We start from the raw sequence: 60,948 nt of genomic DNA, 5'->3' as shown, positions 1-60,948 counted from the left end.
TCTCCGGTCCTTTCGGAAATGTGGCTGGTTGGAAAGAAAGAAGGTCATGGAACGCATCAAAGATGCTTCCCCCGTCCCCTCGACTATTCCAGTGGGATTTTCCCATTGTCAGCATTACTCTGTGACTCACAGCTCTGTTTCCGTCCCTGTTCTTTTGTAGCAGGAAAGGGAGATGCTGCGCTCTGGCTCACGAGTTGGGCTTCTTATGACTCAGTCGGCCAGCCTGTTAGCATTGATTTGTTCCTTGTGGGCACTGGGTCGGGCAGCGGGCTCTGCAAGCCACAGAAGGGAGTGTAAAGTGTGCTCTTGCCTTTTTAGTTCGTATTAGGGAGGCCAGAGCCTCCATCCAAGCACCGAGTACTTTTGTTACCTCCGAGCGAACAATGGGGCCTTGGTTATAGGCTAAGCCGGCGATCCGCACAGACTTTTCTACACATCGCCCTTTTCTTGCATGTTAATAGCACTTTATATAAGAAATGAAAAGGGGGCAACTTCATGTTAACTAGTGTTGCAAATAATTATATCGCAAAAGCATGATACCCCACACAATGAAATAACTGGAACCATTCAGTTGAATGTGTTACCCCAAGAACAGTGGCCTCTGCATCCTTGGAAATGTCCCATGGAGGCTGGTGGAAGTGAGCATCTATCCATACGGGGAGGAAGATCCGCGTTAAATAGGAAATTGGATGAAATCACTCCAAGGATTCCTTCTGTATTCTGTGTTCCTGGGGCTGCTGTCACACACTGCAAACAGAGCAGCTCCAACAGGAGTTCTGGAGGCCAGAGGTCTGAGATCAAGGTGACCACGGGGCCACCCTCCCCCTCTCCCAGGTTCAAGCACTGCCTTGGCTTGTGGCTGTGTAACTCTGGTCCTTACGTGGTGTTCCCCTGTGTGTCCGTCTCTGTGTCCAAATTTCCCCTTTTCATAAAGACACTGGTCACGTTGGTTAGGGTCCACCCTACTCCAACGTAACCTCATCTGAACTAATGACATCTGCAACCACCCTATTTGCAAATACAGGCATATTCTGAGGTTACAGGAGCTAGGATGTCAACATGAATTTTGGGGGGGGGGGACACGATTCAACCCGCAACAACGCCAATCAATCACCCTGTGATTCAACCAGATTCAAGAGATATAAAAACCAAATTACGATTAATAGCCATGTTATACTATACTAAGGAATAAGTAAGTTATACTATACTAAGGAATAGTATTCCTTAGCCCTTTTTAGCTGTTGCTCATCGAACCCTGGCATTCCCCACGTCTGGGCTTAGAAGGAACACGTCTTCGTGTTAACCCCAAATTTCAGATCCTTCAAACTTTCCTGAGTTTAGCTCCATGGAGGACTACTGCCTACCAACTGTGTTTTCCTCTAACTAGAGATTCTTGGACTTGATTGTACTCAATAGAAGGAGAATCTGGGCTTCGGATCAGCAGTTAATTTGATTTTCTCAATAATCCCTCTGCTGTCCCCTTGCCTCTGCGTTTGCCAGTCTGACATTCTGGCACTTTTTCCAATCTGAAGGGCGGATTCTTCCCCATCAACGTCAGCTGCTTGCCCTTTGAACCTTGAGTGTGTGTGTGGATGGTCCCCCACCGTCCATCTTATACCCAAGATATTAAAACAAAATCGCACACGATTCAGCAACCCCAGAGCATCACTTAATCAGAAGCTAATGAAACTTTGCAACAAAAATGTGATAAATGAGTCTATCATAGAAGGACAAAGGCAAAACGATTCATTAGGAAAAGGTTGTGCCCACGGGGTTTCTGTGGTGATAGAGGGAATATTCTTCTTGCAATGTTGAAAGGAAAATAAACAAGACATAAATGTATACACATTCAGTACAATTTTCAACTGTGGGGGAAAAAACAGAAAAAGCCGGAGGAGTGGATTAAGGCCACATGTTAATGGTAGTTATTGACAGATCGTAGAGTAAGGCCATTTTAATTTTTTCTTTATATCTGCCAGGATTTTCCAAATGTCTTTCAGACAGCCTGTTTCTTTCATCCTGCATCATTCTTTTGTTAGTTGGGGCACGAGAATATGAACTCCTGCTCCCGGAAGTCTGTGCTGTGAGTCACATAAGCTCTTGGACTCAGTCCTCTGCCAGTTGAAGACATTTGCTCGGTATTGGTTGCCTAACTATGAAGAAAGATGCTTTGGGCTGTGGGGCTTTGTAGGGGAAATAGTGTCGAGGGGCCATTTTTTCCCCCTCATTTCATGTCCCATGACATTTCCAGTGTGGGTCATATGCCGCAGTCATATTGAAGTTGTGCCCAGGAGCTCACGTTTGGATGACAAAGGGAGTTTAGGCTGAAGACTGGGAATTATCCCGGAAGCTGCTAGTGATGGAAGCCAGTTGTGGAGGTTGCTGTCTTCTAAATTATCCTGATAAAAGAGACTTTTTGCTGGAGTTTGTTGCTGGAAATCAACGAGCTGGGGGAACGTGAATGGAAAGATTTGAAGAATAAGCCTAGACGCCTGGCTTACTGGATCTCTTAATCTATATAGCGCTGTGTGATAGCCAAGGCCTAGATCAGAATATTCTTTTTTTTTTTATGTTTGCTTATTTATTTATTTAGAGAAAAATCGTGAGCAGGGGAGGGGCAGGGAGGGAGAGAGGGAGAGAGAGAATCCAAAGCAGGCTCCGTGCTGTCCGCACGGAGCCCGACATGCAACTGGATGCCACGAACCGTGAGACCATGACCTGAGCCGAAACCAAGAGCTGGACGCTCAGTTGACTGAGCCACCCAGGTGCCTCCAGAACACATATTTTCCTTTCAAATTCAAGTCAGTGCGTTTCCTCAAGCCACGGCAAACCTCCATAGCAACGGAAAATGCCAGGCCTCGCGGGTAGGAACGGTGAGGAGCCACTGACAGCTGTGAGAAACACTACCCAGCTGCCACGACTTTTCTCAGAACAACCCACTGTTCTTGCACCAGTGTCTACCTCCACGGGCACGCGTTCGGAGCACGAGCGAAATGGAAAAATCCTCGTATCAAGATCCCGGTGCTACGACCCGACCAGAGGACTCCAGGCGACTTTCCAGGTGCGGGTGGGTGCCCAGCCCGTAGCTCTCCAGTGGTTAAGTCCGCAGGGCAGCGCTGCGAGAATCACTCGGGTGTTGGCATCCACGGTCACGGGCACGTAGCCACGCTTCCTGCTCGACGCGGGGCTTCCTTTCACACGGCGTAAAATTAAGGACCGCAGACACCTACGTCCCTCCATTTGCGGGATGTGCTTCCAGCAGAAAATTGGTGTCTTCTTTGCGCTCCAAGAAGGACTCATCTGTAGAATTTCAAGGCTCTTTTAACTCTTTGTCCCAAACAAGAGACGGATCCCGCTGTGACTCCCCAGGAGACCAGGGAAAGCCCAGAGCAGAGGAGGTGATGTGCACCTTGGAATGGGGGCTCTCTGAGTCCCACGTTCTGCACTTTGCTGACATTTGGCTCCCCCAAAGAACCTATTTTCTTTTTCAGGAAATCCTGCATCTCTGTCTTCAGACTGACCTGAAAATGTAAGACGAGGGGAGGAGTCCACACCAGCCCCGCCCGTGCCGTTTAGACACGGCGTCTCCTGTGCTGTCCTCCCCTTTGGTGGGCACCCCCATTTGTCACCCCGTTGGACTCCTCCTGCCACCACGTGGCCGTCAGCTCCACGCCCAGATCTGCCTTTTGTGCTCTTCTGACAGTGAAACTGTCATGCTCTCTGCAAAGCCGGAGTTGAAGACGCAATCTGTAACAGTTCGTCAAAACTCGTTTTCTTAGTCTATTGGTTGTATTTTTTTTTTTAATTTTTTTTAAACGTTTATTTATTTTTGAGACAGAGAAACAGAGCATGAACAGGGGGAGGGGCAGAGAGAGAGGGAGTCACAGAATCTGAAACAGGCTCCAGGCTCTGAGTGGTCAGCACAGAGCCCGATGTGGGGCTTGAACTCACGGACCGTGAGATCATGACCTGAGCCGAAGTCGGATGCTTAACCGACCGAGCCACCCAGGTGCCCCATTGGTTGTATTTTAATACAAAAAGATTTACTCGCTTATTTGTTCTCTGGGATTCGTTTTAAAAATATTCTTTTGTTTTTTATTTATGTAGTTATGTACTCATGTAAGTATGTATTTATTTGAGAAAGAGAGAGAGAGAGAGAGAGAGCACGAGCGGGGGAGAAGGGCAGAGGGAGAGAGAAAATTCCAAGTGGGATCATGAGTGAGATCAAGAGTCAGACACGCGACCGACTGAGCCACCCAGGGGCCGCTCCCTGGGATTCTTGTATCTCGTTCTCTCTGCGCCTCAGTGAGGCCTGGCGAGCAAAGCAGGTGAAGCAGGTGTCTTGGGAAGGTGCCTCCCAGGTCTTGGGTGACGTCTTTGTCGTTTAGGGTGGATTCCCATCCCGTCCTTCCCTTCCCCTCCGTTCCTCTCCCAGACAGGAATGATGGAGATTCATAGGCCTTCCCTCTTCCCTGCTTCACTCTCTTTCTTCCTTTCTTCCAAGGAATGAGTCCCTTCTTAGGCTCCATGGCTCCCCTAGGGTGGAGGGAAGGAGTCTCTGTAACTAGAGTTATTCCCATCCTGTCTCACACCCTCACTCGAATGTTCCCATGACACACGTTTTATTTCAAGGACTCTCCCTCTCCGTGTCCGCCACAGACCTTTCCCAGAGCCGGTGCCGTGGCTGATCTCCTTCACCAAATGCTTTGGGGGTGGCTGGGAAGCCTTTGCAGGGTGGCCGTCCGATCTTGTCACTGAAGACGGTGCCCTGCTGACTGTGGCTCCCGCTGTTGTGTGAGAGATGCTAAGCGGGGTTTATTTTATTTTATTTTATTTTATTTTATTTTATTTTAATTTCCTTCTTCCTTAAAAACTGACAATTTTCTCCAACTCGCCCGAGATTTAATTTGAACTCCCTGATCCTTTACATGTTTTGACATTTTAGAAATCAAAACGTCAGTGAGATGATCTCCTAGCAGAGTCTGAGCAGATATGACACAGACTTTACCCAAACAGTGATTACTCCTGCCTGTCTGTTCTCTGTTGACGGTGAGGGGTTCGAAGACAGGTTCAGCCTTGAGACAGGGTGGGGGAGGAATCAGAACCCAGTTCCTGTCTGGCTGTGTTCAGAGGAAGCCGTCTGCTTTCTCTGCCTCAGTCTCTCTGTATAATAATCATAGAAGTCCCTTTCTTTTTTAAAAAAATTTTTAATGTTTTTCTTTATTTTTGAAGGAGAGAGAGAGAGACAGAGCATGAGCGGGGGAGGAGCAGAGAGAGAGGAAGACACAGAACTGGAAGCAGGCTCCGGGCTCTGAGCTGTCAGCACTGAGCCCGATGCGGGGTTCGAACTCACAAACTGTGAGATCGTGACCTGAGCTGAAGTCCAACACTTCACCGACTGAGCCACCCGGGCGCCCCATAAAAGTCCCTTTCTAAGTGTATGTTTGCTCCATGCCCATTTGTCACGGAACAGCAAGTCTTGTCCTTTTGTGATGTTTATTATTTTGTTTTATTTTATTTCATTATTTTACTTCGTCATGACAAATGCCCTCCTTAATCTCCATCACCTACTTCACCCACATCCCCTCTGGTAACCACCAATTTGTTCTCTATAGTTAAGAGTCTGTTTCTTGGTTTGTCTCTCTGTCTCTCTCTTTCCACCCCCCCCCACCCTTTGCTTTTTTGTTTTGTTTCTTAAATTCCATATATGAGTGAAATAATATGGTCTTCATATTTCTCTGACTGGCTTATTTCACTTAGCATTATATTCCAGCTCTGTGCGTGTTGTTGCAAATGGCTGGATTGCATTCTTTTTTATGGCCGAGTAATATTCCATTGTATATAGATACTACATCCTTTTTTAAGTTTATTTTTGAGACAGAGAGAGAGAGAGAGCATGCATGTGTGTGAGTGGGGGACGGGCAGGGAGAGAGGAAGAGAGAGAATCCCAAGCAGGCTTCCTGGGGTCAGCACAGAACCCAACTCGAGGCCCCATCCCATGAGGTGCGACATCGTGACCTGAGCCGAAATCAAGAGTCAGGTGCTTAACCGATTGAGCCACCCAGGCATCCCTCCATCTTTAACTTTTTGAGGAATATCCACTCTGGTTTCCACAGTGGGCTGCACCAGTTTGCATTCCCACCGACGGTGCGTGGGGTTTCCTTTTTCTCTGCAGTCTCGCCAACACCTGTCATTTCTTGTGTTGATTTTAGCCGTCCTGACAGGTGTGAGATGATATCTCATTGTAGTTTTGACTGCATTCCCCTGATGATTAGTGACGTTGAGCAACTTTTCATGTGTGTGTTGGCCATCTGGATGTCTTCTTTGAAGAAATGTCTGTTCATGTCTTCTGCCCATTTTTCAATGGTGTCATTCGATTTTTGGGTGTGGAGCTGTATCAGTTCTTTGTAAGTTTCCGATACTCACCCTTTATCAAATTTATCGCTTGAAAATATCTCCTCCCATTCAGTAGATTGTCTTTTAATTGTGTTGATTGTTTCCTTCACTGTTCAGACACTTTTTATCTTGATGGAGTCCCAATAGTTTATCTTTGTTTTTGTTTCCTTTGCCTCAGGAGACATATCTAGAAAAATGCTGCTATGGCTGATGTCTGGCACCTTACCGCCTGGGCTCTCTTCTAGGGTTTTTTTTTTTTTTTTTAATTTTTTTTTTTTTTTCAACGTTTATTTATTTTTGGGACAGAGAGAGACAGAGCATGAACGGGGGAGGGGCAGAGAGAGAGGGAGACACAGAATCGGAAACAGGCTCCAGGCTCTGAGCCATCAGCCCAGAGCCCGACGCGGGGCTCGAACTCACGGACCGCGAGATCGTGACCTGGCTGAAGTCGGACGCTTAACCGACTGCGCCACCCAGGCGCCCCTCTTCTAGGGTTTTTAATGGTTTCGGGTCTCACATTTAGGTCTTTAATGCATTTTGAATTTATTCTTGTGTATGGTGTAAGAAAGTGGTCCAGTTTCACTCTTTTGCACGTAGCTGTCCAGCTCTCCCAACACCATTTGTTGAGGAGACTGTTTTTTTTTACCCATTGGATATTCTTTCCTGCTTTGTCGAAGATTAATTGACCATATAATTATGGGTTATTTCTGGGCTTTCTGTTCTATACCCTTGATCTATGTGTCTCTTTTTAGGCCAGTACCATACTGTTTTAATTACTACCGATTTGTAGTATAACTTGAAATCTGGGATCGTGATACCTCTAGTTTTCTTTTTCAAGATTGCTTTGGCTATTGGAGGTCTTTTGTGGTTCCATGCAAATTTTAGGACTGTTCTATTTCTGTGAAAAACGCTGTTGGTGTTTTGATAGAGACTGCATTAAATCTGTACATTATTTTGGGCGGTATAGATAGTTGAACAATATTTGTTCTCCCAATCTACGAGCACGGAATACCCTTCCATTTCTTTGTATTGCATTGAATTTCTTTCATCAGCGCTATAGTTTTCAGAGTACAGGTCTGTTACCTCTGGTGAAGTTTATTCCTAGATAGTTTGTTGTTCTTGGTGCAACCGTAAACGGCATTGTTTTCTTAATTTCACATTCTGCCAGTTCATTATTAGTGGATAGGAACATAACAGATTTCTGTACGTTGATTTTGTATCCTGGGACCTCACTGAATTCATTCATCAGTTCTAGCAGTTTTTTGGGGAGTCTCTCAGATTTTCTATACATAGTATCATGTCACCTGCAAATAGCGAACGCTTGACTTCTTCCTTGCTGATTTCGGTGCCTTTTCTTTCTTTCTGTTGGCTGCTTGCTGTGGCTAGGACTTCCAATACTATGTTGGACAAAAGTGGCAAGGGTGGACATCCTGGTCTTTTTCTTGATCTTAAGGGAAACGCTCTCAGGTTTTCACCTTTGAGGCTGGTGTTGGCTATGGGTATTTTACATAAGGCCTTTATTACATGGAGGTGTGTTCTCTCTAGACCTACTTTGCAGAGGTTTTTTTTTTTTTTTTTTTTTTTTTTTTTAGTCATGAATGGATATTGTACTTTGTCAAATGCTTTTCTGCATCTATCAAAATGATCACATGGTTTTATCCTTTCTCTTATTGATGTGACGTATCACGGTGATTATTTTGCAAATACTGAACCACCCTTTCATCCCAGGAATAAATCCCACTTGATTGTGGCGTGTATTATTTTTTAAATACATTGTTGCATTCAGTTGGCTAATATCTTGTTGAGGATTTTTTTTACCTATATTCATGAAAGATATTGGCCTGTAGTTCTCTTTTTTGCTGGTGTCTTTATCTGGTTTTGGTATCAGGGTGATCTCTGGCCTCAAATGAACTTGGAAGTTTTCCTTCCTCTGGTGTTTAAGAATGGGTGTTAGGGGCGCCTGGGGGGCTCAGTCGGTGAAGCGTCCGACTTCGGCTCAGGTCATGATCTCACGGTCCGTGAGTTCGAGCCCTGTGTCGGGCTCTGTGCTGACCGCTCAGAGCCTGGAGCCTGCTTCGGATTCTGTGTCTCCCCTTCTCTCTGCCCCTCTCCTGTTCATGCTCTGTCTCTGTTTCTCAACAATAAACAAACATTTAAAAAATTTTCAAAGAACACGTGCTAACTCTTCTTTAAATGTTTGGTCGAATTTGCCTGTGAAGCCATCTGGTCCTGAATTTCTGTTTTTGGGGGAGGTTTTTGATTACTGATTCAGTTTCACTGCTGGTTAGCAAGTTCTTTCTTGCCCTCTGAAACATCTCTCTGAGATAAAGGCAAAGTCTAGAGAGTCAGTAAAGAAAATTAGGGGTGCTGATAACTTTCTCTGCCTTGATTCAGAGGCCCTTAATTGCCCATCAGCATCAGAAATTGTTTTGAGGCACTTGTCTGCAGCGGGCTCTGAGCTACCTGTCCCCCTCATTTCTCCTGCACAATGTGCCACTGGGCTTTGGGAAAGCCTTTTCTGGGTTTTTCTTTCTCCGCTTGTAAAATGGGCACGTGATCTTTACCTGCCCTACCGCATAAAGCTGTTATTAGGTTACCTGGAATGCGCTCCAGTGCTCTGAGCTTTTTACAAAAAAAATTTTTTTTTCCCTGTTTTCCTGTCGTACAAATTCTTGTGGGCTTGATACAAAAAAAAAAAAAAAATGCATTCCCTCAGACATTTGTATTCAGTATTACTGAGCCCTTTGAAGCAGCCGTCAGCCTCACACAGCATGCGAAGATGCTTGCTGGTGGCGTGCAAAATACCACCTTGGAAGCCAGAGAAATAAATGTCAGCATCGAGGGTAATGTTGTTGTTTTTAAGGAGAGAAAAATCTGTCCGTCGCGTGCTGCAAATAAACACCAGTAAGGTGACAATTTGTCACAAGAGGATCGATCACGTTTAGTTATAGTAACCTGTACGGGGAGTCAAGATCCACATGCTTAGGGCTGCCGCACAGCATTTGGAACCCTGGAGGAGAAGTCACTGTCTACAGACATGATCGTGACAGTATTTACAGAGTAAAGGCAAGGCAAGACATGCTAGGGGTGTGGGGTGTGTGTGTGTGTGTGTGTGTGTGTGTGTGTGTGATTTTTTTCTTTCGTCTTCCCAAGGAATAGCGAATTCACTAATAAACCTATTACACAACCAATCCGAATGAATACATACCTGCTGATACAAATTAGCAACAATAGTTGTTTACCTGTGTCTAGACCTTTACAGGTTACAAAGGATCTCAGTGTTTCTGCCAACCATTGAGTACACAATAGCCTAGCGGTCCTCACTCAGCCTTAGATACTCCAGAAGTGCTCTTGGTCTCTCTCTCTGTTTTGTTTTTTTTAATTTTATTTTTTATTTTTTAAAATTTACATCCAAATTAGTTAGCATAGAGCGCAACCATGATTTCAGGAGTAGATTCCTTAGTGCCCCTGACCCACTTAGCCCATCCTCCCTCCCACAACCCCTCCAGTAACCCTGTTTGTCCTCCATATTTAAGAGTCTCTTCTGTTTTGTCCCCCTCCCTGTTTTTATATTATTTTTGTTTCCCTTCCCTTATGTTCATCTGTTTTGTCTTTTAAAGTCCTCATATGAGTGAAGTCATATGATATTTGTCTTTCTCTGACTAATTTCACTTAGCATAATACCCTCCAGTTCCATCCACGTAGTTGCAAATGGCAAGATTTCATTCTTTTTGCTTGCTGAGTAATACTCCATTGTATATATAAACCACATCTTCTTTATCCATTCACCCATCGATGGACATTTGGGCTACTTCCATACTTTGGCTATTGTGGATAGTGCTGCTATAAACCTGGGGGTGCATGTGTCCCTTCGAAACAGCACCCTTTGGATAAATGCCTTTGGATAAATGCCTAGTAGTGCCATTGCTGGGTCGTAGGGTAGTTCTATTTTTAGTTTTTTGAGGAACCTCCATCCTGTTTTCCATGGTGGCTGCACCAGCTTGCATTCCCATGGTCTCTATCTCTGTTGACTCAAACCTTTCCAGAAGAATATTGGACTAGCTTTCAAAGTTCCCAGTTGTCTCATGATTGTAGAGCCTGCATTTCTGACAACCCTGGAGTCAGTTCAGAATTAAACCCGGCTGCTGTATCTCTCTTCCGACACAGGATGTGGAAAGCTATCTGGCTGCAGGCAGGACCTTGCACTTGCCCATGTGTGTGGGCCCTTAGTATATACCGAGTTTCCAGCTAGCGATGAGGCGCCCCTCTGTGGACGTGTTCAAAGACAGGTATGCCACCCGCTTAGAGGTGATTACAGACAGGTATGAAAGATTGTCCTAGAGAACTATTTTATTATACAGCTTGACTGGCTGCCCATCAACCTGTTCTCTTCCTAGGTGTCAAACCAAATACCCTTCCCAACCTCCCTCGAGGCTTTCAACTTCTTTTTTATGAAGTCATTGAGATTTCTGGGTTTATTTGTTTTAGCAGCTAGCAGTTATTACCTTGCCTAATATGATAACCTTTAAGGTTCCATCTAATCCCGAGATTCTTGGATTCTAAATCTTGAGAGACAACACTGTGTTATGATTACCTGTCCCTCTCTCACCACTTACAATTGATCCTTCCTGTGTTTTCTCTCCTTCTGGTTTTCCACAGGATTTCCATTCCTTTTTTTTTTTTTTTTAAGTTTATTTATTTTGAGAGAGACAGAGACAGCGCAAGTGGGGGAGGGGCAGAGAGAGAGGGAGACAGAGAAAATCCCAAGCAGGGTCCGTGCTGCCAGCACAGAGCCCAATGTGGGGCTCGAACTCACAAAACTGTGAGATCATGACCTGAGCCGAAACCAAGAGTCAGATGCTTAACCGACTGAGCCACCCAGGCGGCCCCTCTATTACTTTTGATCCTTATTGGGCTTTGGATTCACTCATGGGCAGGGAACTGGCTAGTGTTAGTAACCGGGCTCAAAAGCAAGCATGCTTCCTGGACACATTCAGCCTGCTGCTGGGTAGCTGAGTACAGGAGGCAAAGCCACGCATGGAAACAAGGGTGACACAGCCCCAGGATGTGGTGATGACAGATGACATTGGACCTGATGTGAAGATGGGGCAAGGGTGGTGGAATCAGTGGGACCACGGTGCCTGCCACGGGAGGCACCTGCAGACGCCCGCTGGCCTCCGCTTTCCCGAACAACACCACTGAAGCGGAGTTCTAGGGGTGCCGGGGGGGCTCAGTCGGTTGGGTGGCCGGCTTTGGCTCAGGTCATGATCTCGCGGTCAGTGAGTTCGAGCCCCGCGTCGGGCTCTGTGCTGACAGCTCGGAGCCTGGAGCCTGCTTCGGACTCTGTGTCTCCCTCTCTCTCTGCCCCCCCGCCCCCCCGCCGGCCCACTCACACTCTGTGTCTCTCTCTCTCTCTCTCAAAAATAAATAGCCATTTAAAAAAACTTGTTTGAAGCAGAGTTCTAGTTCCCTACACATCCACTTGCTGAGAAGCCAAGTAAGCAAGTGCTAAATGACTCTAACGTTCCCTCCGGCGTTTCCAAGTGGGTCCCTAATACCTTGTACAATCGTTAACTAATTAATAGAAGTGGAAGGTTCAGAACTTGGGAGAAGGACTTAATGAAAATTGTTTTGAATGGTAACTAATTATTGATAAGCCAAGGGAATCAGATCTAATTAGCATCAACCTCTTCCTGAGAAATCGGGTGTCGGGGTTTAGAACCAGTTTGAGGAGGGCTAGCTTTCCAAGGGAAAATCATCTCAAAGTGCGTTTTAATGAAAATTTCTGTTTTTGTTTTGCAGCCTTGAAAAAAATCATCATCATCATCATCATCAGGTTTAGAATCTGAATGAAGGTGAGCATTCTGGCTTAAGAGATGGAAACCCTTGGCCAACACCCCGATTCTTATTTTTAATGTATATAATAGAGTATGATGAATAAGCCTGCTTAGCCTTTCATCCAGGGTGGTGTGTGTGTGTGTGTGTGTGTGTGTGTGTGTGTGTATGTGTGTGAGGGAGAGGGAGGGAGGGAGAGATTTTATTTAAGACTTAGATACAATCATTTTTAATCACATAATATTTGTCAATTACCCAATCAACACGTGATCATGTTCTAATACACAAATACGAATAGTGGAGTACTTTATTTAAAAGTGTGCATTGTTGGGACGCCTCGGTGGCTCAGTCGGTTAAGCGGCCTACTTTGGCTCAGGTCATGATCTCCCAGTCCGTGAGTTCGAGCCCCGGGTCAGGTTCTCTGCTGTCAGCTCAGAGCCTAGACTTCTTTGGATTCTGTGTCTCCCTCTCTTTCTGCCCCTCCCTCTCTTTCTCTCTCTCTCTCTCTCAAAAAAAAAAAAGAAACATTAAAAAAAACTTTTAAGTCTGCATTGTTTGAGGGGTGTCTGGATGGCTCAGTTGATTAAGTGTTTGACTCTTGGTTTTGACTCAGGTCTCACGGTTTGTGAGTTTGAACCCCGTGTCGGGCTCTGGGCTGACAGTGTGGAACCTGCTTGGGATTCTCTCTCTGTCCCTCTCTGCCCCTCCCTGGCTCTCTCTTGCTCCCTCTCAAAATAAATAAATAAACTGAAGCACCTGGGTGGCTCAGTCGGTTAAGCGCTGACTTCAGCTCAGGTCATGATCTCGCGGTTTGTGAGTTCGAGCCCCGCGTCGGGCTCTGTGCTGACAGCTCAGAGCCTGGAGCCTGCTTTGGATTCTGGGTCTCCCTCTCTCTCTCTGCCCCTCCCCTACTCAGGCTCTGTCTCTCTCTGTCTCTCAAAAATGAATAAACTCTAAAAAATTTTTTTAAATAAATAAATAAACTTAAAAAAAAAGTCTGCATTGTTCAAATATATTTATTCACCTGAAGCTTTTTAATAAAGTGCTTCCTATGTGGAATTCGATTATTTTAATTAGCCCTGAAGGGGGGGCAATTACTGGACTGTGACATATAGTATTTGAAGGTTTTTTCTCCCTCTTCATTTACTTTCTGATGTTGCATAAGCTACTCACAAATATCAGTTGCTGTTGACATCCAAACCAACAAATATATTTAGCACAACACAGCAGAGGCTGAAGCTTTTAATTAACCTTCAGGGACTGTTGTGAGATCATAGGTGTAAAAAGAAAAAAAAAAAAAATTAGAGGCAGGACGTTCCCCGAGAAAGGTAACACATCCATTTTCTCCTGACTTTGGGGCGTGTCACCACAGGGCAGGGCGACCTCTGACCCACCAATGTAAGGCAGTAGATGACCATGGGAAAAAAAACCCCCATGCAATGACCCTGCCCTGCTAAAAAGAACAGTAACATCCCCAAACTGTGTCAGCGTGATTGGTTTAGAATTCCAAAAACCCACAAGCCCCCCGCAAAGTTTTGAGTTGTGCCACGTTCGCTCCTTCTTTCTGACATCTTCTCTTCACTCGGGGTCCCTTCCTCCCCTGCCCCAGGACCTGGTGCCCCCTTGCTGCTCCCTCCCTTCCCGGGGTGTGAAGAGGGCGCCCCGCCCTGGCAGGCGGCCCATAACCCCTCCTCCTCCCTCCCCTCCCCGGGCCCAGGCCCACCTGTTGGCCCACCCGTCCCTTGCACACCATCTAGACTCCTCTGCCTGCCTGTGTCAGATGCAAAACAAACCGCAAGGGAGGTTGAATGTGGAAAGCTTAATATAACGATGTATTAACTACGACAGGGGAGGAAGTCACACGGAGGTAAAGAAACCCCTGCAAAACACCATAAGGCTAGTGGAGAGCACCGGTGGAAGAGCCGGGAAGGGGACCCCTCTCTTAGGCTGCGCTTCTGACGGCGCTGGAGAGGGTGCAGTCGCAACCTTCTGGGTGGGCAAGAAGGAGACACCCGTCCGTGGTGGAGGTGGGTGGAGGTCGGCAGGAGAGCTCACAGAAGGCAGAGGGGCGTCAGAAGCCTGCTCTCCAGCCGGGCAGTGCAAGGATTGGGGTGCTGGGTGCTAGCTACATCAGGAGCTCTGTGGCCAGGTGGTCACCATGGGCAACCAAGGGGCTGGGGCTGGGTGGAGGCTGCTGGGTGTAGGACTGGGGCCAGCCACTGGGAGCCAGGCGGCCCCAGAGGAGACGAGACAGCAGCAGACGAGGAACCGCAAAGAGAAGCTCCTTCCTTCTGCTGGACCCAGAGTTTGCATTTGCTGCGAACGAGAGCTGCTTACAGCTCCTTTATCACCGAGCAGTTGAAGAAGCGAGGCGTTGAGGCTGAGAGCAACAGATCAACAGCCGGCCCCTGACCTTGACTGCTCCCCAGTCTGGCTTACGCGGCTTTACGAATTCTCTTTCCCAGCACACACCCTCCAACTTTTCAGTTTGGCTGCTTAATCGTCTCTGTCCAAGTGCTGATCTTTCTGGCCTAGGGGGAGTGTTCTTCCTTCTCTCTTCTGACCAAACTCTACCCATTCCGTAGGTCTGGCTCAAGACCCCGCCAGGCAGCCATGAACCGTCTCCTAACTGTTCTGTTGTAGGTCAGTCAGTTCTGCCACATCTGATTCTTGTCATTTCCTGATTACCTCCCCAGTAAGACTGTAAGCTCTTTGAGAACAAGGACATTGTCTCTCTGGCCCCATTTTCTATGGCGCCTGAAATAATGCCTTGTCCTCATAGACCCCTAATTGATATTATGCTGTGATTGATTGATGACCTGGAAATTTCAGGGTTGGGGATCTAGTCAGGGAATGCTTGGAGGTCTCTGGAAAAAAATTCAGCGTCCACTCCTTTCTGTCCTCATCCCCAAGACCCAGTCTGAGTGCTGATAAGAGATTGAGGGCCTCCTTGACATGCAGCCTTACTTCTTTTCTTCCTGGTATTAGGAAATACCATCATGGCAACCCACCCAGCTGCTAACAGCATGTACCTTCCTCGGTAATTCCGTGTACCGAGGGAAGGAGATGTAATGAGGTCACATTACAATGAAAATGATTTCTCATACTTTGACCTGAGTCTGGTTGCGAAAGAATGTCTTCCTCTCTTTATCGCATTTAAGAAACAGAGTTGCTTTCATAATAGAGACTTATTTCTCAAGATGAAATACTAGAGATCACAAAGAGGTGGACAAAGAGAATGACCCGAGTGCTTTATAAGGGACACTTCATTGGATCGATGCTGTTTTGTCTTACCACTTTGTGTTTTCCCAAATGGCCAGTAAGTGATTCTCGAATCACTGTGATCTTAGCCTCAATAGCCAGGGCTAGTCTATATCAAAAGCTTTGGCCTGTGCAATGAGTCACTTGTTGTTTACCAAGCAAGGCTCTTCTATCACTTTCCTTTTATATCTGAGCGCCATTTTCCCTGACTACCTCCTCCTACCATTAGACTGAGCTGATTTTCTTCTTTTGTATTTTCTTAGCATTAAAAAAAGAGAGACAGAATACACATCACTACGTATGGTAATTGTTAGTTAATCCCTTGTCATTCTGGAATGTGCTCTCTTTAGCTACGTATCCCCAGGATGTAAACCAATCACTTACACATAGGAAATGTGTCAATAAATATGACTTGAATGAACGGATGGTTGGTTGAATGATGAAGCAGTCTTGCTGCTTTGGGTGGCAAACATCAATCACCCAATTTGACCTCTTTTAACCAGACAAGAACATTTTTCGGCTCGTGTAGTCAGGAAGATCAAAGGGTACGGCTTCTGGCTTCAGGTAGGAGTGGACTCAGGGATTCAAATTCTGTCATCAGGACTCTTGCCTTCTTTCAGTATATCTTGGTTTTTGCTGACATCCAAATTTACCTCATTCTCAATGAAGATCTCTCCATACGGCCTGCCTAAATAAATAAACAAACACGTAAACGAATCCACTGAAGGTTCTAGCTCAGGGTTTCTCACTGTGGAGGTATTGACAGTTTGGAACTGGTGATTCTTTGTCGTGTGGGACTCTCCCATGCATTGCGGGACAGTTACCATCTCTAGCTTCCAGCCGTCAAATGACACGAGGGATTCCATAAAATGTGACCTATTAAACATGTCCCCCCTTTCCCACTTTCCAATACTCCTTAGGGAGATAGTAGGGCCTCTGGTTGAGATTTCAAAGAAGATGGCTTGACTCCCTGTCATCTGTTTTCCATATTAGCTCTTGAGAAGGATTCTGATTGGCTCTGCTTAGGTTGTGTTTCTTCCCCTGGACCAATCACGGTGTTTGATGCGTTGAGTTTGGTATAATCTGATTGGCCAAGACATTAGTTACCTACTGGTGCACAGCAAATTATTCCAACCCTTAGCAGCTTCAAGCATTTGTTATCTCGAGTGATTTCGGTGGGACAGGAATCTGGGAGCAGCTTGGTAGGGTGGTTCTGACTCTGGGCCTCTCACAAGGAGGCAGTCAAGCTGTTGTCTTCCCAAGGCTCTTGGGGGGTTGGAGGATCCACTTCCAAGGGCATCCATGCGGTTGCTTGTAGGCCTCAGTTTCTTACTGGCTGTGGGGTCGCTGACCTCATGGCCTCTCCATAGGCTGCATGAATGTCCTTTCCAAAGACAGCTGGTTTCACAGAGTGACTGATTGGAAAAAGAAGAGGAGAGGAAAGGAAGGGAGGGGAGGGGAAAGGGAGGAAGGGGAGGGGAGAGCCCAGTATCACACCGCAGTCTTTTATAACCTAATCTTGGGACTGACACACCATCCTTTCTGCCGTATTCTGTTGGTCACACAGACCAGCTCTGGTACGCCGTGCCTGAGCCTACACCAGGGTATGAGCCCAGGAAGTAGGATCATTGGAGACCATTTGGAAGCTGCCTTCCTCTTCCTCAGACAACGAGGGTGCAGGGTGCGGACCACGCTCATTCCTGTGCCTGGAAGGCAGGATGACAGGAATGCCAGCCCTGGGGGATAGCTCAGCAGGCCGGGAGCTGCATTTCCCAAAAGGAAGTCCTGCGGTGTAAACAAAAAGTAGATAGATAGCTGCTACAAATGAATATTTAAATTCCCTGCGTCACCAACTCACTCAAGGCCGCACAGGGGCAGGTCTGGTGAAAACAGGGCTGTGAATTATTTCTATCTCTAGATCACCCCTTGTCCCTTAATAACATTTTTTTTTTGTCTCCTGCGGACTGATGTTTCCCGGTCAGCATTTATTTACGCGAAGGTGCTCACAAGCGATTCAACTGCTGATTTATAAGTAGGGCTTGTAGGTCTTGGGAGTAGACCAATATTTGAGTGTGCATCTCTTGTATAAATTGTTCTGGCCGCTACTTACTTGTTTCTCCAAAGTTCTCCTTTCTCGGGCGCTCTTTAATTCTTTTGAGTTATAGCAGAGAGAAAGCATCGGCTATCTCCTCCTGGTAGGTTTCCACCAGGAAGAGGTAGGGTGAGGGACTGGAGCAGCCCCGGGAACAGGTGCCGCTGCACCCACTACGAGACACGAGATGACTCTCCACAGCTAGGCATTTGGATTCTGTGCGTTAGGATAGGTTTCCTGTAGGTGCTTTCCCCCAGAGACTGTGGACTAAGTGAATGCCGTTTTCTCATTAGGGATTAATGGCGTCCGGAGGCAAGGTGATTTCTGAGACTTTGAGACTTTGGTCTTTGGTTGGAGTACCGCCAGTAGCTGAGCCATCCGGACACCCCACTGCTCTCAGTAACGAGAAGCCACTATTTGCCTTCTCGTCGCCCTGCCAGGAAGAAGCCTACCAGGTATCCTAGAACCCGTCCCAGACAGCCGTTGGGAGATTCGGCTCCCCCTCTCTCCAAGCTTTTGGAAAATAATCGTAGCACCGCAGAAAATGAGTGGCTCCTTTTTGAGATGGATTGAGAAGAAGCCTTGCTGAGGTTTAATCGCATAAACGGAGGCACGGCTTTCCCGCGCTCTCTCTCTCGACCGATGGAAACAAAGATGCTAAGTGTGAGGCTCTGTGTTCACTTACGCTTGATTTTGTTTTAAAAAAAAAATTTTTTTTTAACGTTTATTTATATATTTATTTATTTTTTCAACGTTTATTTATTTTTGGGACAGAGAGAGACAGAGCATGAACGGGGGAGGGGCAGAGAGGGAGGGAGACACAGAATCGGAAACAGGCTCCAGGCTCTGAGCCATCAGCCCAGAGCCTGATGCGGGGCTCGAACTCACGGACCGCGAGATCGTGACCTGGCTGAAGTCGGACGCTTTACTGACTGCGCCACCCAGGCGCCCCAACGTTTATTTATTTTTGAGACAGAGAGAGACAGAGCATGAATGGGGGAGGGGCAGAGAGAGAGGGAGACACAGAACTGGAAGCAGGCTCCAGGCTCTGAGCCATCAGCCCAGAGCCCGATGCGGGCTCGAACTCACGGACCGTGAGATCGTGACCTGAGCTGAAGTCGGACGCTTAAACGACTGAGCCACCCAGGCGCCCCCACTTACGCTTGATTTTGTATAAACCCTGCATATCAGATTGGGTACCTACCCATGGACAGCGAATGAGGAAGAAGATGCCTCCGACTTGGGGCAGCTCAGTAGATCACCAGGCAGAGACCAGCAATTATCAGGTCTCTGCACGGGGCGTCTAGAAGACAGGCAAATTCACGAAGCCCGGCCAAAGGGTGCGAATTTACGCGCTGGCCTTTTCAACTGGTCTTCAAAACTGATTAGACGTTTGAAAATGACACTCCTCCACATTTCGTTTGTTCCCGATAATTCTCACTCCTTGAACTGTCCAGGCAGCTCAACAGAGAAGGGTAGAGAAGGTGAAGAAAACTACCATCATCGGTAGATGCACGCTGTTCCCCTGCACAGGCGAAAAGGGAGAGAAGGGCAGAGCCACGTGGATTCAATTGGCTGTCTTATGCTGGGTCTCACCAGGCTTGATGTTTTCGGTTTACATCTGCAATACCCGGAATACAGCAGATCCCCCCTTATCCACCGAGGATACGTTTTAGGACCCTGAGTGGGTGCCTGAAATGGTGGCGAGCAAAATCACAGGTAGAGGGAGGGTCTCCTGTATTTGGGTAACAAGTTATCTATGGCTAGCTGCGGTCAAAAAATGAGGGTCATCCCCAGGGGTACCGAGAGAAGTTTCAGTTAACCTTGGTATCATCGCTGGGGGAATGAATGGGATATGTGCGGCCCCTATCCGTGTCCGTGTTTCTCTCCTTACACGTAGGTGATGGCTGTTCTGCTGACCCATGTTCCTGGCCCTGGTCCTCCCACTCCTGAGTGACCAACTGGCAGGGCTTGGATAGAAAGGAGTGTGAGGCCGATAGTTAAAGGTAGGGTCTCTGGCTCTGGACATAGGCAGTCCTGGGTTGTTATTATTATTATTATTTAATTTAAATTGAAGTTAGTTACCATACAGTATAGTCTTGGCTTCAGGAGTCGAACCCAGTGATTCATCTCTTACAAGTGATACCCAGCGCTCATCCCCAGAAGTGCCCTCCTCAATGCCCATCACCCATCTAGCCCATCCCCCCAGCCACCTCCCTTCCAGTAACCCTCAATTTGTTCTCTGCATTGAAGAGTCTCATGGTTTGCCTCCCTCTCTGTTTGTATCTTATTTTTCCTTCCCTTCCCCTATGTTCATCTGTTGTTTCTTAAATTCCACATATGAGATCTGTCTTTCTCTGACTTTCTCTGTCTTATTTTGCTTAGCATGACACCCTCTAGTTCCATCCATGTTGTTGCAAATGGTAAGATTTCATTCTTTTTTCTTTTTTTTTTAATTAAAAAAAAATTTATTTGTTTTTGGGAGACAGAGAGACAGAGCGCAAGCAGGGGAGGGGCAGAGGGAGAGGGAAACACAGAATCTGAAGCAGTCTCCAGGCTCTGAGCTCCGAGCTGTCAGCACAGAGCCTGACGTGGGGCTCGAACCCACAAAGCGTGAGATCACGACCTGGGCCGAAGTCAGATGCTTAACCGACTGAGCCACCCAAGCACCCCAGATTTCATTCTTTTTTTTTTTTTTTATCATTAAGTAGTATTCCATTATTATGTATGTATATATACATGTGTATGTACATACACGTATATACATTACATCTTCTTTATCCACTCATCAGTAGATGGACATTTGGGCTCTTTCGGTAATTTGGCTACTGTTGATAGGGCTACTATAAATATTGGGGTGCATGTCCCCCTTCAAATCAGCATTTTTGTATCCTTGGGATAAATACCTAGTAGTACAATTGCTGGGTCATACAGCAATTCTATTTTTAATTTTTTGAGGAACCTCCATCCTGTTTCCCAGAATGGCTGCACCAGTTTGCATTCCCACCAGCAAAGCAAAAGAGATCCTCTCTCTCCGCATCCTTGCCAACATCTGTCGTTGCCTGAGTTGTTCATGTGAGCCATTCTGACAGGTGTGAGGTGGTATCTCATTGTGGTTTTGATTTGTATTTCCCTGATGATGAGTGATGTGGAGCATTTTTTCATGTGCCGGTTGGCCATCTGGATGTCTTCTTTGGAGAAGTGTCTATTCATGTTTCCTGCCCATGTCTTCACTGGATTATTTGTTTTTTGGGTGTTCGATTTAGTAAGTTCTTTCTAGATTTTGGATACTAGCCCTTTATCCGCTATGTTATTTGAAAATGTCTTCTCCATTCTATTTGTTGTTTCCTTCGCGTGCAGAAGCTTTTTATCTTGATGAGGTCCCAATAGTTCATTTTTGCTTTTATTTCCCTTGCCTCCAGAGACATGTCAAGTAAGAAGTTGCCGCGGCTGAGGTCAAAGAGGTTGTTGCCTGTTTTCTCCTGTAGGATTTTGTTTCCTGTCTCACATTGAGGTCTTTCATCCATTTTGAGTTTATTTTTGTGTCTGGTGTAAGAAAGTGGGCCAGGTTCATTCTTCTGCATGTCGCTGTCCAGTTTTCCCAGCACCGTTTGCTGAAGAGACTGTCTATTTCCATTGGATATTCTTTTCTGCTTTGTCAAAGATTAGTCGGCCATATATTTGTGGGTCCATTTCTGGGTTCTCTATTCTATTCCTTTGATCAATGTGTCTGTTTTTGTGCCAATACCATCGACAGTCCTGGGTTCTACTTTACTGGCTACGTGAGCTGGCACGAGTTACCTAACCTTGCTGGACTCTTGTTTTCTTATGCTAACAATGGAGACAATCGTGGTACCTCTTTAACCCAGGGGGCTGCAGTGAGGACTAAGTCAGGGGGTGCCGTGAATAGCATAGCTCAGGAAGGATCTACACTTCTAGCACCTGGTGTGATTCTCCTCATAACGCTGCCTTCCACAGCCCCAGGGGCTCCGGAGGACAGGGTGGCTGAGCAGGAGGGCCCTTAAGTGCTTACAGGGCCCCCTTCCCTCCTTAGCTCTTAGGGCTCAAAATCCAGCCTCGCTGCTGTTGTTCAATCAGTCTTTGTAGGTTTTCTTTCCGGGAGGAGGAGTTTGGGATGTCCCATGGCCTCATCTTAGGGAGTCGGGGGGATCTCTGGCACAGCTTTTGGAACCACCTGCCACCGGCGGGTTTACTGGAAAAACTCCCACATGATCTTCCTGAGAAGGTTTGCTTCAGTGAAGCTTCATAAGGCTGAAGGCAGACAATTTAGCCCACCTTTTGAGCAGGTGGGGTTTTTTTCATTAAATTAAAATGTGTTTATTTTTTTATTTTACGAAAGAGAGGCTAATAATTGTGAAATGCAGCCTGTAAGGAGTAAACAAAATACTCCTGTGTTTACTAAGCCTCGCGTTCATTAATTTCCTACTCAGATTTTTTTTCCCCCTTTTTTAAAATGGCAAAATAATTGTGTTCATTTCTTCCTCCCTGGGAGACCTTAAAGGACCTTACTATTGGATCCTCTGCTGTTTCTCTTCTTCCTAAAGCTCTGCTTCAATCACATCAAAACATTGCAGTCTCGGCTTTAAAACCCAGTTAGGAATGAAATAGGGCCAGAGTCAGGGACCTGCCTTCTCACTGCCTGGGGCCCCACAGATTAGGGCAGGCTTTACCTTAAACACTCAAATATTGGCACTGAGTGTTTTAGGCACAGAGCCTGGCACCACACGTGGGCCCACGTCCAGCCCGGGCCCTGCCACACGGGGGCACCTGCGACCTGGCTGACCGGGGGCGGGGGAACCCAGAGAACAGGCACACGGCCATTGCCACCCCGAGCTTCTGTCCTGCAGGAGAGGTGTAGGCATGAAACCAAGGCCACCGGAAACGCATTCCCAACAGCTGTTGGGAGTGAGGACCCCCGAAAATCGAGGAACGGTTGAGCGGCATAGTGGGGACTCCTTCTCTGGATGCTGAAGGTCCAGTAAATCCCTTGAAAGAAGTGTTTGGGGAGCTCTTCCTTTGCAGTCATATTTGAGACTGAACTGGGGGGAAATCGGAGGCTGGGGAAGTGAAGGAATTGATTAGCATCGCAGAGCAGTCCGTAGGCCGTTGGCAGGCCTGTCTGTAGGTGCTTTGGCGGAGAGAGCCGGGGTCTGGCCGGCCGGGCCTGGCCCCGCTGCTCCACCTTGCCTTCCCTGGGTAGCCAGCCACTGCGTTCTGGAAGCTATGTGAAGGAAGCTTGCATGCGGCTTAGGACCTTTCCCAGGCAGGACGCTGGCCCCGTGCCTGTAATCAAAGACGGGTTCACATAGGGTTGTTGAATCCTGTCTACTTACTGATGGGCCTGGACTAAAGCTTTACCCAGGACTAAAGCTTAGCCATTGTTTAGGTCTTTCCGCTTCTGGAACATTTTCCTTCACTTCCTTCAGACAATGTCTAAATGACGCCACCAACTGGAGCAGTCCGGTCTCTGGCCCCGGCTAGGGTGAGCAAATGAATGATAGTGAAGGTAGCTTCTGGCGCCCACCCCGGGCATTTAATTCACTCGGGCGTCAGTGAGCTCACCTCTCAGGACCCGCACATTAGCGACCTCGAACTAATAACTTTCCTGGCAGAGGCAGAAGTGACAGCCCAGCTTGAACCATTAGGTCACTCTTGCCGGCGTAGACGGCCTCCGATGCTTTACCACTGCATCTGGATACGTCCAGGGCGCTGTGCCCGGCCTGAACGTGCCGAACAGTCTGGCCCCTCCTGCCTTTCCAGCTTCTTTCCCCCACCCCACCCACCTACCCCACCTGCATGGAGCCTGTGTTCTAAGAACACTGCGATCACTCTGTCCACGTTCCTGGACACCTCTGCGTTTTCCCACTTCTGTGCCCTAACTGAAGCCATTCATTCACTGGAATGCCCTTCCCCCTTCCCTACCTGTTGAAATCCCACTATTCTCCAGCGCACAATGCAAAAGCCATTTCCTTGAGAAAGCCTTCCGAGATTTCCCGAGCCAGAAGCGAATCTGGGCTTTGTTGTGGCCTCTTGGGCTCTCAGCTCCTTGTCCATTTCAAGGTCAATTCCATCAGCCTTCACCTTTGGTGTGGGTCTTTAGCTTTCTGGACTGATTTTTGTTCCACAAACATCCCCAGAAGGTCTTTGAGTTCCAACTGCTGTGTTAGATGCTGGCTGGATAAGGATGAATAAGACTGAAAGTGTCTTTGAGGAGGTAGAAAAATCCGGTGGACAGACAGGCAGGTCAACATCTCATTACAATGAAATGTGCTAAGACAGAGAAATAGGGTCCTGGGAGTACTCGGGGATGCACAAGGCCCAGAGCCTGGGGTATCCGAGGAATAGTTACTAGCTTCTGAGTGGCCAGGAAAGGGGCTCGTGTAAGGACCATGTTGGAAAAAGAAGCTGGAAAACCATGTGTGTGATGGTTTATTTTATGTGTGAACTTGGCTGGGCCATGGTACCCAGATATTTGACCAAATGTTGTTCTACGTGTTTTTTGTGAAGGTTTGTTTTAGATGAGATGAACATTTAAATCGGTGGACTTTGGGTAGAGCAGCATCGTGGGTGGGTCTCATCCAATCAGTTGAAGGCCTTCACGGCAGTAAGACTGGCCTTCCTGGAGGAAGAGGAAATTCTGCCAGAAGATTGCAACACCGCTTCTTGTCTGGGTCTCAACCTGCTGTCCTGTTCTGCAGATTTAGAGCTTGTCAGTCTCTGTATCCCCATGAGCCAATTCCTTAAAATCTCTCCCTCTCTCTCTCTCTGTCTCTCCTTCTCTTTCCACGCATGCACGCGCGTGCACACACCTCCACCCTCCTGGTTCCGTTTCTCTGGAGAGCTGTGACACAATACTGATCCCCGATTGTGAAGGAAGCTGGCAAGCAAGCTGTTTCGCAAGCAGGAAGAAACGGCCGGAAGTCACTGAGCAGGGGAGTCACGGGTCAGAGCTGTATTAATAAAGACCCTGTCTGGGCCCAAATGTAGCTGTTATTTTGGGGTACCCAGAGACCTTAGGGTGCCCCGCCCCTCCCTGGCAGCAGCGGGGTCCTGTCATGTCAGCCATCAGGAAGGAGTTCTTGTCACAGTACCTGAGGCGCTTGGAAAGCTGCTACTTTCTTTCCATTCCCACAGACTCAGTTTGGATATTCATCAGCAGAAACCGCTGAGACCCTGTCCCGCCCCATCTCTCCTGCTCTCTCCCATCTAGCAGAGGCTTCTGCTCCACCTTGCCTTCCCTGGGTAGCCAGCCACTGCGTTCTGGAAGCTGTGTGAAGGAAGCTTGCATGCGGCTTAGGACCTTTCCCAGGCGGGACGCTGGCCCCGGGCCGCATCTGTAATCAAAGACGGGTTCACATAGGGTTGTTGAATCCTGTCTACTTTCTGATGGGCCCGAGAAATGAGTGGCCCGCCCCCGGGGGAGGCTGGAGGAGCCAGGATATGGTTTATGGACTATAAGCTTTAAGCACGGCCCTGCCTAGAGGGTGAGTAAGGGACTGGAACCCGAGGGGGGGGGGTCAGCAGGGCCAAGGAGAAGCTCACCTCCGTGGAGTGCCTCTACGCTACAAGGGCAGGCGGTGCTGAGACTTGAGGCAGCTGGAGTTTGCAGGAGCCCAGAAGTTCAGGGTCACGGGTTCCTCGTTTGGGGCTGCAACTTAATTCCACACCACACTGGCTCGTGTGGCTAAGGATGCTGATTTTTTCCTGTTGCTCTGAGTTCAGGCTCCGGGGCTAGAGGGGTCCCGTAGGAGATGTGGCCGTGGGAGGCTGGAGAAGGTGAAGGCAGGGGAAGTGAGGCAGGGCTCTCAGTCCTGGTATCATGTCGACTTTCTTAAATTAGCTGTGGGGAGAGGAAATAAGAAAGCAGAGCCAGAAAGTCAGCAGTCAGGCTTTTCCACACCATCTGGGATGGGATACAGAAGGCTGCCAAGAAAACCTAGGCGCCAGAGCTAATTGGTAGAACTTGAGAGCAGAAGTCACACGCCATCCCACGAAACCGAGAGGCTTTCCTTTTCTTTTTTCCGTTTCCTTTCCTTCCTTCCGTCTTCCTTCCTCCCCTCCCCTGCCCTCCCTTTCCCCCTTCCTTGCTTTCTTTTTTAAACACGTAGCTCTGTGGAGCCTCAGAGCAATGACACTGCTAAGAAAAATACAGATCTGAAGATTTGGCATAATAAGAAAGCACGTCCATAAACGAGGGAACCAGCATTAAGCTGAGTCACGTTTGACAGTTTAACTCAAGGCGGTGCTAGTTCAGGGTGTAGGAGTTCAACTTCTAAAAACCTTGCTGCAAATTGGATTCCTAATTTGTAAGAGCCTCCTCAGGGATATGGCTTTTCAGAGAAACTAATCACGATCGGACCACGGCATGCATGCTTTAATTTCTTCATTTTATTACTCGTAACGCAGAATAGTTTAACTGTGGCTCCTGTGCGGTCTCGTCCGGCGTGACCAGACATCTGGTGTGGTAAGTGCTCCAAGCGTCGGAAGGGTTAAGGAGTCTTTAGGCGAGTGCTTGAAGCTTTTGATTCTATCAAGATACTTCGAAGGCCGTAGAGAGGGTTTGCGGTTGTCAAGGGTGGAATATTTCCATCTTTCCCCGAGCAGATGAGGGAAGCAGCCTGTGCAGTTGTACGACCCGAGCTGAGTCGACAGCCAGTGGTTTACAGAGCCAGCCTCTGACTAGGCTTGTGTGAGTCAGAAACCTGTCCTCTTTCTGCCACATCGTCTTCTTCCGGCTGCCTCTTCACAGGCTAAGGGGCTGGTGGAGTTTGCAGGTGGGACAGTACGGAAGCGACCCGAATGCCTGCTGGGGGCTCGGGGTTGGAGACGGGCAGTACGGAGGTGGGGGGCATTGACCCTGATTGGCTTTGAGCACGTTTCTCATTCCTTCATGCTTCTGCTTCTATGTACTCGGAAGTCTCGGCCGTGAGCCCTGCCCTGGCGACGTTGTGCCCAGGCACGGCATCCCCTGAGTACGGCAGCTTACCTCGAAGCAAGGGCAGCCCGTATGTGTCCTTTCTCTCCCGGTGCCTGTGATCCTGTCTCGGGGCAGCCCGACAGCCCCACCTGATCCCCCCGGCACCACCTCCACGAGTCTGCTTTCATCATCTTGTGCTTCCATTGGTGCATGCCCAACACAGTGGCCCGCCTGAGGACGCACTGGCTTGTCACGGTGGAGTGGGTGGGCTCACAAGTGTGGCCCCCGCTGCCTGGTCCAGGGGTCTTTCCTCCACCACCTTGGTGCTCAGAGGGGCATCTTCAAAGGGCCTCTCCCGTATCGGCTGTATAAGTACACCTTGCTTTTTTCCCCTCTAGTTGATCTGATCCCTTTTTGGCATTCTGTTGAGTGTGATTAAATATGACTTAAGTAGAATCATTGCCCAGGGAGTACGAGACGTCTTGTTCCCTCACGGTTGATGCATCAAGTCCGTAACTGGTGTCTGCTTTGGATGCATAGACTCTTGAGACATTAAAAATGAACAAAGACCATTGTTTCCTGTGACATGAAGACACAAACAGTACTGTGTTCCTATTTGTGGTCAAATGGGATAAGTCCCGGGCTGAGAGCCAGAAAACCTAGGTTCAAGTTCTAGCTGCTTGACCTTAGATGGGTCCCGTAACTTGGTTATCCTCAGTTTCTCCCTGTGCACACTGGAGATGCCTAGTGGAGACTCCTGGCAGGCGGCTGTGAGAATTCAAATAAGGTCATTCCTTGAAAGAGCTCTTCACTCTACAAAAGCTCAGACAGATGTCAGGCACGGAAGGTTAAAAAATATTCCGCATGGTTTCTCCTCCAGGATCTGCAGCCTGGAAGCTCAGTCCCTTTCATGCTGGCAGTGAGAACTTGTTGCTTGTACACTACACCAGGCCCCCAAATGTGACCTGAAAGTTTGCACACTCTCACCACACCCCCACCTCCATGAGAATCACCAACAAAAGTGAAAAGGCTGATAGAATTGTGTTTCATTTCAAATGGTATAAAGGAAGGAAAAAAATGACTGCCTGCCTTAACACACTATTTTAAGCACGCTTTTCCTTCCTTCCTTCCTTCTTCCATCCTTCCTTCTTTCCTTCCTTCCTTCCTTCCTTCCTTCTTCCTTCCTTCCTTCCTTCTTCCATCCTTCCTTCTTTCCTTTCTTCCTTCCTTCCTTCCTTCTTTCCTTCCTTCTTCCTTCCTTCTTTCCTTCTTCCTTCCTTCCTTCCTTCCTTCCTTCCTTCTTCCACCATCCATCCATCCATCCATCCATCCATCCATGCTATTCCTTCCTCCCATCCATCCATCCATCCATTGACTTTCATGGACCACCTGTTAGGCCAAAGTAAGCACACGGGGATATACAATTTATGAGGAGACAGTTTCTGATTTAGTTGCTTGCTATAGTGAGGGACAAATGAGTAATCAAAAAACTAAAGTGCTATAAGACCAAGTTCTGTAAGTGATCAAGTCTTCTCTCTGTCTCCCTTCCTCCCATCTCCCTTCTTTCCGTCCCTTTATTCTTTGCATAGAACAGGGTGCTCCAGGGGAGTCTAGAGTCTCTTTTTTTCATTTTCTAAACAACAACAACAACAACAACAACAACAACACCTATATGTGAAGGAGCTTTGAAGCCTGTACTGTTTCTTTTTCTCCACAGAGAGAAGACAGACTTCTTTATTATGTGCAGAATAACACTTTAATGGACTTTTTCTTTATGAAACTCATAAATCCCAGATCATCTTCTGGAATAAAGAATCTAAATGTTTTCCATAACTAAAATGTCTTCACTGAGGGCAGAATTGCAAATCTCAGATGATTTTCTTCTAGAAACAACTTTTTTCCGCCCTTCTATGGAAGCCTCGGAAAAGACCCATTTGGACTCCAAGTTGGGAAGACATGGCCCTTTGGAAGCTGGGTTGGCCTTTTCATCATGACCGTGGGACAGGGCCTACGGAGAACGGTGTCCAATGGAAACCCGAGGAAGTCTTGGTGCATTGGCTCCAAGAGCAGCCGAAGCTTCTGTTATCCCCACGCTTTCACCAAAACCTTGTTAATTATTACAATCTATATTTAGCATTAAGGAATGGTCCAGGGTTCAAGCTTGAGCAGAGCAGTTCTGGAAACAACAGAAACCCCGGAAAAGCTAGAGTCCAGGCCATGCGGGTGACTGGACGTGGGCCAGAGGAGCAGACAAGAACCAGACGGTGTCATTTGGGGCATCATAGAATACAGGCCTTGGACCACTGTCTTCAAGGTGTTATTGAGCATGTGACTCATGTAGGCTAGAGGGGTCTGGGGCACTTGGGTGTCAGGCAAATTTACCTAGCAATTCCTTATGCTTTTATATGCATGGCATCCCACCCTGGAGTCACTGGCTCAAATTCTTGGCTAAAGGACACACAGAACATTCTTCTTATTACTCTGATTGCCCTCTCCCCAGCCAGGTTGAACCTCCCTGCAGGCACCTGTCGCCTCACACGGTTTCCATAAATACCTCTTGAAGAGCAGCCCAGGGCCTCGAGTCCTGTAACCCCTTTTCCACAAAGCCTTTTGGAGGCACAACAGAACTGTGGCTTAGAAACTTGGGATCATAAAGCCAGAGAATGCTAGATTCAACCTGTCAGGAATAGCTTGCTTACTGCCAGGTCTAACCCCCTGAGGATCCACTCGTTCCTTGTTTTTCTTTTCTTTTTTTCTATTTTTTTTAACGCTTTATTTATCATTGAGAGACAGAGAGACACAGAATGTGAGCAGGGGAGGGGCAGAGGGAGAGGGAGACACGGAATCCGAAGCGGGCTCCAGGCTCCGAGCTGTCAGCCCAGAGCCCGACGCGGGGCTCGAACTCACGGACCGCGAGATCGTGACCTGGCTGAAGTCGGACGCTTAACCGACTGCGCCACCCAGGCGCCCCTCTTTTTTTCTATTTTTTTTAACGCTTTATTTATCATTGAGAGACAGAGAGACACAGAACGTGAGCAGGGGAGGGGCAGAGGGAGAGGGAGACACGGAATCCGAAGCAGGCTCCAGGCTCCGAGCTGTCAGCACAGAGCCCGACGCGGGGCTCGAACTCACAAACTGCGAGATCATGACCTGAGCCGAAGTCGGTCGCTTAACCGAGAACGACTTTCCGTCTCCTTGCGAACACTGATGTCGCCATCCGGCACCACCCAGCAGAAGAGGGGGGGAGGCTTGGTGCAAAGCCCTATGTCCTGTTGATCCTAAGGCCTCCAACTGGTCCACATCTAGAGATTCCAAAGAGGCAGCGGTGTGGGGGTCCCTGTTGTGATGTCCTGTATGGGGACTAGGACAGGCTGGCCTCATACCTCCAGAAAGAGAGAATTTTTCTTTTTCTTTTCTCTTCTCTTCTCTTCTCTTCTCTTCTCTTCTCTTCTTTTCTTTTCTTTTTTCTTTTCTTTTTTTTAAAAATACCAGTTCCTTATTCCTGGAGCCTAAATAGTTCATCATTTTCTTGCTGTCTTCTTGCCCTCCTGCAGTGGGTTGAACGATGTTCTTCCCCAACCTCCCCACCCCGCCAAAGACAGGACTACAAATAATTAAGGATCTCAAGAAAAGATCATTCTGGATTACCCAAATTGCCACTAACTCCAATGACAAACGAGTATCCTTCAAAGAGACAGGAGAACAGCAGAGGGGAACACGCAGAGGAGAGGGGGCCACGTGAAGACAGAGGCAGAGGTCGGAACAAGGCAGCCACGAGGCGAGGAAGGCTTGGGGCCACCGGAAGCTGGAAGAGGCAAAGAAGCGTCCTTCCCCAGAGCCTTCGGAGGGAGCGCGGCCATGCTGACCCCTCAATTTGGGACCTGAAGCCTCCAGAACAGTGGGAGAAGACATTTCTGTTGCTCCAAGCCACCAAGTTTGTGGTAATTTGCTACAGAGGTCCTAAGAGACCCAGACACCGACGCACAGACACGCACACACACGGTTCTGCCCCCCAAAAGAATTCTAGAAAGAAAACTGAGTAGGGAGAAATACCCATATCCTGGTACTTCAGCTTGTGAAAACCTCGCGTGCGCAGAAAAGCCCCGTCTTCCCTACCTGAGGGAGGGATCCCTGGGAGGGATTGATTCTCTCCAAGTCTCTTTCTTTGCTCCCTCTCCCGGGTCAGAGAAAGGCCGCTGGATTCCCTCAGCTGCTTTAAACAGTTGCCCGCTTGTTTTGCTTCCAAACTCACGTGCTCTCTCAATCACAGGGGAGCCTGGCTGAACAAAGCCTGACATGTCCTAGCTCTTGGGTCTGTGCCTGGAATCGACAACCCTCACCAGGCAGGCTGAACAAAACTCCCAGGATGTCCCCGCAGAATTCCCTCGGCTGCCTGGCTGTGGCCCTCCCTTCCTTCCCTCCCCTGAAGACAGCACGGCGTGTCTGGAGGCTCCATGGTGAGCGAAGAATGTTCTCCAAGTGGAATCACACAGGCTGCCTCCATAGCCCTGGTGGCTTCGGGAGGTCAAGGCCAAGGTGCACCCCCGCCCCAGCTCTGGATAACCCAACTTTAAGAAAGGGTAGCCAGGGGTGTGGGGCAGCTTTGTTTACTGCCCCAAAGCGAAGCTTTCCTGAAGCCCAGGTGAGTGGCAATCCAAGATGTCCGAGAGCTCCCTTGTCTGAGTAAGGCCCAAAGGTTCCGCTGACCAGGGGTATGGCCCAGGGTAGCGGGTGTAGCCAGGTCACCGAGCGGGCCAGTCCGGGGGGCCACGCAGGCAGGAAAAATCCATGCTTCCTCACCACCCATTGCCCTTCCCGCCCGGACTTTCCCACATGCCTGTCTGATCCCGATGCTTCTCTGGTCACTTTTAGGCCCTCGTGGGCGGCCTCCCTCCCTTAATCTCGTTGAGTCTAAGATCAAAGCTTCAGTGCCTCCAGTTTCCAGCTTCTCACCCGGCAGCCCGCAGTGAGGAGAATGGCAGTGACGTCTGCTTCGCTGCTACGTCTGTATTCGTCTTCCCTTTTACACTCCTGTCTGCTCCCTGGGCTGCCTCGACCTCCCCTCCGGGCTGAGGGGGAGGGAGGAGAGACAGGGCGTGGGAGCCTCGTCGCTGCCGGCCTCTGGCAGGGCCGGGTGCCCCAACGTGAGCTCGGATCTTTGTGAGTTCTTTGACAGTGTCCCTCTGGGGGACCCCCCTTGGGGCCGTCCGTTCAAGGCATGGCTCCCTGGTGCACAGGTGCAGGTGACCACCCTTCTGAAACTCTACCCTTCGCAGACCCTTCTCTTGTGCTCTCTTGCTGTTCCAGGCACCCCATTGGGAGTGCTCCCTTCAAGGCAGCTCAAGCCCCATGACCTTGTGCAGGGCCCGCTCTGGTCGGTGGGAAACGCTCTCTCCCTCTTCCGAGCTCTGGGAAAGCAGGCCGCTCCCCACCCCCACGCCCCCCCCCCAAACCTGCTTCTCCCCACGCTCTCCCATCAGGGTGCCTCTGGTTGGACCGGTTTCCAGAACGCTGCAGGCAGGGGCCGGGCGCCAGCCTCTGTCTGCGTCCTCCAGACTCCGGGGTCACATCACGTTCCTCAAGGGGTTCCCTTACCGACCCCTTGTCTGGCTTCAGGAAGGGAAAGAGAACAGGGAACCCCTCCCCTTCCTGCCTTCCCAGCCCCTCCAGACAGGCAGAAACCCTCTCCTCCACTCTTCTCCCTCATCATTGTCCCCCCACCCCCTGCAGGTGATGATACGCTTGAGGTCACAAACTTGGCTTCCCTCGGAAAGTCCCCCAGACATGGCGCAGCCCCTTTCGTTGAGCGTTGAAGGCACTGGCCGGCTTCCAGCCCCCTCCTTGGGCCATCAGCAGGGGATTCGCTGAGTCTGCCACCAGGGCGCTCCCCTTGCCTCAGGCTTATCCTCCCGCCCGCCATCTGCTGTTCCAGGGCCCCCTTGAAGCCCTTCCTGTTTGGGGCCCACGCCTCCTCCTTCAGGATGCGGCAAGCTTCCCCGTGGGATAATTCCAGTCCTGAGACTTGGACACTTGTGAACGGTGTCACCAGGTTGTGTCTGGCTGTCCAAAGGGTCCCCCTTTGCCCTCGCTCCTGAAGGCTTCTGGGAGAGAGGGCTGAGATGGGCTCAGATCTGTGAAAAGGGGGACGAGGGCGGGGGGCCCGTGGTTACCTCCATTTCAGGGAGGTCTCTCCCCACCAGTGCCCCCTGGGCTTCTCAAGCACATAAAAGTGCCTCAGGGCTGCTCTGTGGAGTGCCTCTCTGGCCTCACCCCGGGCTAGTCTATACCAGCGAAGGCATATCCCGCCTAATAGCTGTGTTTTGACCCCAGTGCTGATCAAACAGTGGCCTGGCGCTCTGATGCTAAGTCTGGTCACGGTGGCGCCACGTTCAAATAATTCTGCTTCGCCACAGAGAAGCAGCCTTCTCTCCGCCCCCTTCGGAGACAGGGGGAGGTACCCTGGGGAGGGGGTGGGAGGCGGAAGCACACAGAGGAGGGAGCCCATCTCTGGTGACGATGGAGCCTGTGTTCCCCTGGGACCCTCGGGTGGTTTGCCTGAAGCATCGTGTGCACGTGGGCTGTTGGGGAGAAGGGGCAGTGGGGGCGGGGGTGATGCTGGAGAACCGAGCAAGGCACCGATGATGTGAGACCTTGCTGGCCACACCAGGGGTCCTAAAGTTTATCCTGAAGGCAGCGGGGTCTATTACAAAGTTCTAACCAGGGGGTTGGCATGATCAGCTTTATGTTTTGGAAAGAACACTCTGGATTGCAGCACAAAGCATAGAGCGGATGAGGTGAGACTAGGCGGAGGCGGGGAGACCAGGGAGAGGCTGTTGCAGAAGCCCAGAGGCCGATGCTGAGCCTGGACTAAGGCCATGGCAGTGGCATAAAGACAGTGGGGTGAATGAGAGAGAGAGAGAGAGAGGGAGCCGGGTGGAATCAGCAGGGTGGGGACTCTGCAGAGGAGAAAGGAGGTTTAGGCAGCTGGGTAGATGGTGGCGCCCCACCCAGGGCAGGAGACACAGGAGGGGCACACGTCGTGTGTGGGGATAGGTGGCCCGGCTCGTCCCCGCCCTGCCAGGGATGGTCCTGGGCCCCCACATCCTTCAGTAGATGTGTCTCATGTAACTTGCTACCTAAAGCCCTGGTCCTGGTTGCCCTACAGAACACTGTGCTTGTGGAATAATTCCCAAGACTGGCTCTTCCCTTCTTTCTCCGCCAGGGCCCTCTCGATGCGCTGACCTCCAGGCCTGACCACCGTAGTGTTCCAAGGGGGACTTCAGATCTTGGCACGCTCCGTGGGTACACCAGTTCCTGTGAACTGAGACGTCCGTGTAGTTTGGAACGAAAGGTAACTTTTTAGGTCTGTGCAGTGGGTTTTTGCCCCTTGGTTTAGTTCTCATTTGGTCCGGCATCTGGTGATACTAAGTCGGATCAAAGACCTGATTGTATCAGAGTAACAACAGCTTTTTTAGCCCCTTCCTTCCTTCCTTTCTTCCTTCCTTCCTTCCTTCCTTCTTTCCTTCTTCTCTCTCTTTCTCTCCCTCTCTTTCTCTTTCTTTCTCCTTCTCCCTCTCTCTTTCTTTCCTTCTTCCTTCCTTCCTCCTTCTTTCCTTCTTTCCTTCTCTTTCCTTTTTCTTTCTTTCTTTCTTTCCATTGCTTATGTAGCACACTCAAAGCTTAATGACTTAATAGACCGAAGAAAACATCACCTCTGGCAGAGATTGGCTACATTTCAATCTGGTTTTCTCTTCCCTGCACCCTGGGAGGATGCATTTCCCAGCCGCCCTTGTAGTTAGGCTGGGGCCATATGACTGGGTTTGGGCCAAGGGAATGTGGCTGGAAGAGAGATGTGAGGGGTTTCTAGGCCTGGCGCGAAACCCCGTGTGCAGCGGCCCACGCTCTCCTGTGACAACCTTGGAAGGACTCGTGTTTAAGGTGGTGGCAACACAAGATGGAGAGAAATGAGATTCCTGAGTCACCTGTTGGAATCAAGTCACTGTTCTGCTTCAGATGTGACATGAACGAAGAATGAGCCGATACCGTATCGAGCCACTGAGGTTTGGGGGTTGTTTTTGTGGGGTTATCCTGACTATCCTCGTTGGAATATACATATTCTATTATATGTAATATACATAATACATGTGTGTATATTGTTTTGTTTCGTCAGCTAATTCTTTTTATTTTAAATTTGTTTAATATTTATTTTTGAGAGAGAGAGAGAGAACGGGGGAGGGGCAGAAAGGGAGGGGGACACAGCATCTGAAGCAGGCTCCAGGCTCCGAGCTGTCAGCACAGAGCCCGACGTGGGGCTCGAACCCACGAACCATGAGACTGCGACCTGAGCCTGAGTCAGATGCTTAACCAACTGAGCCATCCAAGCACCCCAGTTCAGCTGGTTCTTGAAGTGTGCACCCACGGACAGGTACATGCTTTGGGGAAAGTACTAGACCACACACAAGAAAAATAAAGTAGAAAGAAATCTTCACGCTTCTGGGCAGGATTGATTTTGAAAATTGGAAATATGATGATAACACTTCATGGCACGATGCCCGCGAGCCCCTCCGTCCAGACCAGCGCTTCTCTTGCAGGCTGAGCGGCTTTTTGTTATACCTCACGTGTTCATCGCTGTCACCACGGGGACAGCTGGACACATCCCCCCTTCCCGGCTGAGGGGCCAGGGTGTGGGTGGTGGGGGCGCAGAAAGGATCGCTTGAGACGAAAGTGAGCCCTGGAGAAACCAAACCCATCGTGTGAAACTGGGGTGAAACTGGGGTTTCACCATTTGATTACTTTTCTCTTTTCGGGCCCCGGGAAGGGGGGGAATGAATTTCCTGCTCACTCGCAGAGGTGGTCTTCATGATGTGGTCTCAGCAGAGGGGCGGAGGGAGAACCGAGCTTCTACGAAGGGTTCCTGCAGCTACAGGAAGGAAAAACGTCAGGGGGTGTAAGATTCTTTAGAAATGACTCAGAGACAAAAATAAAGTTCATTTTTCATGTCCACACGTGTACACGTCAACGTGCACACACATCCACATATACACACATGCACACACATGCCCACATGTCCACACACATGCACATGCATCTAGACACACACACGCACACACACGTTCACAGGTACACAATACACATACATGTCCACATGCACACCCACATGTCCACACACATGAGCACACGCACACATAATCCATATGCATGTCCACATACATGCACGCACGTCCAGATACACACACGCACACACATGTTCACATGTACACAATACACACACGTCCACACACACCCACATGTCCATATGTACACACACGCACACACATCCACACATGTCCACATGTCTACGTGCACACGCATAGCCACACACACACACATATGTCCACGTGTCCACACATGTCCACACGCACACATGTCCACACGTGTACACATCTATGTGCACATACATCCACATACACACACATGCACACACATGCCCACATGTCCTCACACGTGAGCACATGCACACACCCCCATGTATGCACACATGTCCAGACACATGCACATGCATCTAGACACACACACGCACACACACGTTCACAGGTACACAATACACATACATGTCCACATGCACACCCACATGTCCACACACATGAGCACACGCACACATAATCCATATGTATGTCCACATACATGCACACACGTCCAGATACACACACGCACACACATGTTCACATGTACACAATACACACACGTCCACACACACCCACATGTCCACGTGTCCACACATGTCCACACACGCACACGTCCACACGTCCACACATGTCCACACGTGTACACGTCTACGTGCACACACATAGCTACACATACACACATATGTCCACGTGTCCACACATGTCCACACACACACACGTCCACACGTGTACATGTCTATGTGCACACACATCCACATATACACACATGCCCACATGCCCTCACACATGAGCACACGCACACATAATCCAAATGCATGTCCACATACATGCACACACGTCCAGATACACACACGCACACACATGTTCACATGTACACAATACACATACGTCCACACACCCACATGTCCATATGTACACACATGCACACACATGCACGTGTACATGTATACACATGTCTCCACGTGCACATGTCCACATATACATGTGCATGTGCCCACACACATGTGCACACACATGTGAACACGCATGCACACACATCCACATGTACATGCATGCACATGTCTACGTGTACACATTGCCACACTCACGTCCACGTGTCCACACATGTCCACATGTATACACATGTCTATGTGTATGCATGCGCACACACAAGTACCCCAATTATAAGAGGAAGATAGTATCTGAAACTTCTCTAAAATGTTTTACTTTCTCCCCAGGATCTGGAAACCCTGGGTGTTTTGGAAAGACCCTCTTTTTCTCATTTTCCGATGCCAATTTCATGGTTAAAAACACCCAGCCGCAGCCAAACTACGACCACACCACACCAAACACACCCAGCTACCCGTGTTTAGCTGACCCTTGTATCCACACCTAAGCTGTGGTGCTCCTCATTCATTAAGTACAAAGTCGTTCCCTCTTTTTTGCCGTTAAAGAAAACCTCTTTGGGCTACAATCGTAAACTTGAGATTTAATTCTTTGCTGATTATTGCTGAAAAGGCCTCCTGACTCCTCCGGATTGCTGCTGTCTGTGCTAGCCGCAACGTAGTTGGGGCTGGAGCTAACGCATGGTTTAGAGGCCGCCTAGCCACCGTCTGTGTTTGTTCTGTTCTGTTTTGTTTGGGAGAGGACTTAGCCACGCTGGATTCCAGTCCATCAACCAGGCGGGTGACCGGAAGCCTTGATTTTGCTGCCCTGTACCGAACCTCCAAGTGATTATCCACTTCCAACATCCAAAGATTCCAGGACCCTGACTGGCCCTCGGCTGACAGGGCTGCCCTAATTTGTGGGCAATCACGGTCCTCCTGCTTTCTTCCATTGTCCTGTTTGGCCAATGAAGTTTTTGCCGCTTGACCCACTTGGGATCATGGAGACGTGCAGGGAGAGGGGGCATCTAAGGCCACTGGTTGCACTAAGATACGCTTTGGCAAAAGGTTTGGGGAAGGAAGTTGCATGCTGGCTGCATTTAGATGACTTAACGGCTTCAAACCCTCGTTTCATTTATTACATTTGAGGATTTAAGTTCCAGAGTTCATTCAGTCCAATGTCTGGGGAAAATATTTTAAAATCAGTCCTATCACGTAATGTAGTTTGCATTTATTTTCTCTTTGTAGGGCATCATGCTTTCGTGGTAGAGGTGGTGACCTTCCACAGCGGGGACGTTACCAGCCAAGTTATCAACACAACCGGAATGGAATCTCTCTCCAGCTTCAGGTTTGATATAATGAACTACATGGGAGTGAGACATCGTGTGTTTCTACCTCTAAAATGTTTGAATCAGCAAGTGTCCTTGTAAATAAGAAGTTGACTTTTCGAGAGGATTTTATCACGAACACGCGTATTGCAAACGCATTTCCTTTATTACGCCTTAACAGAAGACCCAACTGATATTAATGATTTTCCTACTTCATATCCCACGAGTTGTATGGCAACCGCGAAACAGGGTCAGGATAAAATGAGAAGTCAAAAAAAAAAAAATTGAATTCTGGGAGCTGGGCCGTGCGTGTTCTGGAGGTATTTACACTCTGCGAAGAGTGACGCTCTTCTCTGCGCTGCGTGCATCTATAAATCATATTTCAAATTCCGCACCAAATGAACTTATCAACAGCCTTTGCTCATGGCGTTCATTGCCTCTGACAGATCTATCCCCCAGCTGGTGTTGATTTCTCCCTGCACTGCGGGGAGATCATTAATCTTGTATGTTCTTTCACTCTGTGTTTTTTTTCTCTACTGAGATTTTAAAACAGATTGTGCCTGTTTCCACTGACCTTTGAGAGATTTGTCATGTGTCCTTTTTTTAAACAGGCTGTGTAAAAGCCAGTTCCTTGAGTGTCGCGGGGGTCACGGGCAGTAATTCTGCCACCAGGGTGGTAGCCTTGATTTTGTCATCCTTCCCTACGGAAGAATCAGGGCGAGGCCACCGCCACAGAAGCATTTATTATTAAGCGCCTGAAGAGATGTTCTGGAACCATCCTGATTAGCGATTCTTCTCCAGGCCTGGTGAAGTCACTTCATCCTGCCTCCTGAGCTGCATTGATAAGGCACGGCAGATGCCGGCAGCCCCAAACTGACTGCCAATGCCAAGGGAGAAGGGGATTCCTGAGGAGCCCCACTGCCCCTGCAGACGTCTGTCCTTGAGCCTCGTACTGGGCAGTTCTGTCCGCTGCCCAGAGAGGAAGGATTGTATCTGCACAAGCCGCGAAGAGAAGGGCAGTAGAATTATCTAGTGAAGACAGGTGTTTAGAGAGATATCAGTGCTTGTGGATGAAAGAGTGGGTGTAGACAACCCACTGTGGGTTCAGGAAGCGCTTCCTTCTCCGTGGCTGGTTGTTTCCTTCTGAATTCTTTAGGACATTATTTAAAGTGTCCGTTTTAGATAAAGTTGCCATTTTCTCCAGTGAAAGGACTTTTGCTTTGGTATCATTCCTTACAAGTGGTAAGGACTCAACATTGATGGAATGTTTACGCTGCTTCTCGCCCCACCTGGAAACCCTTGGTAGGATTAAAAGCAAGTGAGGACAAGCCTTCAGAGAAAAAGAGGCCACGTGCCTGTCAGACTCAGTCCCCTACCAAATCTCTCTTGCCCGTTCCATGTACCCAGGGCCTGTGAGTGGGAGGCGACTGCTGGGCGACCGCTCTGTAAGCGACATTGAACTGTCCTTCTGCCCACATCTGGTGCAGCCACCCAATGAAGACGCTGCTTTTCCACCTTTACAAATTCAAGTTGAACCCTCCTCCCATCCTCAATCATGATACCTTACTGGGACTCTTCCAATCACAGACATGGCTCTTTGCTTTCTGGTTTCCATCCTTTCTTCTTCTTCTTCTTTTTAATGTTTATTGATTTTTGAGACAGAGAGAGACAGAGCATGAACGGGGGAGGGTCAGAGAGAGAGGGAGACACGGAATCCGAAGCAGGCTCCAGGCTCCGAGCTGTCGGTACAGAGCCGGACATGGGGCTCGAACTCACAGACCGTGAGATCACGACCCGAGCTGAAGTCGGACGCTCTACCGACCGAGCCACCCAGGCGTCCCTTCTTGTTGTAGATTTGATGTGAAGTGCTGTGCGGTCTCTGGCTACAGACTTGGGTTCTCTCGTAGCGATGTTGGCTGTATCCTGGCTGCACCTTCAGGTCGCCTGAGCGCACATCATCATTCCGGCCATATTTGAGCCCAAGACCTTGCCACCCCACTGCCGTCCCCTCCAGCATGGATTCTACCTGGTTTAGCCCAGCCCTTTGGGAAGAGACAAGAGGCCCAACTAAGAAGGCGATTAAAAATAAAATGTTCATGATTAAAAAAGAGTTTGCTAATATGTCGGAAAGAATCCCGTAATGCATACACGATGCTGGTCCGCTGTTGACTTCTCTACCCTTTAAAAACTATTGTTGCTGCTGACAAAGGCAATAATAAAACTCGGTGGCTGCTGGGTTTGACTGTCTTTGTGTTTTAACTGTAGTGGGGGTTTCTGCCCGAGAAAGGCTAAGAGACAGAAGTTTGGTTTTCATCACGCCCTCTGAGCTGCCGACGGAGCATTTGGCCATGTGCAGGGGTGGTGAGTTCTCCTCCCGCGTTTACCCACTGTTCCGCTGGAGGGGGTAGAGAGGGCAGCTACGGAGACAAACCAGATACCCAAAGAGCTTGGACTCAGAGAGCGTGTATTTCGGTGGGAGAAGAAAAGAATAGAGAAATACGCAGGCACGGAAATAAGAAAGTCTCGGATGGCCTACCACACACGGGGGAATCTCTCGGAGCCCTTGACGGGGATACGCTCGGACCCCTTCACCTCTAACTCGCCCCCCTTCTAGAAGCCGTCCTGTAATCAGCCCTCTCCCTGCGAGCTCCTCTCCCCACCGCGCCCGACGGCAACAGTCAGGCCCCACTCCATCTGGCAGCTCCAGATGGCTGAGGCTCCCTGGGCCTCAGTTTCCTCACATATAGAATGGGTGTTTTAGCCTCAGTCTTCAGGGGCTTTTCTATCTAACAGTTTTGAGGCCAAGCGGGGGTGGTGGTGGTGAAATTGAGGTGGGGCAGGGGCAAAGGTGAAAGTTTTGTCTTCCCTCGATGCCTAGAAAGATGTGTGTGTTCTTTTGGGGAGACGTTTTAAGTTCCTGGAAGTCAGAGACCGCATATCCTCTCCCTTACCCTTTTTTTTTAACAGTAGTAATACGGGGCTGAGCGCCCAGAAAACACCTAATTAGGAGCTGCTTAACTAGCTAACTAACGAACTAATGTCTGTATGTTCTTTCCGTCATCCTTGCCACCCTCACAGCCACCAGACAGAGCCGACTGGATGCCAAGAGTTCTGCCATACGGTTGCATACATCGCCTCACTGAATCCTTGCTATAACCGTGTAGAAATTAATAAATGGCAGAACTGGAGTCAAATCCAAGTGTAGACATCTGAGGTACTCTTTGGGGACAGTCTATATATATATATATATATATATATTTATATATATTTATTTCTTTATTTTGAGAGAGACAATGAGAGAGGGAGGGGGAGAGGGAGAGGGAGAGGGAGAGAAAATCCCAAGCAGGCTCCGAATCATGAGATTACGACCTGAGCCAAAATCAAGAGCCAGCCCCTTAACCGACTGAGCCACCCAGGCGCCCCTGGGTACAGTACCTTGTGTTTGATTTTGGGCAAATCTTTAGCAGCAACTTTTATGTTCAAACAGCGGTCAAAATGAAAATCGTGGAAGCGTCAGGAATACGAATGGCGTTTGCGATCCCCGGCTGCCGCCTTTGTAAGGAGAGGCCTTCGCTGCTGAAGATGTTGATGGACACTCAGGGTCGCGCTTCGGCTTTACCTTTGAACTTCTCTGCCCGTCGCTGGACCGCGGCCCTGGCCTCCCCACGGAAGGGCAGATCTCAGGTCTGGGGGCAGACCCTTCCTTGGACGGTCCGCCCCCCCCCCCCCCCCCCCCCCCCCCCCCCGTCACAGCGGCTGCTCCTGTGTCTTTAGAATCCGAACGAGGCCCCGTCCGTCTCAAGGGTGTCTCGAGGTCAGGACTAGTGACACGCTGGGCCAGATCATTCCGTGCTCTGTGGGGCTTTCCCGTGGACTGTAGGATTCCCAGCCTCCCTGGCCTCTCCCCACCTGCTACCAGCAACACCTTCAAAGTGGTAGCAGTAGAGAGTGTTTCCAGGCGTCGTAAAATGTCCCGAGGGAGGCGGACTCTCCTCTGACTGAGAACCGCTGCCCGGGTCACAAGTCTCCCCTTCGCATCTCGTCCTACCTGTTTCCATTTTCTCTCTCTTCGCCCCGTCATGAGGTAGCCGGGGTATGTCTGTTGAATGTGCATCTGTTTGCTGTCTCTGTCTCTGTCTCTGTCTCTGTCTCTCTCTCTCTGGCTTGAATGGACAGCCCAGAAGGGCGTGGGCTCTGTCTTGTTCCCTGCCATGACTATGACACCTACGACACTGTCTGATCACACTGTGGCTGCTCAGTAAATACGAGCGAATGAGTGGGTGGGAGGAGGCAGGGCTGGAGAAAGCAGGAGAACAGTGCAAGACCCTGGACAGGAAAGGACAAGGTGTAAAGAGAGCAGGAGGGAGGGACCCAAGAGGCCAGAGGCCGGAGACCCTGCGTGAGCAAGGGTGCTGGGTGAGGAGGCAGCCGGAGCCCCCCGGGCCCTGTGGGGACATGCGCTTTGGCACCCTGGCAGAGCTCTGCGGGGCGGCAGGCAGCAGACCCCTCTCTTTGCCAAAGCCCCGGCAGTATGTCTCTCCCTATGCCGTGTCACGAGGTTTTGCTTTCCGAGAACGAAGGCAACTTCTGTGTCCTGCCCCGTGGCCGGCACCTGCTGAGGACAGACCCCCCCAAGAGCGCTCAACCCAAACCGGGTGACCCAGATGAACACGTGGACCCACAAGGAATCTGCATCGCATCAGTGCCGGTGACCCTAAGCCCCGCTCGCTTCTCCGCGCGGATTTTCTTGTAGGTTTCCTTGCTCCCCAAGGAGGCGTCGAGGCCCCCAAGGGGCTGGTAGCAGAGGTGAGACTAATTACATGGGTGTGATGAACAGTGCAAAGCCCCGAGGAACAGAAACCACGGGCTCATTCACAGTTATTTTTGAGGACGGAATTATTTTGCTTTTGCTCAACTGGTTCATTTATTTAAATTCAACGAGATGATGATGGGTGTACGAGTGTTGGTTGAAGTGCGGAGTTCCATAAAACCCCCCGGGGCGGTGGTGGGGGAGAGGGGGTAAGGTGTCGATACGATTGCTCTAAGAGGTAACCTGTCTGCTGTCTTTTAACACAGTTCTGAACAGGAGCGCAGTCAGTGTTTGCTGGCCGCTGAAGTGAAAAGGGCTTTGTGCCCCTTGGGGAAGAGATTCTGCACTGGTTACTAATGATTCCTTTCAAGGAAGCGGGGACCGTCAGCCCGTCCTTCTCCTGTCCCCCAGAGGGGGCGCCCCTGAGCTAGCTCGGGTGCCTTCCCCAGGTCCCCCTGGGGCCAAAGAAGCTTCTGTCCGTGTGGCTTGTCCAAAATAGCCGGCTCAAAGCGTGGATCAACAACAGACTACGGATGCAGGGCATTGGGAAGAGAAGACAGGGGACCACTGAAGCTGTCTCGGGCCTCACAGAGTGCTCACATACACCAGTGGCCTTTGATGACATTTTCCTGTTCCGTCTGAGAAACGGGAGGTCGTTTGAACAAATGCAGATCAAACTTGGCCGTTTCATGTTCAGAAAGGAAAGGAAAACAATGAGATAAAATAGCCCACCGTTACGCAGAGTGCCATCGTCTCTTGGGAAGAATGATAAAAGCATGACAAAGAAAATGAAAGTTCATTTATCCTTTCTCGTCTTCTCCAGGGGGCTGGGCCACTCCGTTGGGTCTTAACCTCCTTGGCTCTGAGCCATGATTCTATCTGGGCGATAAGGCCCTTCCTTTTCCACAGAAGCCACGCATCTCAAAAAATGTGTGCCCTAAAAGTTCCATCAACTAAGAATCAGGTAGTGATTTAAGTCTAGGGTTTATAGCTTTTTATGGAGAGCCTGAAGCCCCAGCTCTGCTACTTACCGACATACTGGAACTTTCTGAACCTCTATTATTTTAAAACCGGTGTGAATGTCTGTATCATTGTTTGATGGTGGGGGGGGCTAAATAGTATCATGTGTGAATAATTATGGATCACAGTACACAGGGAGTGCTCCATAAGTGGTCGTAAAATTATTATCGTGTTTCCACGTTGGATGTGTGTTTTTTTCCCATCGAGCACCTGCAGTCAAGTAAGGCCAGCGGGGCAACAATAAATGGTCTGGGAGATAATGGCAGAAACTAAACCACTGAGCTGTTAACTCAGTCTACTCCAGGAAAAGGGCACGTCAGTTCGGAAGATGTTCATCAGATGCCCACCTTCCGCCTTGCGGTGAAAAATATGCTTTGAGTCTCTCCTATGCTCGTTCGACATGATGGGGAACACTTTCCTAAGTGGCGATTTTGTGGGTCCTGAGTCTTCCCGAAACCTTGTTAATGCTGAGTCAGATACGACTAGATATCTACTCTGAATTGTAGGCTACTTTGACCATGGGGTTGCGGCTGTAGGTTGGGGATAATAAGATTATAATTTATTATTCCTCCCTGCTCCCTCGGTCCAAAGATGCGGCCATTTTTCCGAGTCCCCTTTTTCTCAACGACTGCCGTGCCAGGACCTACATTGTGTCAAAGCGACTGACTCCTTCGTGACTCGGGGTCTTGTTAACGGAGGGGGTAGTCATGCAAACATTCCAAATAAAATATCTTTAGGCTGTGACGAGTAACTGAATTCTTATTTTTGTATGAGTAGCTTGCTAAATCAACCTCTCAGAGAAGTCCTGGGAAAAAAATTTTTGGGGGGTTCCAGAATTGACCTCTGCCCTCTTATTAGGCTGGACTACTGGTTCTGTGCAAGTAAGGAAAGAAAATTCTCAACGTAGAAGTACTTTTGTAGCCTGGAGACGGTTTAATAATAAAAAATATTAAGAAGTCTCTCCTGGCTGGGGGCTGATTTACTCACTTGACGATGACTGGGGGGTGGGGCTAATTTACTCACTTGACGATGACTGGGGTGTGGCCCTGTTGCCCGGTGAGATGCCTTACTGGGCTCAGCTCACAGAAATATGTCTTGCACTCAGCTGCCCTCTATTGGCTGGAACACAGATTATTCTCTCCACTAGCGGCTCCCTTGAAAGACTGAAGAATAATGACTTGTGTTCATGAGTATTCATCTGGTGCATTTTGTGCCTCTGGACCAAAATAAAGATCTGTTTGGATTTCAGATTAACACATTTTTAAAGTAGGCTCCACACCCGGCACGGGGCCCAACGTGGGGCTTGAACTCACAACCCTGAGATCAAGACCTAGGCTGAGATCAAGCGTCAGGCACTTAGCCGACTGAGCCACCCAGGCACCCCACACCCTCTACTCTTTACCTTACCTCCTTACCTTGCCTAACTTTACTCCTCAGCACCTTTATCCCCTCTTACCTATATCTGTTTCTTTATTTGCCTTTTGTGTGTCTCCCTGACTAGAAGGCAAGCTTCATGAGATAAGGGACTTTGATTTGTGGCTGTACCCTCGGGCTTAGGAGAATGCCTGGCACGTAGTAGGTGGTTTATAAATATTAGTTGACTACCTGAATGGATACCAATTGTTGTGTCTTCGAACTGTACTGTGGTGAATGGTCAATGGTACCCGGTCCGGCCGTCTGGAGGTCTACGATCCAGAAGAATGGTACCAAAAGGACTCTGGTTGGAAGAAGCACTGTCACCACAACTGGTGTGTTATAATCTGGAGGAGGTCGGCTCTAGGGAGTCATTCCTTCTTATCTCTAGTGTTTGAAGATCTGTTAGGTGGAAAAAGATTGGCTAGTTCAATTTATTTCCAAAGAACGTATCAATTGGTAGAAGGCCCAGGGAAAGAATTTGGCTCAACAAAAATCTCAGAATCTGAAATAGTTTTGGACTATTTTAAGCATCATCCGAGGCGTTTAATCGTAGCCTCGAGAAACTTCTGTCAGGAGATGTTATCAATCGCAATGATTCTCAGGCCTGGGATGTTGTTAAAAACTCGTTTTCCTGAGACTTTTCCCAGACAGAGTGAATCCGAGTCTCCAGAAGGACGTCCCAGGAATCTCTCTTCTATAATACGCTCCCTGGTGAGTTGGACATGACCGTTTGCATCATAGGACTGGGGCAACTGAGACATCAGAGGGGTAGTTGGACTGAATTATCGTAAACTTCTAACCATGAGATTTCACGGCTCCAGAAGATCATAGAAGTTACTTTCTTCTTATTCATGATGATAATGGTAAGTGCAGTCTACGCTATGACCATCATCAAAATAGAAAACCGAATCAAGAATGTCAGTAAGGGGGCGTCTGGGTGGCTCAGTCAGTTGAGTGTCCGACTTCAGCTCGGGTCATGATCTCGTGGTTCATGAGTTCGAGTCCCGTGTTGGGCTCTGTGCTGACCGCTCAGAGCCTGGAGCCTGCTTCAGATTCTGTGTCTCTCTCTCTCTCTGCCCCTCCCCTGCTCATTCTTTCTGTCTCTCTCGCTCTCTCAAGTATAAATAAACATTAAAAAAAATTTTTAAAAAGAATGTCATTAGGGAAGCCTGGCAGGTATTTCGATCAAATATAGAGTAAAACTTCACACATTCTATCATCCTGCTGAGGGGAGAAATGACTCATCCTCAGATCCCATGCCCACTGATCCACCCTACAAATTCTCTATCGTGGAATAAATGTTTCTATATATTTCATGCCCAATCCTCAGGGCTCCGAGTCGAAACAGATAATTGGTCAGCTTCTTTAGGGAGCGTTATCAAATGAAGAAATGTACTTTGAACCCTACTGAGGATTGCTCACTGCACTCTATCCCACCACCCCCCTAATCTTCGTGTCGTTTGCTGAAACTTTGTGTCCCCGTTTGGGTCTTGCAGGAGGTTTGGTGATTAATATGGGGACGAGAGAAAGAACTTAACGGTTAATTGCTCATCTTTCTTGGCTTTTATTTATTTATTTATTTATTTATTTATTTAATCTCTGCACCCAATGTGGGGCTCAGACTCATGACCCCAATATCAAGAGTCACATGTTCTACCAACTGAGCCAGCCAGGCGCTCCTCTTAGCTTTTTTTTAAAAAAAACTTTTTTAACATTTATTCATTTTTGAGAGACGGAACGTGAGCGGGGGAGCAGCAGAGAGAGAGAGGGAGACCCAGAATCCGAAGCAGGCTCCAGGCCCCGAGCTGTCGGCACAGAGCCCGACGCGGGGCCTGAACTCACGGACTGAGAGATCATGACCTGAGCCCAAGTCAGACATTTAACCGACTGAGCCACCCAGGCGCCCCTCCTCTTAGCTTTTAATGCAAACGATTCTTAGTTAGACATTTGGACGCTTATTGGACAAATCCAAGCCTGCACTGGTCCATCCCCAATGAGCGCCCGATAATTACTAGTTATTGTGACGGTCACTTACTGAGTGCCAGGTCGAGGGTGTAAACATAAAGATCCGTCTGTGGGTGGGCCCTGCTCTCAAGGCGTGTGGAGTCCGGCTGTGATGACTCGATCACAAACATGTGACAAGTGTTATACTAGGGTCCTTTCCACTCATGCAAAGGGGTGTGTCTGGTATCCCCATTCAGTCTGAGCAGACATGTGTGAATAAAGCCCATTACCTCCCCTGCTCAGGTCATTGATTTGCCTTGGCTCATAGGCCTGGTTGCTTTTGTGGGGTTTTTTTTTTGTGTGTGTGTTTTTGTTTTGTTTTGTTTTTTAACCAGAAGAAGGAGGAAGGGTATGCTTGGGCCCCAGGACACTGCAGAGAAAAGCAAGAGCATGGAGAGGAAATGAATGGCAATCTTCCCCCACCTGATCCGGGAGACCGGCTCTATGGAGAGTCGGGGGGCACAACAGAAAGTGAAAGGGCGCTCTACAGACTTGGGGTGCACACAGAGTGTCTTATGGCTCAGGTTCTCATAGAATGGAAGGAGAGATTTTTCTCTGCTCCTCCCCCGGCCAGAGAAGCCCAGTGAAGCAGAGGGACCCAGAATGAATGAATTTTCACAAGGGCATCCGCTGGGCAGAAGAGGGGTGCCTTCCTCAAGAAGACTTGGGGTATCATAGCTCCAGGTGAAGACCGAGACCAAAGTTCAACCACAGAGGCCTTGCTGAGAACCTTTGTGGTAGCCTTTGGGGGCCCACAAGAATCACTGGGGGACTGGGGCGCCTGGGTGGCTCAGTTGGTTAAGCGTCCGACTTCAGCTCAGGTCACGATCTCGCAGTCTGTGAGTTCGAGCCCCGCATCAGGCTCTGGGCTGATGGCTCGGAGCCTGGAGCCTGCTTCCGATTCTGTGTCTCCCTCTCTCTCTGCCCCTCCCCCATTCATGCTCTGTCTCTCTCTGTCTCAAAAATAAATAAAACCTTAAAAAAAAATTATAAAAAAAAAAAAAGAATCACTGGGGGACCATCTGAGGCTGAACTTAGGACTTGGGTCACTACATTAGCAAGCTAGTAAAGCTCAAGTACTTTTTGGTGATTAGTTTGTACCACAGGCCGGGGAGGCCATGACCATTTCTGTTCTAGGAACAGAGAAAAGTGCCAGGGATCTGTGAGAGAGGCAAGGTGGATGGGGGCAGGGAAATCTGCTCTAAGGAGGATGCTCTGAACTGGGCTTTGCAGGATGAGTAGGGGTTGGTTAGGCTGACTCAGGTCAGTGTACATCTGAGACTGAGAGCATTCTCTTTTGCGCTTCTCCCTGGCACCTTCTCGTCTTTTTCTCAGCCTCCAGTGTCACCCAATGCTGGGTCGCGCCTTCCAGATCCACGGTGAGGCACGGTGCAGCTTTGGGGTCTCTCCCCAACCCAAAGGGCAGACCCCAGAAGACCAGTGTATGTTTCTGAAACCGTAATTCTCCACTTGGCCCTAGATGACGTTTGGGATTGGCCTCAAATGCCAGAACAGGGAGCAGGAAGCCTTCTCTGTCCTTGTCTACATTCATATTACATATTTACATAGGCACATATGAGGGAGAGTGATTCTTACTAAACGCAACACGAGTTCTACTTGGAGACCCCTGCTCCCTTGGCCTGTGTGCCGGCACTGTGGCCAGACAGCTGGGTGTGGACCAAAGGGTGGCAGAGGACAGGTGGAATCCCAACCAGCAGCGGGGCAGGGCCGATGAATGAGGGGCACGGTAATGAACTGAGCGGCAGCCTATAGGGCAGGGAAACGCTTTAAGGGCCACCCCTCCCCCACCCCCCCCCCCCCGGCCAGGCTTGAGTTGGCTCTCCTAGGGAGCCTGGCCAGCGGGGGCGACAGCAGCAGATCACATGGATCTGTCCGTCACCAACAGGAAGGTGACGGAGTTGATTTTTGACCAAGAGTGTCAGGAATCATCTAATAGACTGTCCAGCATGAATCATCAAGGTTGGGAACTTGAGCCCCCCTGTCCCTGTCCTGACCAACACACACACACACACACACACACTTCGGTTCACCTCCACCCATGCAGGTGGGCACCGAGCTGTTCCCTAGCAGGACTTTGGGCACAGCCGCACTTTCTGGGGACTGCATCTTTGGTAGCTGCAAAATGCAGCCTTCCTTACCCCTGGGGGCTTGGCAAGCATGTGCAGAGATTAGAAGATGGGCTCTTTCCCGTCAATCCGAAAAGACTCCGTTTTGCTAAAGCAAAACAACTGTCTTTAGGCGGTCGCTCTGCTGGCCAGGCAGGCGATGGCTTTGCCGCACAATTAAAAAGACGGAACCAGGGGCGCCTGTGGGGCTCAGGCGGTTAAGCGTCTGACTTCGGCTCAGGTCGTGATCTCGCAGTTCATGGTTGGAGCCCCCACGTCGGGCTCTGTGCTGACAGCTCAGAGCCTGGAGCCTGCCTCGGATTCTGTGTCTCCCTCTCTCTCTGCCCCTCCTCTGCTCATGCTCTGTCTCTCTCTCTGTCTCAAAAATGAATAAACGTTAAAAAAGTAAGAAATAAAGAAAAAAGATAAAACCATTTCCTGTTCAGTTAGCGTTCTTCCTGCTGTTGTCACACCTGCTCGGGGGCTTTCCACCCTTGGACTCAGGATCCCGCAGAGGGGAGCTAGGGATCGTGTTCGTGTGCCCCACCTCGGGTTCACATACACTTATTTGATGTGTGGAGGAACGCGAGAGGGCCATGTCGACGTGCAAGGTGAACATCAGCTCCTTGAGCTTGCCAAGAATCGGACACTCCGTGAAGATTAATTATGGGCTCTGTCTTTTATGTGTTCTGTCATCTGGCAAACATCTCTCTTGCTCTGAGAACTTCACGCAAATAATTAAAGCCAACCCGTCCTCTGTTTGGGGGCCCACCCGCCACCTGGACACTCTTCACTGAGCGAGCCCAGGAAACCGACAAAAGGAGGAAAGGAGGGAGGGACCGGGGACTGGGACTCGGCGTGGGAAGAGCGTGTCCCAGCTGGGGCACGTGTGACTCGCCTGCACACACATTCTCCTGCTTCTGCCAAAACACCAGCAGAGCCCTGAATGCGTTTTTATTCCTTGGCAGGGTGAATTCAGCGGGAGAAATCCTTCCCACAAACGCTGCTGCCGTGAATTCAAATTGATTTCTTTCTGCTGTGCTACCGTTTCATTAACTCAACGCAGACTCCAGTCCACCCAGAAGTGAAAGACGAATGTTTGCCGGGCGTGGGTAGTAGGATTTGAACCCCTCGAAGCCAACCGATATCCATGATGATATATTTGGGGCTGGCTGATAGGATGGGATAGCATGTGTTTTTTAGTAGAACAGACATTTTGTCCACATGGGTAATTGTTTATTTTTTTATTATTATTTTTTTAATGTTTATTTATTTTGAGACAGAGAGAGAGAGAGAGAAACAGAGCAGGAGAGGGGGAGGAGCCGAGAGAGAGGGAGACACAGAATCCGAAGCAGGCTCCGGGCTCCGAGCCGTCAGCACAGAGCCCGACGCGGGGCTCGAGCCCACGGACCGTGAGATCATGACCCGAGCCAAAGTCGGACGCCTAACCGACTGAGTCCCCCAGGGGTCCCATGACATGGGTTACTTTTTAAATGCCTGAAAAAAACTGGAAACACGGTCACTAGATTCCTAGGCTAGCCCACCAAATCTTGTTTAAATGACACAGTGCCACACGGCAGGGCTGGTTCATTATCTGCTGGAAACGCATCCCATATTCCTTGTTTTATACTGGTGGCAGCCTCTAATCTGAGAAGGACAGCACGGCTCATTTGTCCCTCCTGGTCTGACACACATTCTGATGACAGCGAGTTAAACCGATGACCTAAAATCCACACGTGTTTCATTCATTCTTCTCGGAGCACGCAGCTCCGAAGGTACTCAGATGAATAAGCCAGAAATCCTGCCCTGAAGGAGCCCACAGTTGGGCGAAAAAGGTAGATGAGCAAACCCAGCCATGCCAACACAGAGTGCACCTGTTGTGTTCAGGGTCTGCTCGAGCTGCTATGGGAACCCGGTGGGGATTGTGCCTGCGGAGATGCTCCTGGTCAGAGAGACGAAATCAAAGCAGGAAGCAGGGCAAGGATAGCCACATAGCGGCTCTTTAACGGGGGAACCTAATAAAATGATAACTTAAACAGCCTTGAGTTTACAAAACACTTTGCGTACATGCCGATCGATTGGATCCTCACAAAAAATACGAAGGCAGAATTTGTATTTATCACCACCCAGTTGGTTTAGCGAACGTTGATTGAATGCCTATCACATGCCAGGCACCTTGTGAGGCTTGGGGGAAAGCAGTGAACAAAATTAGGTCCCTGTCCATGCGAGTCTACACTCGGGTAGGAGGCCAGGTTACCTTCACTGACGACTTAATCATGATCACAGAGCTGGTTGGTGAGGAAACAGCTAATCCCAAGTCTTCTGTACTGTTGGATTTTCCATCTTGTTACTCAACTGCCAAACCGAAGACACAGTCTTCTGATACCTTCCCGAGTATCCCCCAAATAACTCTGATTGTTCTATCTACAGCTTCAACACTAAGGAACAGATGTTGTCACCAGACACATCGTAATGGGGGCTTTTCAGCAATGCTTAACCCAGGGAAGATTTCAGATTCTACAACACGGGTTTACAGGAATGGAAGACGTGGTAGAAATTAAGCCATCGTGGAGAAAAGGGATTATTTCTTCTTATACCCTACAATTATCAAAGCCCTGAAAGTGACTGATTTAACCAGACTACAGCATGCCTTATTATAGCCCATTCGACCTACGACTGTTGTCTCATATTTTAAAATGATTTCACAAAATTTTCAGAATATATTAAGTCATTTTTATTCTGGTGGTTGATCTATAGGTGAGGTTGAGAGCGTGGGTTTACTCTGTTTTTATTGGAGCCCCATGCGAAGTGGTACCCTGATAAATGTCCATCGAGTGGCTGTCCAGAGAGAAAGTGGGCAAATATATACACACATACATTTGTTATAAGTTTTATGGACACAAAGGATGGGTACCACACACTTTACAAATAATTACAAAATATAAAGCACTCTTTAAAAAATGTTTAACTCCAGTATGGTTAACATGCAGTGTTATATGAGTTTCAGGTGTACGATATATGATTGAACAATTCCATACATGACTCAGTGCTCATCATGATAAGTGTACCCCCCCATCCCCCCACCACCTCCCCTCTGGTAACGATTCGTTTGTTCTGTGTAGTTAAGAGTGTGTTTTCAATTTGTTTCTTTTTTGTTTACTTGTTTATTTCCTAAATTCCACATGTGAGTGAATTCAGGTGGTATTTGTCTTTCTCTGACTTATTTCATCTAGCATTACAGCCTCCAGATCCAACCATGTTGTTGCAAATGGCAAGATTTCCTTCTTTTTAATGGCTGAGTAATATTCCATTATATGTATATATACCGCAGCTTCTTTATCCCTTCACCTATCAATAGACACTTGGCCTGCTTCCAGAATGTGCTTCCTGTCAACAATGCTGCAATAAACATAGGGGTGCAATAAATATATCTTTTCAAATGAGTGTTTTTGTATTTTTTTGGTAAATACCAGCAGCGAAATTACTGGATCATATGGTAATTCTATCGTTCACATTTTTGAAGGACCTCCATACTGTTCTCCACTGTGGCTGCACAAGTTTGCATTCCTACTAACAGTGCAAGAGGGTTCCTTTTTCTCCGTATCCTCACCAACACCTGTTGGCGTGGCAGGTGTGAGGTGATAACCTCACTATAGTTTGGATTTGCGTCTCCCTGATCGTAAGTGATAATGAGCATCTTTTCATGTGTCTGTTGGCCATCTGGATGTCTTTGGAGAAATGTCTGTTCATGTCTTCTGCCTATTTTTAATTGGATTAATTTTTGGTGGGGGGTACTGAGTTATATAAGCTTTTATATATTTTGGATACTCACCCTTTATTGGATATGTCACTTGCAAATATGTTCTCCCATTCAGTAGTTTGTCTTTTAGTTTTGTTGATTGTTTCCTTTGCTGTGCAGAAGCTTTTTATTTTGATGTAGTTCAAATAGTTTATTTTTGCCTTTGTTTCCTTTGTTTCAGGAGACACATCTAGAAAAATGTTATTACAGCCAGTGTCAGAGACATTACTGTCTGTGCTCTCTTCTATATTTTTATGGTGTCAGGTCTCACATTTAAGTCCCAATCCATTTCGAGTTTATTTTTGTGTATGCTGTAAGACAGTGCATGTGACTTTCCAGTTTTCCGAACACCATTTGTGGAAGAGACTGTCTTTTTCCCATTGTATATTCTTGCCTGCTTTGCCAAAGCATAATTGACCATATAATTGTGGGTTTATTCCTGGGCTATTTTATTCCGTTGATCTGTGTATCTATTTTTGTCCCAACACCATACTGTTTTGATTACTATAACTTTGTAGTATATCTTGAAATCTAGGATTGGGATATCTCCAGTTTTGTTCTTTGGGTTATTTGAGGCGTTTTGTGGTTCCATACAAATTTTAGGATTGTTTGTTCCAGTTCTGTGAAAAACGCTGTTGGCGTTTTGATAGGGATTGCATTAAATCTGTACATTGCTTTGGGTAGTGTGGATATTTTAACATTATTTGTTTTTCCAGTCCGTGAGCATGGAATGTCTTTTTATTTGTTTGCATCGTCTTCCATTGGTTTTCATCAATGTTTTATAGTTTTCAGAGAACAGGTCTTTCACCTTATTGGTTAAATTTATTCCTGGATATTTTATTGGTTTTGGTGCAATTGTAAACGGGGTTATTTTCTTAATTTCACTTTCTGTTGCTTTATTAGTGTATAGAAATGCAACAGATTTCTGTGCATTGATTTTGTATCCTGTGACTTCACTGAATTCATTTACGAGTTGTAGCATTTTTTTGATGGAGCCTTTTAGGTTTTCTGTATATAGTATCATGTTACCTACAAATAGCAAAAGTTTTACTTCTTCCTTGCTGATTTGGGTGCCTTTTATTTCTTTTTGTTGTCTGATTGCTGTGGCTAGGACTTCCAGTGAGAGCGAACATCCTTGTCTGGTTCCTGATTGTAGAGGAAAAGCTGCCAGTTTTTCATCATTGAGGATGATGTTGGCTGTGGGCTTTTCATATAAGGCTTTTATGCCATTGAATTATGTCTCCTCTAAATCTACTATGTTAAGGTTTTTATCATGAATGGATGTTGTACTTTGTCAAATGCTTTTCTGCATCTATTGAAATGATCATATGGCTTTATCCTTTCTCTTGTTGATAAAATACACAGCGCCCTTTATTGTAAGTTTCATATAGCCAATTGCTACTTGATACAGAATGTCTTTGTTGATTTCTGTCTGACTCCTGTATTCAAAGTCAACCTATGGTTACAAGTAGACCATGATTTGAGAAAATTAGCCTGCAAATAAATGTTGGATTACTATCTAGTTCAGCAAAGTCTATTCAAGCATTGACAAATGAACGTAGTTTAAACATGAATGTTGATGGATGTTTTTGTTTATTTTAAATAAGACAAAAGGGGAAAATGAAGACATATATAGGAAACTTATTCATTCATCAATATGTGACTTCTTCACGGAATCAGATCATGGTTTTTGAATACTAGAAGACTATTTCCTCGGTTTTATGTGTTATTCCCAATGTCGCAGCTACTCATAGGACATACAATTTGCTTAATCTACATCATTAACATTTTCTCCATCATTTTTAAAAAATGTTTACTTATTTTTGAAAGAGAGAAGAGAGATAGAGTGTGAGTGGGGGAGGGGCAGAGAGAGAGGGAGACACAGAATCCTAAGCAGACTCCAGACTCTGAGCTGTCAGCACAGAGCCCCACGCGGGGCTCGAACTCATGAACTGTGAGATCATGACCTGAGCCAAAGTCGGAAGCTTAACCAACTGAACCACCCAGGCGCCCCACTCCATCATCTTCTTAAGTCTAGACAGACAACAAAAAAATAACTCAAGCCCTGATGTGTACTGCTTGCCAAATTCTGTGGTGTAAATACTGTAAAACCTTGGTCTGCAAGCATAATTCGTTCCAGAAACATGCTTATAATCCAAAGCATGTGTATATCAAAGCAAATTTCCCCATAGGAAATAATGGGAAACTCAGATGATTCGTTCCACAACCCCAAAATATTCATAAAACGTGATTTCAATACTGTAATATAATACAAAATAATAAAGAAAATACAAAATATAAAGAAAAATAACCAAATTAACCTGTACTTATCTTTGGAAACCTTCATGCCTGGTGTGAGGGAGACAAGAGAGAGGAGGGTTATTGGGTAGGACAACTCTCCCCATCACTAATGGAATCACTGTTATCGATTGGCTCAGTGGAATATTGGAATATTGTTCTGCATGGGGGTCGTGGTATACACTCGCACGGATGTTGACTACAGCACAGTATTAATAAATTCTTGTCATCTACTGTATTTAATGTCACTGGCAATAAGGCAGCAGAGGAAAGGGTCTCTATCGGCAGGCAGCCTGACCTAGAATGAAGCAAAGCATTCCTAAGCTTCCTCTTGTCGGGAAAAGCAAAGGACTGTCCAGGGGTGCTTTGAATTGACAAAAAATACCCGAGTACCAGCTGTGGGCACCCTCCAACTTTCTGAAAAATCACTGATTTCTGCCAAACACCGCGGCCTGAGACTGAGCATCCGAGCATGGGAGATGATCACCCATCTCTCTCTGAGAGAGAAGAACCATTGGCTCAGTTGTGATCGTGTGCCATTCAATGTCATGTACTACTCGCATTGCAAGACATGGCTCCTTTATCAAGTTAAAATGTCCCGGAAATGTTTGCTTGTCTTGCGGAACACTCACAGAACAAGTTCCTCATAAGCCGAGGTTTTACTGTACTCCCACTGTGGCTGATTTCATGCTACGAACATGATGTTGCACAGGGGTGTTCGGTAACGTATCATTATGTAGTATGTTCACAATACAGGCACAGAGTAGAAAATAACCTCGAGAGCATAGATAATAGTAAAAGGTAGTAAAATAATAAGGAATGATAATTTTGAGTATTTATTACCTTTATTTTTGATATAATTTAGGTGTAAATTTATAATTTTTTTTTATTTGAGAGAGAGAGAGTTAGCACAGGATGGGGTGGGGGGGGAGAGAGAGAGAGAGAGAGAGAGAGAGAGAGAATCTTAAGCAGGTTCCACACTGAGTACTGAACCCCACACAGGGCTTGATCCCACGGCCCTGGGATCATGCCACCGACCGAGCCACCCAGGTGTCCCTGTATAATTTACTTTTTAATAATGGCTGTCTTAAACAACTGGCTTGCAAAAACCCTGCAGATGATAACAGTTGGTTCTTTTTAAAAAATTTTCTTTAATGTTTTTGTTTATTTTTGAGACAGAGAGAGACAGAGCGTGAGCAGAGGAAGGGCAGAGAGAGAGGGAGACAGACACAGGATCCGAAGCAGGCTCCAGGTTCTGAGCTGTCAGCACAGAGCCTGACGCGGGGGCTCAAACTCACGGACTATGAGATCAGGACTTGAGCTGAAGTCAGATGCTTAACCGACTGAGCCACCCAGGCGCCCCAGTTAACGACTGGTTCTTAAGAGCAGGTATAACCCAGCTCCAGCACACCGCCGCCCCGTGTCACACTCCTTTAGGTGGGAAACATTCGTTTCTTCTCATAAACGCTGCGACACCTGGCTGCTAAAGGGGAACGAACATACGAACAGGTGCTTGGTACCTGTTATGTTGAATGAATACAAACATTGAGAAGAATATCTTTTTGCCGTAACTGAAGCACGCTCTTGTTTTCTTCCTACAAGAGCCTACAATCAAATGTAGAATGACCATACCTGAAGTAGCAGACACCATACTTCTCTGCGATCAGTCCTGTTTCTCTGCGACAGTGCCATCTTCTACCCTTCCTTGGATGGCACCCACGATTGAATCCTGCTTTGTTCAATCTGGAAAATACCCCATAATAAAGCTAATTTAAAAAAAAACCCAGCAGGTTCCTGGGGCGCCTGGGTGGCTCAGTCGGTTGAGCGTCCGACTTCGGCTCGGGTCATGATCTCGCAGTCGGTGGGTTCGAGCCCCGCGTCGGGCTCTGCGCCAACAGCTCAGAGCCTGGAGCCTGCTTCGGATTCTGGGTCTCCCTCTCTCTCTCTCTGACCTTCCCCCGCTCATGCTCTGTCTCCCTCTGTCTCAAAAATAAATAAACATTAAAATAAAAAAAAGAGGGGCGCCTGGGTGGCGCAGTCGGTTGAGCGTCCGACTTCAGCCAGGTCACGATCTCGCGGTCCGGGAGTTCGAGCCCCGCGTCGGGCTCTGGGCTGATGGCTCAGAGCCTGGAGCCTGTTTCCGATTCTGTGTCTCCCTCTCTCTCTGCCCCTCCCCCGTTCATGCTCTGTCTCTCTCTGTCCCGAAAATAAATAAACGTTGAAAAAAAAAATTAAAAAAAATAAAAAAAATAAAAAATAAAAAAAATAATAAACCCAGCAGGCGCCTTAAGCCCCCAGATGGAATGTTTTCTCACATGAGCACTCGCTAATTGGCTAGCAGGGGTCTCAGGGGGTCTCATCTTTGGGGCCTTGTCTCACCAGCTGCCACAGGGTTGCTCTTACCAGGAGACATGCACCTGTATCCCTGCAACTAATGAGGGGTGAGGTCTTCCCGGTTCTTGCGTTGATCCCCAAAAGCCAAACATCTTGCCCCTCATGCCCGCTCCTGTCTGAGATGTGCTTCTGTGAGTGATCTGTTCAGAGAGGCAGGGACAGAAGGCAAGCCTCGCGCCGTATTGAAGCCACTGCTTTAGAAGCACAGGAACCAGCCGGCCATCAGCTGACCAGGGACAGGCTGTACGGGACGGCTTCTTTGGCGTTCGTTCGCCTTCATTTATTCTCACCCACACGTCTGATTAATGAGCACCACATGCCTGCCTGGATTCGGAGCAGTGTGAGGTTTCAAATATTTAAAAAAATCTTCCTTGACCGGTTCTTACAGAAGCAGAGCGGATTCGTTGTAGAAGACAACAGCAAAACGCAGGTCAGTGACAACAGAAGACAAACACCCCTCATTCACCCCATTTTCCAGATTTTTCCTTGCATGTGTAACATGCGGTGGCAAAATTGGGATCATACTTACTAGAAGGCTTTTTCGTTTAAAATCGTAGAGTGAGGAAATATTTTTCATTTGAATACGGCTGTTGCACTGGTCCTGGGAGGGGACTCGTTGTAAGTGGAGGGGAATGAAATTCCACCCCGTGGAAATTCGGGGCCAAAATTGCAGCAAACAAAAGATTGGTGCCCGTCCTTCTGTCTGGAACACGCTCTCGCTGGGATAACGGAATCTGACGTCTTGGAATCTTGTCACTGTTCTTTCGAGGTGTCCTTCGAATTAGAATCTTTAATTTTGGAAGTTGGACTGTTAATAAATACGTATTCTTATACCTAGTTCCTTTAGTTTACTCAGTTAGGGGCAAAAAAAAATTTTTTTTTAATGTGAATTTAAGTTAACCTGTGTTGAGAGGATGTGCAGAACAGAGATTTTGTATACACTTTGCCTCTAAAATAGAGGAAGCAGAATTTTGCCCGGACCTGGACAGGGAGAGCCAAGATTGGACCCTTTCACCCAAACCACTCTCCGCTCTGATGTTGGAGGCTTAGAGCAACACTCATCTTTTGTTACTGAGCGAGCCCCCGTGATGTTAAGCTTTGGCTCTGAGCCCGACCACAGGTAGACATGATAAAAGGGGGGTGGCAGCCTGAGGTGGGGGGGAAGGGGGTAGCCAGAGAGACCGGATGGACGGAACTAGCATCCGGAGGGGGTCTGCACCCCTACCTCTGTCCCTTTTGCTCCTCTCACATTCCCTGGGCGATCACTCCCCACACCCCCCAGGGGCTTGAGCCCTGACCTCTCTCTTCAGAGTTCCAGACTCTCATGGCCAACTTTTATTTATTTGTTTAATTTTATTATTATTATTATTATTTTATTATTTTTTTTTTTTTAGAGAGAGAGAGAGAGCATGAGTGGAGGAAGGGTAGAGAGAGGGGGACAGAGGATCTGAAGTGGGCTTTGACCTGACAGGCTGACAGCAGAAAACCCGATGTGGGGCTCGAACTCACACACTGTGAGATCGTGACCTGAGCTGAAGTCAGACGCTCAGCGGACTGAGCCACCCAGGCGCCCCATGGCCAGCTTTTTATTGGGCGGTTCTACCCATGTCCCGCCTTCCCTCTTCACACTCGGGGTGTCTAAATGTGAGCAACTAAAGTGACACCCCTCCACTCCCATTTCTGCTCCTCTTCCTGTGTTCTTGGGAATAGTGTCCCTACTCCTCAAGCCTGTTGGTCTGTCCCCTGACTATCCTTACAAGTCCTCTCTTGTGGCCCCCCACTGCCCCTGACCTGATTCAAGCCCTCATTGTTGCTCTCCTGCGTCCCCTCCCCCACTTTGCAGTCAATGTCCTGGCCCCCAGGCTTCCCCCTTCCAACCAGCATGGTCACAGTGATCTCGCTACAGCCTTGGTATTGCGAGTGGGATCCTAGACCAGCAACCCCAGCATCACCTGGAAGCTTATCAGAAATGCGGACTCCCAGGGTCCATGTTCTCTATCAGCAAGGATCCAGCCTATGGACCGAAAGCACCATTAATTTGGATAATTTCAATCAATTTGAAATTTTAATACAATACCCGAGGGAAAGGACAAATTGTATGCATCCGTACAATGGAAACTAACTTAGGGAACAACATGAATGAATCACAAAGGCATTCGGCTGAGGGAAAGACTCAAGTCTCAGAAGGTTACAGAGAGTGTGATTCCATTTGTATAACATTCAAGAGAAGACACAACTCTTAAGAGCAAAGTTCAGTGATTGCTGAGGGCTTGAAGGAGGGGGAGATTTGACTACAAAGGCACCGCATGTGGGAATTTTTTGAAGTGTCCAATGTGCTCTGTCCCCTGATTGTGATGGTGGGTGCAACTGTCTATACATGTGTTAGCTCTCCTAGAACTGTACTCCGTAGAAAGCCGAGTGGACTGTACGTAAATTTTAAAATTTAACTTTAAAATTTAAATTTAAATTTAAATTTAAATTTAAATTTAAAATTTAAAATAATTTAACTAGTTGATAAAAAAAAATTACCCCTGATAGCAGTGAGTTATAAACCACTGAATAAAATCGAAAACCCTGAGCTCACATTGACGCGAGGAAGCTGGATCTTTCCCTCAACACGTACTCCTGACCAAGGACGGAAGGTGAACTTTATGGTGGAGAAGTTTGGCTGACGTGTTATATTGCATGAAGGAAAACATTTAGGAGAATATCCAAATGCTAACGGAGTGCTTAATGTTAACGCCATCAGTGATGGACGAAGCTGGACCCTTGGCTGTCTGACCGAGATGAGATGCAACGTGGAGAACGCCTAGGGGGCCAGGGCCACGTGTGTCTGCAGCGCACGGTTTCATGCTCTGCTGTCGCCATCTTGAAATTCCTAAAATTTTTAAGCAAGGGGTCTGCATTTTCATTGCATTTCGCGCGGAGCCCGGCCACTAACGGAGCTGGTCACGAACACAGCCTCTCTTTTGTGATATTCCTGCCGAAGACGTCAACCTGAATTTGATCACGATGAAACATCAGACAAGACCGAATTGATTGGGCATTCTTACAAAATCAGTTGCCTGTACTCCTCAGAAGTGGTGAGGCGTGGCAATCACTGAAAGACTGGGGAACATGTGGAAGGAGACTAAAGAAGTAACTGCAAAGCAGAATGCTGTCCTGGGTCCTTTGGCCGTAAAGGGTGTTGTTGGGATAACTGGT

At 48.2% G+C, this 60,948-nt stretch overlaps 1 protein-coding gene and 2 long non-coding RNA genes across 5 annotated transcripts; 2 read left to right on the top strand and 1 right to left on the bottom strand.

Moving 5' to 3' along the window:
- Window positions 1–18,744: 18,744 nt before the first annotated feature.
- On the top strand, window positions 18,745–28,947 carry LOC123608015. Its single transcript, XR_006717040.1, has 2 exons — window positions 18,745–19,303; window positions 28,240–28,947. It is a non-coding gene; the product is annotated as an uncharacterized LOC123608015 (long non-coding RNA).
- Window positions 18,999–30,751, bottom strand: LOC123608016. The gene is made up of 3 exons (XR_006717041.1): window positions 30,639–30,751; window positions 25,148–25,445; window positions 18,999–19,109 (listed from the first exon to the last, which is right to left on the bottom strand). It is a non-coding gene; the product is annotated as an uncharacterized LOC123608016 (long non-coding RNA).
- LOC123608014 lies at window positions 29,997–38,146 on the top strand. Of its 3 annotated transcripts, XM_045497341.1 has the most exons (4): window positions 29,997–30,463; window positions 30,793–31,164; window positions 33,745–33,873; window positions 37,798–38,146. In XM_045497341.1, exons 1-4 carry the CDS (start codon window positions 30,191–30,193, stop codon window positions 37,816–37,818), a joined length of 795 nt encoding a protein of 264 aa, XP_045353297.1. In that variant the 5' UTR covers window positions 29,997–30,190; the 3' UTR covers window positions 37,819–38,146. The 3 variants fall into 3 exon arrangements, 1 of the variants encoding a protein (XP_045353297.1); XR_006717039.1 differs by having other exon boundaries at window positions 29,997–30,979; XR_006717038.1 differs by having other exon boundaries at window positions 29,997–31,058.
- Window positions 38,147–60,948: the final 22,802 nt, after the last annotated feature.

This window comes from Leopardus geoffroyi, chromosome B2 (genome assembly GCF_018350155.1).
Source record: "Leopardus geoffroyi isolate Oge1 chromosome B2, O.geoffroyi_Oge1_pat1.0, whole genome shotgun sequence".
NCBI classification, from domain to species: domain Eukaryota; kingdom Metazoa; phylum Chordata; class Mammalia; order Carnivora; family Felidae; genus Leopardus; species Leopardus geoffroyi.
The sequence above is the reverse complement of the archived record's forward strand: the minus strand, read 5'-3'. Positions and strand labels throughout refer to the sequence as shown.

Bases quoted from the DNA above. Each gene is read 5' to 3' on its own strand.
- LOC123608014 (XM_045497341.1), top strand. From the start codon at position 30,191: ATGACAAACGAGTATCCTTCAAAGAGACAGGAGAACAGCAGAGGGGAA. The intron at 31,165-33,744 runs GTGAGTGGCAAT...TTTCTCCGCCAG, and splicing joins GAAGCTTTCCTGAAGCCCAG to GGCCCTCTCGATGCGCTGAC. The intron at 33,874-37,797 runs GTAACTTTTTAG...TTCTCTTTGTAG, and splicing joins CGTGTAGTTTGGAACGAAAG to GGCATCATGCTTTCGTGGTA.